The following is a 72,089-nucleotide window of genomic DNA, read 5'->3' on the forward strand; positions in this document are numbered from 1 at the left end:
TAAGTGGCAAGCTCAGCAGCAGCAACACCTCAAACTTGTACAGGACAATGATGCAGGTGATGCAGCAAAACAAAATGCAGAGATGCTAATGCAGTTAAGAATGCAAGATGCAGTTATGGTATGCAAAACTACAAGACTATGCAGCTAAGAATGCAAGATGCAGGATGAACAGATGCAAATGGCAGAAGGTTATGCAAGATGAACAGCAAGCTACACAGCTGTAACAGAAAACAGAAAAGCAAAAAAAAAAAAACAAAGCTTCAACCACACAGCAGCCAAGTCCCCGGCAGCGGCGCCAAAAACTTGGTAGGCTTTTAAAGATGTAAGAAAATAAGACAAAGGATAAGAAGGCCTACATGTTAAACTGCAAGTGCACAGTTGTCATTGTAGTGTGTATGTGCAAGAACAGGTCATCTCCACAGGGACTTGGGTGTATAGTTGAAGTTTCACTATGCTGATAATTGATGCAAAACTAAATGCAAGGTCACAAGGTTGCAGTGACAGTGAAACAGAGATGGTAAAACAACAAGGAACCAAGGCTATGAGCCAAGGGCAGGGAAGGCAGTGCACTGATTTCAGTGCACAGCAAGATGTGAAGTGCAAAAACAGTGAAGGAAATAACTGATCAGGAAGCAATGTGAGAAGTTACTAAGGCAATTGAATCCACCCTTGTGACCTAGCCAAACAATGCAATTCTAGGTTGAAATTAGGATCTTAAGCATACAAATGGAATGGAAAGAGGATTAGCTTGCTATGAGCACTAATTTCTCCCATTGCTCAATCAAAACAATGCATCCTAAGGCTCTAACCTAGCATTCCACTATCAGACAGTGCACTGAGGTTTCATCTAAACCTCAGCTGCAACAATTTAGCTCATGCTCAACATATAAACAACATTAAACATCACACAAGGTAATTCAGACAACACACACATGGTGAGTAATTACAAAAACATGATAAACATAATTAACATTTGAAATGGAAATTAACTGAATTAAGAACTATAATAGAAATTCACAGAACATGGATAATTGAGGGCACTGGCTAGTCCAGGCCTTTGAGGTGGTGCTCTGGATAATCCAGGCCTCTCCCATTACAACACCCAAAGACCCCTATTTATACAAAAATCAAAAATTAGGGTTAACACCCTTTTCCCCAAAAACAGAAATTAGGTAAAATTGATTTACCTAATTTAGATGAAATATTCACTCCAACTCGTCGACCCACTCTCCAATTTCTTCTCCTGGTTCATCTCTTGCTTCAATTTCTGCTTTAACATCACTTATATCCCCAATTTCTCACCTAGGGTTTCAGTGAGAAGAAAGATGAGAAATTGGAGAAATTAGTGGTTGATAAAGAGATAGGACGTGATGGTAATGATGAGTTTAGGTTTAGGGTTGGTTTGGTGGCGTAGGGAGTGGTGGTGGCGATGTCAGAGCAGGTGGAGAAGGTGGTGGTGGTTCTGCACAGGGTATGGAGGAGGAGATGTCGATGGAAGAAGGGGAAGGGGATGTTTGGTATGGGTATAAGTATCGGGTGCTCGGGTGTTGGGCGGTTGTAGCAAATTGGATGAACAGCGAGGATGAGCCGTGGGATGTGGAGATGATGGATCAATCTAACGGCTAAAAGTGAAGAGGCTGGCAGAGACCGTTGGATGCAGATATACAACGAAACTAACGGTGCCGGATGGAGTTAGGTGTTGTAGTGTTAAGCGGAAGTATCGAGATTTGATGCGCAGGCAAAGAAGCGACCGTAGGATCTAAATGTGATCTAATCTGAAGGCTTGGAATTTAGGCACTATGGTGTTTTGCAGGGACTTCAGATTTTGATGCACGATGAAGAAGCGACCATTGGATGATGAGATGGATCCAATCTAACGGCTGAGAATGGAGGCGGGTATGGATATAGAAAATGGGTTTGGGTAAGGGTTTTGGGACTTGGGTATGCCAAGCCCATATCTTCTTTAAGAACAATTCTTCCTTCTTGAGCCCATTCCTAGCTTTTTGGACGTGCGCTCCATTCTTTGCGGCTTCCTTGCGTAATTTCTTCCGGCTTTTCACTACTCTTCAGCTCTTTTCTGCTCCGCAAGTCATCCAGACTTTATTTATTACCTAAAAATGCAAAATTAAGTAAGAAAAATATTTATTCTTGAAAACAATGAAAATGCAGAATATGGGATAAAATGTAGAATTAATGCGCAAAAGATGAGTTAAATGCCAACAAAAAGGGATTGATATATACAATATTTGGCACTCATCACCTACCAATATCTTGGGGAAAAACACCCACCTCCAAACTGCGTGGATTAGATGTAGGCCAAAAGACCTCAGTATTCTTGATATTGAGATGAAGACCCCTACTCGGTCCTTAGGATTCAATAATACTCAAATCTCTGGCAACCTCCAACATGTCTCCGATGATAGTCCATCATCCAGGTACCAGGCATGCAAATCAAGCTTACACCGAGAAGCAATGGACTTCACAAGGAGGTGAAGTGTCAAGGAAAACAAAAGGGGACCGAGGGGATCACCTTGCACCAAGTTCTGAAGAAAAGATATATTGGTCATAGTAAAGTTTAGCAGGCCTGGTATAACAAAATTCTACCCACCGAGAAATACCTGGACAATGAAGTTGTACCTCCCGAAGAAGATGATACCTACTCACCATGTTGAAAGCATTCGAAAAATCAATAAGAAACATTGACATACTATCCGAATGACCTTTCAACTCCAGCAAACAATTGACAGCATGAAGAATACCTTCTCCCCCTACCTGAACTCCAACTCCAATTTGAAAATCTCCCAAGTAAGATTGCATGTCCTGGCCCACTGAAAAAGCATCCACCTTAGAGACCAAACGACGCCAAATAGTACCAACCACAATTGGCCGAAGACCACCACCAGGTATGGGTAAAGGTGTAAGGGGTGCACTAGCAATGAGCTCACCCAAAACCTTAGGACACCTACCTGCCAACCAAAGGTTGACAACCCCAGTAATCGAAGCTACCAAACCGTCCGCAACATTTTCATTTTCTATTCATTTTACTTAATTACTAAAATGAACTTAGGTCACTCTATTTCCACCCTAACTTGTAGCCTATCTAGTTCAATCCACCCACCTAGGCTAAAGCTAAGGAATAACAACCTAAACCACAAGGTTAACTAATCCGGGTATAACCCGACCCGAAACAATAGCTAAAAATACAGGATATTACATTCTACCACCATTAAAAGAAATTTCGTCCCGAAATTAACAACATACGTATAATGTGAAATTCCAAAAAAAAAAAAAAACAATTTAATCTTGCACACAATTCATAATCGCAATTACAACTAATACAATAATGCAAGCAATACACCAATCAAGTCAAACAATTATGATTAGTATCACATCAACATATCCAATAATTTATTTTACGGTCCCATTCAAGATCTAAAGCCTAGATCTCTGATACCAACTTATAACATCCCGAGTTCCGAACCAGGGTCAAAATCATATGGAGATTCGAACTCGAAGCGTTAAGGGTCGGAAAGAGGAAAAATACATATATTGATTCTATCTAATTTACTTTTATACCAAACATAATTGAAACTTTTATACATAAAATGTAGCATATCAAAAATACATTTAGCATCATTCAAAATATATTTTCAACTAAACATTTTTTTGTTAAAATCAATTTAAACTTCAAACAATACAAGAAACAATGTAATCATCATTAAGCTACTCATTTCTAGCTTCCACTTCCAACTTCCATAAATCTTCAAGGAATGTCAATTGGGGTGAGATGAAAACTCAATAGAATGCATTCCCCTTCTCAAAATATATCAAAACATGTCAACCAATCACAGAGAATATGTACAAAAGAGCATATGATGCAACTTCAAGGATTTAATTATATATATATATATGTTCATCAACTAAACTCACAATCTACCGGATCCTCTTAAATGCACGAGTATCCTCGGTTCGTGCCCCGCCTATCCGTGTATCCTCGGCGCGGAACCGCCAATCTCACTTGCACGAGTATCCTTGGGTCGTGCCCCATCTATCCGTGTATCCTCGGTACGGGCACCGCCATTCAAACACGTATATCAATTCATTTATAAATTCACACTACCGTTGCACGAGTATCCTTGGGTCGTTCCCCACCTATCCGTATATCCTCGGTACGGTCACCGCCATTCAAACACGCATATCCATTCATTTATAAATTCATACTACCGTTACATGCGTATCATTGGGTCGTGCTCCACCTATCCGTATATCTTCGGTATGGGCACCGCCATTCAAACACGCATATTATACATCATACATTGTTATATTCCAAACCACTTCATCAAATAGTGATAAGTTCACAACCCAACTAACGATGAAATTCTTTCAACCATTTAAGCAAACACACTAACTGCAGAATTTTACATTATAGGTTTCTTAATTATAAGTTTGTCCGATCTACCTAAACAATTTAGTGAACATTCCCGACACCATAATGTATAACATATCAAAATTTCACATGAAAGTAACGGTTCAATCAAAAGATATTGATTTTACAAACACATTACAAAATCTAGGCAGATAACATCATTTAACCAAATATTCACCATAAGTTCATATTAGTCTCAAATTAAGCAAACCCTAATCATAATGAAGGATAATACATTTATCTACTACTTTTTTTAAGACCTCAAATCATTTTAACATTATTATAACTTCCTAAGAACATCAAAACCACAGCAAAACGAAATTGTCCAGAATTTCAGAAATCACAATCCAAATTACAAGGAACATTCAACGGTTAATTTGCATAGGAAAATTCTCAAATTTTAACAAGATATACCTAATCATGTTATTAATCAATAAGAGATTCCTGATCATCAATAAGAGATAGTTATTTATTCAATTAAATTTCAGAAACCTAACAATACAAAGGCATACGAAATAAACACCAAAGATAAACATCAAAAGAGAAAGGGTTTCACATTCTACCTCAATTCCATTGATTCTCCAGTGATTTTCCACGGTCTCTCTCTCTAAAATAAACCCTAGCTTTATCTCATTCTTCTCCCTAGCTTTTAGTTTTTTCCTCTCTAAAATTTCTTTCCTAAACTTTTAGTTATAAAACCTTAATAATACTAATGTAATCATAACTAATATTTATTATTTTCTTTATTTCTTTTAATTGTCTTTTCATTTTCTATTCATTTTACTTAATTACTAAAATGAATTTAGGCCACTATATTTCCACCCTTACTTGTAGTCTATCTAGTTCAACCACCTAGCATAAGGCTAAGGAATAACAACCTAAGCCACAAGGTTAACTAATCCGGGTATAACCCGACCCGAAACAGTAACTAAAAATACAGGGTATTACACCAAGTATTTGGAAAAATGCACATCTCGGGGCTATGGGTTTGAGGCTTTGGATTTTACTACTCTTGGTGAGTTTGGGGTTGAAACGACAGGCTTTATTAAACGTTTGCACAATTTTATGGCTAGCCATGATGCTAATATTCGTGTAGGAGATTTCCTTTTTCAATAGGTTAGGTGTGGTGGTGCAGAAAGGGGTTGGAGTCCAACTTGTTGCTAGGCTCCCGACAAGTTTCTTTCCAAATGAAAATCCCTTTGAGTAGTGTAAAAATTTTTAAATTAAAAAAAAAAAGAAAAGAAAAAAAGAAAAGAGGAATGTGAAGATCTTCAATTTTCCGGTAAAGTAGGAACTTGCGATATGGTGGTATTGGTTCATTTGGAAAGAATTGTGTACCAAATTTGGTATGTACGCACGCATGGTGCATGCCACGGCTCCGCCAACACCTCTACTTAAACACAAAATGGTGATTGCATAACCTCCATGCATTTCATTCTTTAGGAGGAGCAAACTATTTTCAGCTCAAATTTTTGTAATTTTTGGATTTCATTTCAGTAGTTTGATAGTATTATTAAAAAAAAAAAAATAAATAAAAACTATGCTGCAATACCTTCTCCCCCTACCTGAACTCCAACTCCAATTTGAAAATCTCCCAAGTAAGATTGCATGTCCTTGCCTACTGAAAAAGCAGCCATCTTAGAGACCAAACGACGCCAAATAGTACCAACCACAATTGGCCGAAGACCACCACCAGGTATGGGTAAAGGTGTAAGGGGTGCACTAGCAATGAGCTCACCCAAAACCTTAGGACACCTACCTGCCAACCAAAGGTTGACAACCCCAGTAGTCGAAGCTACCAAACCGTCCGCAACATTTTCTTTTTCTATTAATTTTACTTAATTACTAAAATGAATTTAGGTCACTCTATTTCCACCCTAACTTGTAGCCTATCTAGTTCAATCCACCCACCTAGGCTAAGGCTAAGGAATAACAACCTAAGCCACAAGGTTAACTAATCCGGGTATAATCCGACCCGAAACAATCGCTAAAAATACAGGGTATTACATTCTACCACCATTAAAATAAATTTCGTCCCGAAATTAAGAACATACGTATAATCTGAAATTCCAAAAAAAATAAAATACAATTTAATCTTGCACAAAATTCATAATCGCAATTACAACTAATACAATGACGCAAGCAATACACCAATCAAGTCAAACAAGCATGATTAGTATCACATCAACATATCCATTAATTTATTTTACGGTCCCATTCAAGATCTAAAGCCTAGAGCTCTGATACCAACTTATAACACCCCGAGTTCCGGACCAGGGTCAAACTCATATGGAGATCCGAACTCGAAGCGTTAAGGGTCGGAAAGAGGAAAAATACATATATTGATTCTATCTAATTTACTTTTCTACCAAACATAATTGAAACTTTTATACATAAACTGAAGCATATCAAAAATACATTTAGCATCATTCAAAATATATTTTCAACTAAACATTTTTTTGTTAAAATCAATTTAAACTTCAAAAAATACAAGAAAACGATGTAATCATCATTAAGCTACTCATTTCTAGCTTCCAGTTCCAACTTCCATAAATCTTCAAGGAATTTCAATTGGGGTGAGATGGCAGCTCAATAGAATGCATTCCCTTTATCAAAATATATCAAAACATGTCAACCAATCAAAGAGAATGTGTACAAAAGAGCATATGATGCAACTTCAAGGATTTAATTATATATATATGTTCATCAACTAAACTCACAATCTACCGGATCCTCTTAAATGCACGAGTATCCTCGGTTCGTGCCCCGCCTATCCGTGTATCCTCGGCGCGGAACCGCCAATCTCACTTGCACGAGTATCCTTGGGTCGTGCCCCACCTATCCATGTATCCTCGGTACGGGCACCTCCATTCAAACACGTATATCAATTCATTTATAAATTCACACTACTGTTGCACGAGTATCCTTGGGTCGTTCCCCACCTATCCGTATATCCTCGGTACGGGCACCGCCATTCAAACACGCATATCCATTCATTTATAAATTCATACTACCGTTGCATGCGTATCATTGGGTCGTGCCCCACCTATCCGTATATCCTCGGTATGGGCACCGCCATTCAAACACGCATATTATACATCATACATTTTTATATTCCAAACCCCTTCATCAAATAGTGATAAGTTCACAACCCAACTAACGATGAAATTCTTTCAACCATTTAAGCAAACACACTAACTGCAGAATCTTACATTATAGGTTTCTTAATTATAAGTTTGTCCGATCTACCTAAAACATTTAGTGAACATTCATGACACCATAATGTATAACATATCATAATTTCACATTAAAGTAACGGCTCAATCAAAAGATATTGATTTTACAAACACATTACAAAATCTAGGCAGATAACATCATTTTACCAAATATTCACCATAAATTCATATTAGTCTCAAATTAAGCAAACCCAAATCATAATGAAGGATAATACATTTATCTACAACTTTTTTTAAGACCTCAAATCATTTGAACATTATTATAACTGCCTAAGAACATCAAAACCACAGCAAAACGAAACTGTCCAGAATTTCAGAAATCACAATCCAAATTACAAGGAACATTCAACGGTGAATTTGAATAGGAAAATTCTCAAATTTTAACAAGATATACCTAATCATGTTATTAATCAATAAGAGATGCCTGATCATCAATAAGAGATAGTTATTTATTCAACTAAATTTTAGAAACCTAACAATACAAAGGCATACGAAATAAACACCAAAGATAAACATCAAAAGAGAAAGGGTTTCACATTCTACCTCAATTCCATTGATTCTCCAGTGATTTTCCACGGTCTCTCTCTCTAAAATAAACCCTAGCTTTATCTCATTCTTCTCCCTAGCTTTTAGTTTTCTCCTCTCTAAAATTTCTTTCCTAAACTTTTAGTTATAAAACCTTAATAATACTAATGTAATCATAACTAATATTTATTATTTTCTTTATTTCTTTTAATTGGCTTTTCATTTTCCATTCATTTTAGTTAATTACTAAAATGAATTTAGGCCACTCTATTTCCACCCTAACTTGTAGCCTATCTAGTTCAATCCACCCACCTAGACTAAGGCTAAGGAATAACAATCTAAGCCACAAGGTTAACTAATCCGGGTATAACCCGACCCGAAGCAGTAGCTAGAAATACAGGGTATTACACCAAGTATTTGGAAAAATGCACATCTTGGGGCTATGGGTTTGAGGCTTTGGATTTTACTACTCTTGGTGAGCTTGGGGTTGAAACGACAGGCTTTATTAAACGTTTGCGCAATTTTATAGATAGCCATGATGCTAATATATTCTTGTAGGAGATTTCCTTTTTCCATAGGTTAGGTGTGGTGGTGCAGAAAGGGGTTGGAGTCCAACTTGTTGCTAGGCTCCCGACAAGTTTCTTTCCAAATGAAAATCCCTTTGAGTAGTGTAAAAATTTTTAAATTAAAAAAAAAAGAAAAGAAAAAAAGAAAAGAGGAATGTGAAGATCTTCAATTTTCCGGTAAAGTAGGAACTTGCGATATGGTGGTATTGGTGCATTTGGAAAGAATTGTGTACCAAATTTGGTATGTACGCACGCATGGTGCATGCCACGGCTCCGCCAACACCTCTACTTAAACACAAAATGGTGATTGCATAACCTCCATGCATTTCACTCTTTAGGAGGAGGAAACTAGTTTCAGCTCAAATTTTTGTAATTTTTGGATTTCATTTCAGTAGTTTGATAGTATTATTAAAAAAAAAAACTATGCTGCAATCACAATAACAAGTAAAGAAAGGGGTTTAATTCTTGAGTTGTTTGGAATTTCAAACACTTGATTCTCAATTATTGCCTTACAAGGGAATATGATGGAACTTGATTCCTTGATGGCGATGAAATTTAATTTAATGGGTTGAGATTCAATTGTTGGTTTTTAATTATTAAGGTCTTATTTTTAAGAGAAACTTCTAAAGAAACTATCCATATCATCGTCATTTTCTCCATTAATTGAATTCAACACTTCACATTTGTGTGTCATGGGAAGCACATGGTTAATTGAAAGTGAGTTTTGTTTACCTATGATATATTGAGTTTATAATACTCTAAAAGGTTCTATTTAAATTAGTGTGGGTTATATTTAATAAATACATATGTGATGTTTTTTTTCGAAATAAATGTGAAAGTGTAATTCTTCTATGGTGGTTATATATATAAAGAAATAACTTATAGATGTTTTGCTGGATTTATAAAATATACACACATTGATCTCCCGCCAATATAACTGGTCATATGTCTGCATTTCTCCACATTATCGAACTTACTATAATGTTTCAAAATATCTTATTAGTAAAATATCTCTACAACGGAGCAGTTGGCATCCTAGCAACAAGCTGGGCACCAACACCTTTCTTAATAACCAAACTTAGTCTATGAAATAAGAAACTGCCATGGCTATTACATGCAATAAGTAAACATGTGTTAAATATAAAAAAAAATTATGTATCAGTAAGTAATTTCTAATTAATATCAATAAACAAAAAAACTTCTATAAAATTTATATAGAATTAGAAAAACTTCTCTTTTTAGAGGAAATTTTAAAGAGTGCCCGAAGAATTAAAAATTTATGACCCGCAACACCAAAAATTCATCAGGAAGAACTAACAAATCCTTTAATAAAGTTATAAGTTAAAATTAACAAATCTGCTATAGTTCATGATGTACTGAACCTCTAGAAAAATACTCAAATTCAATGGAAAATATGATAATGTCGAACATTGAGCAGCGAGAATTAAAAAGTGAAAGTAAAAACTTACTCTTCATGTTTTTCTTTCAATCAACCTACTTATTATCTACCTCATCATTCACACCAAATGAGCTCAATAAAGACTAATATACGTATAAAAATTTTGTATCATTATTAGTAAACTATTAAATAGGTGAAGTAACTTGTTTGAAGTAATCTTTACACGGTTTGTACTTTAATTTCAAATTGCAAAATCTCTTACTTGTCGAAAGTATAATTTTGTGTTTTCATTACTGTCAACATCAAATACATGTTTCATTAGTAAGAACGGAAAATCAACCAGTAGTATATAATCAAACAATAACGCGAGACTCCATTTCATACAACGCTTACTCAAAAATGCGTTATTGAACAAGATGAATCTTCATCTCGAATTTGTGACACACACGTAATACAAGTAATACATCTTGTTGCAAAATTCATCAATTGGAATCGTGTGTCCTTGCGATGCGCTATTTGCACCATGGTGCATCAACTCGAAATTGTGATGCACAATTTATAAAAGTGATGCATAAACTTGGTATCATGATGCTAAACTTGTTACTTGATTTGAGGTGCAATATTTATATATGTTACTTACCTAAGAAGCATCAATGATACAATATAATTATGCTTGTCCTTTATCAAGAGATGCAACCTTTTTTTTATGTTTCTTACTGAAGGTAGAAGCAATGATGTTGGATTTGCCAATAGTTTCACTCAAAAAGAACTGGGTGGTGGCGGGTATCATTCTTCTCCCAAATATTTCATGTAGAAATGCCAGTAACATTATATAGGAAGGGAGAGTGTTGGCTAAAGATGCATCAAAGAGGATATGCATCATTGACAATATAAATCTTACTTCCAGAAGCGTGTATTATGCAAATGAATCATAGTTCTATGTTTCTGACCATAGGATGTATTATGATACAAAACCCATCAACATGCTTGTACCCTTCTTAGAGATGCAACATTGATTTATGTTACTTAAGCCCAAGAAAGCATCATGGTGCTAAATCATCATTAACCTTGTCACTTAAAAGAGGCGCGATATTATTCGTTGCTGATAACCCGAGGATGCATTATTATTATTATAAATCTCACTCGCTGATGCATTGTGGTTCTAAGGCATCGATATGGTATGCCTTGGAAAGGACGTGAAACGGTACATAGCAGAATCTCCCAAATTTCTATATGTAGAAATGTCAACAAGATACATATATAGCGTGGAGGTGAATGAATTAGGTCAAGAAGCATAATCCTTCCTATGTTGCATGCCTAAGAATGCATATGATGTGAAACATGTTGCTCTATCGGTTATTGAGAATGCATCATGTGATGCATTTCAATGGAAGAGATGTTGCAACAATTTGCATGTATTGAACATGAGAATGCCTACTTGCATACTAAGTGGCATCAGTTGTGCAAAATTTTGTGAATCAGTTGCGAAAGTCCCTTGGCATGTAAGAAGTAGGGGTTGCTTGTCCCTTGGCCTTGTGACATGAGTTAATAATTGTTTATAATACGTATTTTTACATATGTATCCTCTTGAAAATAATTTTACTTGAAATCATTTTCGCATGCCATATCATATGTTTCGCATGTGAGGCAAGAGATGATTGTTTTTGCTTTTTGTTTCACAATCTTAGAAACCTCTTAAGATCATCATACTTTTTGTTTTTGTTTTCTAGGATTTATTTTAATGATTCTAGACTAACCCGAATTTTAAACGAAATTTCTCCTGTAAAATAGATCATGTGGTGGTCATTCAGTGACTCTAGCATTGGATCGGAAAAGTATAGGGTGAGCCCAACATTTATGTCTTCCGGCGTGAATTTCGAGATTTTCCAGAAGTACACCTAAAACTATCGGATTTATTTATAATTGTTAGAGTTTTTGGTATAATGCCTTACCCTCTTTTGAGAGATAATGGCCATATATATTATTATGATTTTTGGTCAATTAAGGAGAATATCCTGTGACCGTAAATAAGGTAGAGTATCTTCTATTACACCCCCTTAGTCTGAGCGGGAGAGGAACAAACGCTAAGACTAGAACGAAAATTAATAAACAATTTTCTTGGAAGACCCTTGGTGAAGATGTCAGCATATTAATGTTCGGAAGGAATGTGCAAGACACGAATATCACCAATACGAACCCGTTCACGAACAAAATGAATGTCAATCTCCACATGTTTTGTGCGTTGATGTTGGACCGGATCACCAGACATGTAGACAGCACTCACATTGTCACAATACACCAGAGTGGCCCGTTGTAATGGCATATGTAACTCAATAAGTAAATTCCGTAGCCAGGTCGTTTCAGCCACATCATTAGCGACACCCCTGTATTCTGCTTCAGCGCTGGAGCGAGACACCGTTGCTTGACGTTTGGAAGACCAAGAGACAAGATTGTCTCCAAGAAAAATGCAGTAACCAGATGTTGATCGGCGTGAGTCAGGACAACCCCCCCAATCAGCATCAGAATAGGCGGTGAGGCCAGAGATATTCGAAACCGAGAGAGACAAACCATGATCAATAGTACCCTGAAGGTATCGAATAATACGCTTAATGGATTGCATGTGTGGCTCCCGAGGGTCATGCATAAATAAACATACCTGCTGAACCGCATAAGATATATCCGGTCGAGTGAAAGTGAGGTATTGTAACGCTCCGGCCAGACTACGGTATAAAGTAGGATCCGAAAGTGCTGGTCCAGAAGTAGCACTGATCTTAGAGTGCGTGTCGACCGGAGTTGCTACTGGTTTTCAGTTCGTCATGGATGCACGAGCAATGATGTCCTTTGTGTAGAGTGACTGAGATAAAAACAACCCTGAGGAAGAACGAGAAGCAGTAATACCCAAAAAATGATGTAACGGGCCAAGATCAGTCATAGAAAATTCCAGTTTCATCAGGTCGATAAAACGGGCTAGGAGATCATCAGTAGAGGCAGTGAGTATGATATCATCAACATATAGTAATAAGTACGCAGTTTCCCGGCCGGACCGGTAAATAAAGAGAGATGGATCACAAATACTACCCCGATAACCACAACCTGTGATGAAAGTCGCAAACCTATGGAACCACGCCCGAGGCGCCTGTTTGAGACCATAAAGAGAACGGCGAAGACGAAAAACATAATCAGGTCGAGCAGGGTCAAAAAATCCCGGAGGTTGATGCATATAAACTGTCTCAGACAAGTCCCCATGTAGGAAAGCATTCTTTACGTCCAATTGGTGAATCGGCCAAGATCTTGATGTGGCAATGCTGAGAACGGTACGAATGGTGGCAGTCTTAACAACCGTACTGAAATTCTCAAAAAAATCAACCCCAACCTGTTGAGATTTACTATTGGCAACAAGACGGGCTTTGTATCGTTGCAATGTACCATCTGCATTAAACTTGTGACGAAATAACCACATGGAACGAATAACATGAGATCCAATAGGGCGTGGTACTAGGTCCCAAGTGTTAGTTTTTAACATAGCAATAAACTCATCTAGCATGGCCTTGGTCCAGTTGGGATCCCTAAGAGCATAAAGGTGAGATTTTAGCAGATTGGAGATATGTTGTTGTGTCTAAACATTGAGATTCAATCGGTGAATGAGACGGAAGATTCCACGAGAGGCACGAGTAACAGGGCGAGAGGAGTTGGCTGAAGTGCCAGGCTGAGCGGAATATGGAGGCGTGACCGCCTGGATAGTGCAGTCAGGCGCTGAAGTGTTGTTGTCAGGCGTTGTTGCAGGTGCTGAAGTGTTGCTGTCAGGAGCTGTGGGAGCTGACTGCTGCTGTGGGGGAATGTGGAGGTGAGGTGCTGTAGTGGAACGACGATGAGGAGGTGTGTATGGCTGTATTGCAGGAGACGATGTATGTGTAGTGGCGGAAGATGGTGGAGCAACGTCTGGGCGCTGGTGTGTAGTGCAAGAAGGAACTGACGTAGCGGCGGAAGGTGGCTGGACAGGAGGATGAGGAGATGTTGGGTAACGGAAACGAATGGGAAGGAGAGTGTAAGATGGTGTAGAGGGAGAGTCTTGACAGTTCAATGGATTAGAGACATTGTTCTTGAATGGAAACACGTTTTCATCAAACGTCACATGACGAGACAAGATGATTTTGTTAGTGGCTAAGTCGAGACATCGATAGCCACGGTGATGAGTTGGAAAACCAAGAAAAACACACTTAGTGGAACGAGGAGAAAGCATATGAGTAGTGGTAGCAGAAAGATTGGGATAGCAAAGGCAACCAAAAGTACGAATATGAGAGTACGTTGGTTGACGTTGATAGAGAATGGACACCGGAGAAGAGAAATTTAGGATTTTAGAAGGAAGAATGTTGTGGAGGTAGACGTCCATGTGTAGGGAGTCGGCCCAATATTTGGGAGGGACAAATGCATGAGACATAAGCGTGCGAATGATGTCATTGACACGACGAATCATTCGCTCAGCTTTGCCGTTTTGAGAGGAGGTATGAGGGCATGAGAAACGGAAAACTAACCCATGTTTGTGAGCAAAATCATGAAACGATGAGTTGTCGAATTCGCGACCCATGTCACACTGAAAATATTTGATTTCACGTTCAAACTGAGTTTTAACGAAGGAACGAAATTCCAAGAACTTGGTATAAACTTGGGATTTTAATTTGAGAGGAAAGATCCATATATAATTTGTGAAGTCATCCAACAATATAAGATAGTAATTAAAACCAGTCTCAACATGTAATGGTGAGGTCCATAAGTCGCTATGAATGATATCAAAAGGAGCAAAAGTAACAGAATTTGATTCAAAAAATGGCAGACGAACATGTTTACTAACTTGACAAGAATGACAAAGTTTGGTAGACTGATTTTTATTACATTGAATTGAAGAGTTTGCACGTAAATTATCTAAGATAGCTTTCCCTGGGTGGCCAAGATGGTTGTGCCAAATGTCATGAGAGAACACGGCAAGAGATATAGGATGAGACAGAGACGATGTTGAAGGTGATACGACAGAGGCAGTAATAGGATAAAGCTCCCCGGAACTGTTACATCGAAGGAGAATCTTCCTCGAATTCAAATCCTTCACAGAAAAACCAGACGGATCAAATTCAACAGACACATGATTATCAGTGGTGAATTTACGAACAGAAACCAAGTTTTTGATTATGTCGGGAGCAACAAGAGTATCTTTGAGCTTTAGGGTGCGGGACGGAATATCTATGAACTTGGTACCAGAGGAAGTGACTGGAATACTGTGACCATTGCCAACTAAGATGGAATGAATATTACTAGTATTAAAAACAGTATTCAAAGTACCTGAATCCGCAGTGAGATGCGATGTAGCACCGGTATCCATATAGAAAGCGTCGTCAGGTGAGTATAAACTCATGGAGTTGTACGCTTCGGCAATGTCACTGGGTTGAAGATATTCCGTGGATGGAGTTATGTATGCCTGTGCACGTCCAACGCCATAGGTTCGACCGCGTGACTGACCAGTACGGCCACGGCCTTGGAAGGAACCGCGGATGGAAGGTGGCTGCCAATGTGTTGCCGGAGGTGCTGTAGGCTAAGGACAAGGTGGAACTTCCCATTGTGGTGGACAGTGGATGTTGTACGTAGGATGAGGTGCACCGTAGAGCTGGTAGGGGGGCGGAGGTGTTGGCAGCAGGGGCGGTTAGGTGGCTGGAGCAGATGAGCGATGGCCACCACGTCTGGCATGACCACCACGCTGTGAGCGCTGGTTGTTGCGGTCTGTGGGTGGATCTGCAGCGGCAAGAGCAGTAGGTGCAGACTGAGATTGCTGTTGGGAGCGTTGAATCTATTCGGTACGCAGCTGGGATCGAGCGGCATCAAACGTCGGCATTGATTGTTGGATAAAAGAGGCTACCGTGTTCTATTCCTCCGGAAGGCCGTTGACAAGTTGAATCACAAGGCGTTTATCATCCATGGGAAAGTCAAGATCAAGTAATCGATCGGACAGGGATTTGAGCTTATCGCAATAATCATCAATACTAGTGCAATCAATAAACTTAAGATTGACAAACTTACGTTCAAGAGTCGCAGCGCGGTTACCTTTGTTGTCTTGAAAGAGTTTCTTAAGATGATTCCAAAGCTCTTTAGCAGTTTTGCCAGATTTTAGGACGGTGAGCATTAAATCCTTGGCCATGGTGGAGAACATCCACTGACGACAGAGAGCGTCGAGTTGGAGCACGGTGTCGGCGTCAACATCTGCGGGGGGTTTGTCTTCATTGATGAGAAAAAGAAGGCGATGAGCCTGAAGATGGAGTTCAAACAGAAAAACCCAAGATGAGTATTCATCCTGTTTGATGTCTAGGATAATAGGGATTAGGGTTTTGATGTTGTTGATAGCAAACGCCGGATGGACTGTCTTTTTTATCTCCTGCCATTGTTGATTTTGGTGAAGAAGGTGAAGAAGAAGAAGAGAATCGGCTATTAGGTCGATACCATGTTAGAGTTTTTGGTATAATGCCTTACCCTCTTTTGAGAGATAATGGCCATATATATTATTATGATTTTTGGTCAATTAAGAAGAATATCCTGTGACCGTAAATAAGGTAGAGTATCTTCTATTAATAATAAAGTAGTGGATAACTCTTGGAAGGATGGCGCAACATTTTTACAACGGTCGGAAGTTGTGGTGTTGCTATTTCTTGTGGTGGTGGTGCTCGGTGCTGATGCCGAAGCTTGGCATTAACAAAAATGTCTTACCCAAAAAAAACATGCTGTAAATATAATCTTCGGTATGAACGTAAAATAAAGTTATAAACCATCCGCAATGTTTCCAAAATATAGTATGTGTGCTATAATTTGTCTCACAATGGTCCTTGCTAAAGCTAAATTATAGCATATATGTTATAGTTAAATGCGAAATATGGCATTCTCAGATTGCAACTGTCAAATTTAGCAACATGATAAAGACGAGTTGTGAGAACTATCCTAACTTGAGGCTAGGTTTGAGAACTGGCTTAATGAAGATGCTAGGTCTGGGAACTGGCCCAGTATTAGAGAGTTAGTGTCACTACAAGAAGGTTTTGAGAACTAACCTAGCCTCATACTCATTCTCAACACGGTCCATGAAGAAAAAAAAGAAAATTGCCCACTATGAGCAGTGACTTAGCATATCGAAATCCAAAGTTTAATTTAGCTTTTAGTTTATCTTTTACCATACACCCGTTGTTGATGGTCTAAGCTCATGTTGTTTCCGAGATGAGCATTCCAAGGAAATGAGAAAAACTATTAGCTCAGTTGGAACATATTCTAAGAGATAACCGAAATTTAGAAGCATTAATCTAAGCAAATAACAAGATAAAGAAAGAAAAGAAAGAAAGACAGAAAGAAACCATTCCTGATCCATTACATCTAGAGAGGTAATATAGAAAGAAATACATCCCCAGCAGGAAAAAGAGGGAAATAAGATTAAGCAGAGAAAGTTATTTAGCAAAAGAAATGAGAAGTAGAAGAGATAAGAACTCCCTCCTTCCATCCCCTACAACATACTACCAATCATCTCTGATATATTCACCTCAGTTGTAATGCCAATCCCTTTTCTGTCGTGATCCTAATCATGTCACCACCAAGTTGTCCCGCAAAAAAAAAACTACTCCAGTAACAAAAAAGAGAGTTCAAGAGAGGAAAGATAGGAGGATAATGTTGTTTACTGTACAAAAAAAAAAAACTGATTGTATCTACTTTCTGAACTCCTTTGTGTGGTCTCATGCATAAGGGCCGGCTGTGAACCAAGATTTTTCATCTAGAAACTGATCAACTGCGTCATTAAATTATTGGTCCAAGTTAGTATTCCCTCGTGTACTATATATGTAATGGCATTACAGTAGTAATGAAAAAAAAAAAGAAAAAAAAAAGGGGAATTGATCAGTTGCAGATTGTCAGCCTTCAGCACCACCTCTGTCTCATCAGAGCTGCAAGTCATGAGAAGAACAAATTACTAAACTGGCTGAAAAATTCAAATACGTACAAAACCAAGAAAGGAAAACATTCTTATTTTACAAATATATTATTGCGAGTGGTAAGGTGAGAACCAGATGGAACTCAAAATCCAAGAAAATTCTAGACTATTCATCAAAACTTGCTTTGAAAATTGAAGATCAATTGGATAAAAAATTAGATTGCATGTTCCTCATAATTGGGAGAGAAATTTTGTCACAATATCAACTAGCCGTTTTAGTGAATGTATAAAATATACACACACTGATCTCCCGCCAATACAATTAGTCATATGTCCGCATTTCTCCTCATTATCGAACTTACTATAGTGTTTCAAGATATCTTTATTACCATCATGTTTCAATATATGCATTTATAGTAACTGGAGAATGAAAAAAAAAATTATATCCTAAAAACACAATATAAGCATGTGGATTAAATATAACTGTTTTTATCTATCAGTAAGTCATTTTTAATCGATATCAATAAAAGACCCTTTTAGAAAATTTATATAAAATTAGAAAAACTTCTCTTTTGGAAGAAATTTTAAAGGAGTACCTGAAGAATTAGAAACTTATGACCCACGACACCAAAAATTCAACATGAAGAAATAACAAATCCTTAATAAAGTTATAAGTTGACAAATCTGCATTAGTTCATAATATATAGAACCTCTAGAAAAAGAGAAAAATACTCAAATTCAATGGAAAATATGATAATGTCGAACATTGGGAAGTGAGAATTAAAAAGTGAAAGTAAAAACTTACTCTTCGTATCTTTGTTCCAGTCAACCAACTATTACTTCTCTACCTCATCGTTCACACTAAATAAGTTCAACAAAGACTAATATACATATTAAATTTTGTATCATTATTAGCAAACTATTAAATAAGTGAAAAAACTTGTTAAGTAATCCTTATAGGGTTTGTACTTCAATTCAAATTGCAAAATCTCTTACTTGTCGAAAGTATAATTTTATGTTTTTCTTTCTGTCAACATCAAATACATGTTTCAGTAGCAAGAACGACAAATTAATTATTAGTATATAATCAACTAATAGCAACAAGAGACTCCGTTTCGTTTGACGCTTACTCAAAAATGTGTCATTGAACAAGATGAAGCTTCATCCTGAGTTTGCGATATATACTTAATACAAGTGATGTATCTTGTTGTGAAATTCACCAATTGGAATGGTGCGTCCTTGCGATGCGCCATTTGCACCGTGGTGCATCGACTCGAAATTGTGATGCATAGTATGTAAAAGGGATGCATAAACTTGGTATCATGATGCTAAGCTTGTTCCTTGCTTGGACGTGCAATATTTTTCTATGTTGCTTACCTAAGGAAGCATCAATGATACAATATCATTATGCTTGTCCTTTATCAACGGATGCAACCTTTTTTTTTCTCTCACCGAAGGAAGAAACAATGATGTTGGGTTTTCCAAAAGGTTCACTCAAAAAGAACTGGGTGGTGGAGGGTTTTTCCTTTTATGCTTGTCCTGAATATTTCTTTTGTCTTTTAGTTTGTCTGTCCTTTTGACGTTTTTTAGTTCCCTTCGTATGTCACATAATTGACATCCAAGAAAAACAAATACAAATACCTGAATACCAGCTGGGTACATAGCAAAACTTGTTCTGGAAGAGAAATGGGTGTGCATCATGTTCAGGGAAAAAGTCATTTATCTGCCAACAAGACTATGCAATAGATGTATCTAAGTGTATTGGTTCTCTCGATTGCAGCCTTGGAACTCAGCTGGCTTTTTCAGGCACATACAAAAACAATGAGGTTCACATTTAAGACAATTTGAGACTCTAAACAGGACTAAAATAATGCAAGATACTTCTTTTTTTTAATGTCCTAGACATCCAAACTCCTTAAATTTGAATCGATTTCAGTAATTACAGAGTTTAAACCCCTACCTACCTCAGCAGTGAGAGGGAACATGCCAACCACCGAACCACTTAACGCAAGATACTTCAAAACATTCATAACTTGTCCCAATCATTCATTCTATTAAAATCCGCAAATCTATCCACTCGGTTTATCCGTCCACCCACGAATATTATACCCGCCAGGAAATGGATTGGATAAAGGTACATTTTTAGGCCCATTCCGCCCGACCCCGGAGCTTCCCCACTAACCTCAGAAATCAATCTCCATATCAGAAATCGAGAGAAAACCCTAAGAAATTGAGAGAGAAGAGAAATGGTGAAGGAAGTAGCAGAGAGTTGTGTAGAGAGTGTAATGATGGAGATGGTATCTGCTTAATCGAATCGTTTCTACGCTAACAAACCTGAACTCGCTGCTCGGAGAATCGAAGCTATTGGTTATCAAGTTGGTCACCAGCTCTCCGAAAGGTTCTTCTTCTTCTTATTCCCCTTTTCTAATCTCATCATCATTTCACACAATTTCATGAGATCTGATCTCAATTTGATTCAATTTTAGGTATACAATGGAGAGACCTAGATTCAGTGATCATTTAGAAGCAATCAAGTTTATATGTAAGGATTTCTGGTCTGAGCTTTTCAAGAAACAGATTGACAATTTGAAGACCAATCATAGAGTATGTATGATTAATTGCCTTAAATTACTGCTGCTACTGCTGAATCTACAACTACTGCAATGTTATTGATGATGTGCTTCTTTTTGTGTAGGGGACTTTTGTTTTGCAAGATAATAGGTTTAGGTGGCTTACGCGGATGTCGATTGATCCGGTGCCTGTTATTGTTACGGATTCTTCATCTCAAGATCCTTCTGCAGTTACAACTGAGAATAAAGCAGAACAAGCTACGAGCATGCATCTGTACTTTCCTTGTGGGATTATAAGGGGAGCTCTATCAAATTTGGGAATTCCTTGTGCAGTTTCGGCTGATATGTCTAATCTTCCAGCATGTGAGTTGATCAATTCCTAGTCGATTCGGTATTGTTTTGTTCCACATTACAGTTTTATAATGCGCCAACATTTAAATAGCCAATGTGGGTACTTTAGGAGAATACATTTAGGATGTTCTAGGAACAACAATCAAATTGCTTATCCTTGTTAAGATCGTGATGGTATTGGTCGCTTGTTAGATGCGTAGTTTACATGGCCTGCAATTGAAACTATCAACTTGGTTCCTTCTTACTACTTAGTTAGATGAGTTGATGTGTAAGATTGTCTAACTTAATTCTTGGCTAGAAGCCCAAGACCTCGAATGATCTTTTTGATTGAATTTTGCATTTTTTGAAACAAGGCTGCAGTTCGCAAGACAATGATGCATGTCTCACATTCCCTTGTTTATGAAACTCACATGCACCTTATTAGTTGATAAATGGAGACCTAATAGATAGATTAACTTGAACCTTATTAGTATTCTTAATTTGTATTCTGTCCAGATTAAGGGGGCATCAGGGTGGGATCTTTTATAATCCTATAACGTGCAATCACATTAATGAGTAATGTGGGTAGCTTAAGAGGATACACTGAGGATATAATAGGACCAACAATCCCATCGCTTTTGAGTTAATCGTTTCCTAGTCGAGCGTTATTGTTTTGTTCCAGATAAAGGGGAATCAGGATGTTGAGCTTTTATAACCTTATAATGCGCAAATGTAGAATGTGGTTTTTTTAGGGGTACATTTGGGATACAAAAGGATCCTGTCGGTGGTCACCTATTAGATATGTCTTGTATATGACTTGCGCTAAAATCATCTGTTTAGTTCTTTCTCCCAATCTAGCGATCTGTAATCTAAAATAACTTTTTTTTTCTTTTAATTTCTTTTGCAGGTTCATTTGTAATCCGTATAAAGGTGTAGCGAATAATTCTTGTAAAACCATATAAGAAATAATTAGATGCAAGTCTCATGTGTGCTGCTTGTGCCTTGAAGTGGCATTTGCTGCTTAAAAGGTCTTCTTGGAGTGGTGTTATCTTTATTTATTTTATTCCTATATGCCAATAGGTGGCTTATTTGTATATGATTTGTTGGGCGATATAAGTGGTTACAGTTTTTTCCACCCTAGTTTAACATCACGGACTAAACTTAAATTTGGTCGTTTTTTTTGGTCTTTGATCTATGGTTTTGATCGCACCATTGCAGTTGCTCTAAGCGATTAGGTTCAACTTATCTTTTTCTTATTTTCCCAATCAGTTTAGTTCGCCTGGGGGCTGAAATGGTTAAGTCAATGGACCTTTTGCTCCTTTGTTATTTCAATTTGTACAGTCAATGGACTATCCTAAGCTACTTGTAGTCCCCAAAAGACAAATTCTACACATTGAAATAGACAATGAGTAATTGAAGTCTATAATATAAGGGAAAAATAAGGTTTAGTCCAAAAATCAATCCAAAAGTATGGTTTATTCCAGTCCGAGTCAACTAGGTACAAATTAGTCCAAAATATTGGAAAGTACACTAATAACCCTTATTATTTACAGTTTAGTCCAAATATTTACAACTTAGTCCACGGTGACTCATGATGATGTCAACAATTTTAAATAATATATAAATTATTAAAAAATAATTTATCTTTCGAACCACTCGTCCAAAATTCATAAATTTTATATATTCGGAAAGCTCTTTCCAAGATCTACAAAAAGAGTACCCATATGTCTATATAATTTTCGTTTTTAAAAAATGTTAATTTATAATAGTGTGTACAACTGTGTTTTCACTGCCTATATTCTCACTGCCTATGTTAAGCAACTACTATGCATGACCTCTAATAACAATTAACCAAGATTCAATAAGACATCGATATATATGTTCTGGGGAATAAGATGTGATTGGTAGCCATCTGCAGTAATTATCATCCGTACGTCCTCCGTCGCGAGTTGTTTATTAAAATTCAATTTCTTCAGAGCTGTAGGAAGTGGATCGTTGAAAACACTGTAGATTTTATCACCACCTGGGCGTCTGCAACCAAATACGAATATTAACACAAAAGAGTATGCACCACTTTGTACATATAACAAAAAACCAGATAATAAAGGAAAACTGCAGTCACATACATGTCGTCAAGATGTTCTTTGTGAATTCCATCGAAAAGAAACATATACAAAACAAGATTCAGGTTATGTCATCCTGTAAGTCACCCCCGTTGTATATTTTGAAACGTAAGTCAGGTCAAGGGCTTCATAACATGTTGCTTCAATTTCAGAAATAGGGAACATGTTATGAAAATATACAATGAAGCAACATGTTATGAAGCCCTTGACCTGAACGAAACCTCACAATCCCATTCATTGTTCTTGTCATTTAAACCGAATACAAGCTTAAAAGGACAATTATTCTTCCTCGTATGAGTCTTGTATACCCTATTAGTCTTCTTTGGATATACATAATCCTTTCTCTTGTGGATATTCTTCTCCTTCTATTTCCCACTTCTCTCGCAAACCATCTCAAAACGTCTTTTTGAACCTTGGGTATTCCTCACCAACACACACATATTCTTAAGAGCAGTCTCTTTAGCCCAAGCAATTGCTTCCTTTGGATATTTTATTCCCTACATAAGGACAACAATGGAAGATTATAAGGTTCATTTCAAGCAATCCATTGGTAATACTCAAGATACTAAGTGAAAAGAAATCTTTGGTAACATACCGAAAGCATTTCATAGTATTCCGACGTATCCCGACCGAGCGGTTTTAAATTTGTTGGATCAATATATGTCACAACCTAAGGATTGAAAGAAAAGAAAATACATTAGTTCCAAAAAAGAAAAATTTAATACTATACCGATATGCAGTTCCGGCATGCTCGATCACAGTCCCGGCATAGTCGAACTGCACCGAAACTGAAGACCAATTTTGAGACGCTTCCGGCATTCTCAATATATTTGAAAGCAACGCCAGAAATACTGGTTCCGGCGCGCTCGTAATCTAAGTGACCATGCCGGTAGAAGGTTCCAGCGTGGCACATACTTAATATACCATGCCGGTATTTAGCTTTGGAAAACACTCCTTCCTGTATGTTTTTTTTGTAGGTACCGGCATGGTAACGTTAAAATTGAACAGCGCCGGTAGAAGTTCCGGCATTCCCCTTATCTATGGTCCCACGCCGGTACACAGTTCCGGCGTGGTAGTTAATTAATTTTAGCTTCGGAAGACACTATTTCCTGTATGTTTTTCATGCAGTACCGGCATGGTAACCTTATAATTCAACCATGACGGTAGGATATTCCGTAGAATATTCTGTGGTAGGTAAAAAGTAATTTTTGTACCGGCATAGTAATTTGGTTGCGTGCTATGCCGGTTTTAGTTTGAAAATGGGAGATATCAAGGTTCCGCCATGGTCGTAGTATGAATATTATGCCGGTATTTGTGGTTCCGGCATGATATTCAACTTTGACCATGCCGGTACCGAGATTTTACAGCAACAGCAATGGTGGATTCAAAGAAAAAAATCAATTTTTCAACCTATTAGCAGCTTTGCCCAAGTATTGGAAGTGCTTATATGTTGAGCTAGTTTACTCTCTTGGGTTGGTTCTCCACGAAACACTTCATGCTCATAAAATTCATGTTCCAAAGGTGTTGGTTCCACAAAAACTTGCAATTGTGAGTTGTTGTCATTGGATGAAGATTCAAGATTCTTTCGCCTATTAAATTGTGCAGTGTGCGATGAAAATTCATATTCTTTCGCCTCAGTAAATTCTGAGTCTCTTTAGCAGCCAATGAAATTATCTCTCAAAATCACTATTAAATTCTCAAAATATCTTCTAAGGTCTCATATTTTTTTTGGCATTACCAAAAAAATGTCAAATTCACTATTAATTTTTACCATTCGTTTATCAAGCACCTCCTACATAATACTTGTTTCGAAAGAGAGAAATCGAAAACTATCGATCACGATTAATTTTGAAGTACAACAAAATTTTGTAGTTTTAAGTCACCCGATATCATTTAAATTTTAGTATCGAGCAAAAAAAAATAAAAAATGATCCATTTAATTTTACTCATTTGGGCTTTTGTGGTAAATAATGAGGCACGAATTAGATATTGGCCCACAAAGCCTCAAGTTCATATAACATTGAACAGCTATCCATGTAAGAACCACCGCCATTTTCAGATGTTTCCCTCTCCAAGTAACAATTATTCTAGAAACACTGACTGAACCATCCCGAGGGAGATTAGGGACTTTCTTTATTTTTTTTCTTTTTTTGGTGAGTTCATCGTTGTCGAACCAAAAGAAGTAATTTATGCTAAAATTAAAAAAAAAAAAAATGGATGCCGAGGACTGGTTCACGTTGGCTATCCCAAAAGTTTAGTGGAAATGCTTGTGATGTCTACGATCATCCAATCCGAAACACCTCAAAAAGGGAATACAAGCAACAAAACTGCACCTTCCAATACCTCTGCACAAAGATGAAGCTAGAGAACATCGACAGCAACAACTAGAGGAAGTCGATAAGGAGCCATCATCGCTGTTACGGCTATTACATCCATGTCTTTTCTTCTGCTGATCACCACGCTTCAGCATTCTCAGCTGAGATGTCGCATTACTAGTAGTAGTAAACACAAAATCAACTCGTACAATTGCAAAATACCTTTGCTTTTCTTGGCTGCTAAACACTTAAGGGCCTTGATTAAATTTTGATACAACCAAAGAATATCCCCTCTGGAGAACCTAGGTGGAGATGGCCAGATAGAGATAAAACTGTTGTTTTCAGAGTCAGCTCGAAAAATTGAAGAAGAGGAGAGACAACAAGAAACCTTTTTAGTTTCATGTATCAAAAGATATATGCTGTGGAGATTCTAGTGTCATGGTGGGGGAGAGTAGGAAAGAGTCGTATAGACGTCTACGACTAAAACTCTGTCAACCATATTTTAGGGCCATGGCCCATTCCGAGTCACAAGATAGTTTTGGGCCATGAGCCCGTAAAAGTCACGTAACAACTTCTGAAGTAGTGGTAGATTTTGGATCACCTGATAAATTTCTGATTATGATTATAAATTTTGGACGTTTATAGTTACAGTATAGATTTCAAGTGAAAACAAATGCAAATGTTGGTCATCTTGACAAATCTTTAAGTTATCGTATAAAATTTGGACCAGGTGGCAAATTTTAGGTTAGAGCCTTAGAGGCCAAATTTTGGGACTCGCAGAATTTGTATGTTTCCAAGAAGATCTTTATCCTACAATGTATTTTTTGATCAATAAAAAGGTTGATGTCGATAAATTTCGAACTCAAATCGGTGGTATCATCATCTGGTAATTTCTAGTCTATAATGCAATTTTTGGACTATAATGAGGCAACTTTTAAGGCACAAGAGCAATTTTGGGTCTCTAAGTAACCGTTAAGCCCGAGGTAAATATCCCGTGACGATGCTTAAAATTTTGGATTGTAATGTAACACACATGTAATAAAGCTCGTTAACTACATTCTGAAATCTTCAGAAGTTAATGCGACGGATACTTTCGTATCTCTGCATGCATTAATTACAAACAAGATATTATAATAAATAGTATGATATCTTACGCATTTAAAACAAAACCGATAAGCTTAAAAACAGATAGTCTGAAAATATTTGTATGAACAATCTGCTTAAGACTACCAGTGAAATCCGACCCCAAAATCCAAGGAAGATGCCTAATTTGACTACTCAGCTGGTTGTGTCTCTAAGCTTATGCTTGTTTCTTCTGAGTTTTTCCTACTCTGCCGAGGCAACTACAAGACAAATTACTGGTTAGTATATACATATATATACACTTTCAATTGAAATCTTAAATGTAATCTTATTTGATTTTATAACGATCAACTACCTAATGGATGCATGCATGATGGTTGTATTGTTACCTAAATGATGCAGGGACAAGAACAAATGATATCCAATGTGATCGCATTGGAGAACCATGTAAAAACGATCGTAGTTGCAGTACTAAATGCACACTAGTAGGTTATACTGGAGGCATTTGTGTGCGTCATCATGATGAGAAGATTGATGTTAACAGATACAAAGTTGTAAATCTATATGGTTGTTGTTGTACAAATCCCTCGAGTTGATGGGTCTCTAGTCTTGTCTTCACGATGTCCCAAATAATACTAAGAAGAAGAAAATGGTAATAAATGACCAATTCTTCTTTTGATGGATTTATTGACCAATTTTCCCGACAATTTTTTTTCATTTTGGAAATGCAATTTACGATTTTCACTTATGTTCTCATCTTTGCGAAATTTTCCTAGTGATGCATGCTTTTATTGTTTTTTAAGCACGTATGATAACGATGATGACGATGGAGTTTCCATAACGTCTCTGACTAAAACTTTGTTAATGTCTCCGACTAAAACTATGTTAACCATAACTTAGGGGCATGTGACATTCTGAAGTACGAGATAGTTTTGATCCATGTACCCATTAAGGTGATGGTCGTGCTATATTTTGGGTCACCGGATAATATTTCTTTTGTTATGGTCACGGATTTTGATATGGAACACACATCTATGTTATGAGATAGAATTTTTGAGTCATATCGGCATACCTTAAATCTCCATGTATAATTAAAATTTATCGATGATGATTTTTATCTACAGTGCAACTTTTGGTCTATAGCTAGGCAACTAAGGGGAATTTTGAGTCACTAAGTAATCCAAAATCCAATCCAAAGATGTAGTTTGGGTACTGATAGTTCAAAAGAATTGTACTAGTTCAAAGGGTTAAATTTTAGCTTTTGAAAACAAACCAGTAGCTAAAGGATTCCAACGAAAACTCTTTCTGCATGAACCTCCTCTGCTTAGATTGTCTCTTTAGGAGCTGATCTTAGCAGATCAACTGCCACCCAATCCTCCTTACCTTATTTCACTAGCCTGATACTTTTAATTCTAGTTTACTACCCGATTAGGTCTTTAGTTTGTTGTTTGCTTTTGTGTTTTTTCTTGAGTTTCTTCTCTAGATCTGTGGGTACTCAAGCAAGGTATGGTTTGTGATCTATCTATGAGAAGAAATCAGATCATATCTACACTTTTAATCCTGATTTTTGAACATCTTGAAGAAAAATCATCATCTCTTCCAATCCTAAGCAGATCAGGGATTTTCTCTTGTTTTGATGATGATTTGGTCTTAGTTTCTACTGTATTAGGTTTATTTCATTTTCAAGTCCCAGGGTATTTGACGGATTTAGTTTTACTTACCTATAATGATGTATTTTCAGCCGGCAGTTCTTGTTTATCTTTCAACAACAGGTTCTCAAAATTCTCCAGTAGCAACAATGGGTTCTAAGACACCAGCAACAACACTAAAGACACATAAGACACCAACAACTAATAGTTACAGACTGATTCTGATGAAGCTCCTGATCGATTCAGACCGAGTTCGCTTTTCGATGACCGATTCAGGTTATCAATATTACTGTTACTGTTACTTCGAAAAAACCTTTGACAAATGGATGGATTTTTGGATCCTTTTATACCTGTGTCATATGTTTTACCATGTTTTTAGAAAAAACCTTGAAGAATGGTTGGATCTTTGGATCCTAACAACCCTACTGACGGTAGTTTTGTTATTTGATTTGGATGAGTTACTTTTAATCCAAATCAATCCATTTAAACTTGTTCTGCTACTTGGAAAATAATTTGGAATTATTAGGGAACTGCTTCGGAACACATCCTGCAATTGGGTTGTTAAGTGGTTTTCTTGTGATTGTGTGTGTTGTCTGTTTGAAATAGTTGTAATTGTTGAAAATCTCCTGGTCAGTCCAGTAACCGATCCCGATTCGAAATCGGTGTTTTATTATCAATATATTGAGGCTCGTCTCTTTTACGAAAAAAAGAAGAAGAAGAAGAAAGAATTGTACTATTTTGGATACAATTAAGAGAGTAGTGGGATTAGCACTGAATTGGAGTTTGATAGTGTTGTGGGTTCATGTAATGGTTTAATTTGTCTTTTTTGATCATGGTTCGTTTATTATTTGTAACCCCATTACTATAGACTACACTCAGGGGCGAAGCTACAGCCAGACTTCTCCTTGTTGAAGCCACCCCCAAGGCCCAAAAAATGCATTTCACTACCTAAGTCTTCTGGCCCAGATTTAATATGTTGTTTTTAAGCTTAAGCCAGGGTCAAGGTGAGCATGGACCGGATTTTATCTCATCTGCATCCAATCCAATTCATTACAGATTTCAAATTTGGCATTCTCATCCAATCCAACATTCAACGGATTTGCATCCAATGGATGCACAGATGAACAGATAATAGAATTGATTTGTTTTAGTTAAAATTTATAATGAAAAAATAAAGCTAACATAGATGACTTCTTATAGAACCTACACATTCAATATATGTATCTATATAAATGTGTCATGGACAACACTCCAAACAAACACGTTAAGAATTCCTAAACTATCTATATATTTTCTAAAAGGGTTTTGTTATCTTGTGCGTCCATGCACAAGATAACACCCAATTATTGCATCGGGAAAGTGCAAAACCAATTAAAAATAAGAGAGATAGTGTTTTCTTGCATTGGAAATGTAAATTAACATAGATTTATTAAACATGCATTTATTAGGAGAGAAGTTTTACAATCTTCAATGCAAGAAAACACTATCTCTTTTATTTTTTTAGTTAGTTTTGCACTTTCCCAATGCAATGATTGGGGGTTATCCTGTGCATGGATGCACAAGATAGTAAAAACCTTTCTAATAACTATATAAATGCCCTTAATCTAACGGATATGGATGCCCAACGGATTTTCGAGGTTGCATCCGGGCCCGATCTGTAATCCGTTGGATTTCAAAAATCCCATCCACATCCAACCCATTAGTGAACATGCCAGGCATCCATCCGCAAAAATACAGTTGGTTCCGGTTAAATCCGCGGATTATGAACCAGATGCTCACCCCTAGCCATGGCTGTAAAGCTTTTCAAGCCAGGGGCATTTGATATTTCTAGTTCCGCCACTGACTACGCCGTACTTCCGGAGTCGAAAAACTGTAATATGTGTTATGGTTTTGGTTACTTTGTTTGAATTAATGAGTATAAAATTGTCAGAATATATGATTCTGCAGAAGTAGAGTTTAACACTCTTGGCAGTGGCACTGGCTGGAGAAATGTTGCAAAACTCAACTCTAAATTTTGTCCACTTTCTGGCAGATTTGGTGTCCTTGTAAACGGAGCTCTTCATTGGATGCCCGCGAGAAGCGAATGATTCAATTTGGATGCTGAAAAGTTTTGATAAACAAGTTACTCGATTCACCACTCGCTCACATGAAAACTCTAGTTTCATTGAAAGCTATAAGAGAAGAAAATACAAAAAAAATGGAGTCAAGTTTGGAAACAAAATCAAATGGTTAGCGGACAAACAACAATTGGAAGAAAGAAATCCACAAGCATGTAGATACAATGGTTTTCATTATGTGACTGGTTAGTAATGGCAGGGCTCCTCCTCTTTGAATCCTACTTAATTTATAATTTGGTAGTATGTTACAGTTGTTTTTCGTTCTTACATTATCTATCATATCTTTATATGCGCGGTAATAATCGATGAACATTTGAGACGGTCTTAGAAAAGGAAAAATTTGAGAATATTCTTATAAATTGGGGGATACTCATGATTATATGAGACTGAATTTTGGCTAAGGGGATATTTCTAATTTGTTATTCCCCAATTTATGCCTTCTAAACTGAAAACATAAAAAAGAAAAAAACCAGAAACTGCAAAACGATAAGCACATTTTCAATCAATTTTCTAATGATTAATTTCATGTGGACAAAAAACGCAATCACGTTTTAATTCATTATTGAATATTAAATCAGTATGAACTTTTGTTTATAATTTAAGGTCAAAGAAAAGAAGACTTGATAATCCTTTTTAGAAGATGAAAAGGAATTGCGAGGGAATTCGTATCGACTGGAAGTCATGCAGAACTAGCAAAACAATCCCATTCGGATGAAAAAAAAGAAGAAGTTGAAGAACCACCTAATTTAGAAGATCGACTTCATAGTGCCCTAGCTTTTACTTTAGGGAAATTATGAATCGTCCATTTACATATTGTTGATTGAGCATTCCCTCCCTCCCTCTCTATTGATAACATTGATTCTCCTCCTCCTTCTCCCCATGATGACGACGATAATGATGTTAACCCTAACGATGGTTTTTCTGTTATGCAAGACATTGTCGTTGTTGCTGCCGCGGATAGCGATGGTGACGGAACGGATTATGATGATTTCTTCGTCCAAGCTATATCTAGGTACTGTTTCCACACATGAATGCAATACCGAATGTGTTACTCGGTATTGTTTTGTACATGAAACCAATACCAACTGTGTTAGTCGATACTGCCCGGTAAAACTTCCCGATTGTTAATACACCAGGGGGATATTTCGGATAAGGGGTTCTTACATTATTTCAGAATGTTTTTTTTTTAAAGTATCCCCCAATTTGTGAGAGTATCCCTCAATTGTTCATTCTTCTTAAAATGAACACGATTAGAAGGAAAAAAACAAAATTTAAAAGAATTTGTACCAAATACTTGGGCCATAAGCCCATTAAAAAGAATTTGTACCAAATTAAGTTTAGGGACCATGGTTTTTTTGGGGGACCATGGTCTTATTAGGCCAATCTCCATATACTTATAAGGGGTGTCCTAAAGTTAGGTAAATACACATTTACCCTTTACTTTAATTTAAATTAAAACTAACCTAATAACTATATAAATCTAACCATATACATCTAATCTAAATGAATCTATTAACCAAAATCAAAATCAAAAACAAAAATTGGAGGGGAATCGAATTTTTTTAGTTTTGAAAAAAAAAATTCTCTTCTTCCTTGACGTTCCTCGTTCGATTGAAAAACCCATCAATCGTTTTTAATTCGTTTTTTGATAGGGTAAATTGAGTAGAAATCATCAAATGATTAGGTAAATTGAGTAGAAATCATCAAAATAGGGTTTAGATGGAAGTTACAGTGGCATGTTCAGTTAGGAATAATTTAAAAAAAAAACTAGTTTTGTAACCGAACATATGGAAACCAAGAACACGAAGAACACTTCGGTTATCACGAATTTATTTTTTCGTAACCGAACTCCGAGATCGGTTGGTTCGCAAAAAATAGTTTTAACCGAACTCCTCATTGAAAACCAATATATTGTGTTCGGTTGGTTCGCAAAAAATAGCTTTAACCGAACTCCTCATTTAAATCCAATATACGGTTGATTCGCAAAAAATTCTAAAACTAGTTAGTAACCGAACTCTACCCAAAAAAAATAAAAAAAATAATGTAACCGAACAGTGTTATTTTTCCCACTATGTTGAGTTATGATTTAACCGAACTTTGCCTACTCTGTTCGGTTTGTTCGCAAAAAATCTTGACAAACCGAACTCTTCATTAATTGCATACATGTGGAGTTCGGTTAGATATGTTGTTGGGTTAAAGTTTGCGAACCAACCGAACATTACTCTGTAAATCCTATAAATAAAGTTCGGTAACATGTCTGTTTACCAAACGACTAACACCTCCATTAAAGAGCGAGTTCGGTAACCTGTGTATTTGGAAGAAGTAACCGAACTACACTTTCAGATGTGTTCGGTAACCTGTTCTTCACATAAGGTAACCGAACAAGCCCAAATCTACTCTAAAACTTTACAGTTTTTTGAAAATTTGGAGCAATTCAACCAACATTATCTAAGTTTGAAGCATACCTGGGTATCCAAATACCCTTCCTCTGGTTGTGGTTGGTAAAATCCATCGTTTTTCATGTTTTACTTCTTCATCTTCTCTAACTTTACTCTCTCAATAATTCTACTTCTTTTAAAAAAAAACATATTTGATTTTTAATATCACTAATTATCTTTAACTTAATCATCTCACTAACCATTACACTAACTATTATTAACACTAACTAATCATCACCCAAAATTAATCAGGAGGGTAATTTAGGTATTAACATAAATATCCAGATAAGGGGTGACCCAGATTTACTTTTAATGTCTTTACCCAAAATAAAATCATGGTCTCCCCAAAAAAATCATGGTCCCCAAAAAATGATTCTTAAAAGAAAATTTCGAGATAGTTTTTGGGCCATGAGACCATTAAAGTCACGTAATCGACTCGTGGTAGATTTTAAGTGAAAACGAAGATTTCGTATTATGATTGATTACAGATTTTGGATCACATGACAAAATCGTGATTATGATAAAATTTTGGACGTTTATAGTTTATAGTATTTATAGTTCTCTGGTGAAAAAAAAATGTAAAATTTTGACAAATTTTAAATTATCATATATAAATTTAGATTAGGTGGTAAATTTTTGGCTAGAGGAGAAATTTTGGGACTCCACATAATTTAAAAGTATCAAGGAAGATTTTTAGTCTACAATGCAACTTTTAGACTATGGTGAGGTGCAGGTGTCACTGTAGTACAGTGGTAAAATTACTGTGTAATGATACCAGTGACCTGATTCGAAACTCGCCATCACCAAATTCTTTATCTATTAAAAAACAATAGACCATGCCGAGGCAACTTTGGAGGCACAAGAGTAATTTTGGGTCACTGGTAGCCTTAAGAAATATTGTGTAACAATGCTTAATAGTCACACGCATAATTAATTAAAGCTTGCTAATTAATAGCCCGTAGATTATGAAAGTCTCCAGAAGTTAATGCGACGCATGTATTTATATCTCTGCATTACAAATAAGATACTGTGATAAATATGATATCTTATATGTCCAATTATAAATATTTGGATGAACAAACTAATTTAGACTACCAGTGAAATCCGACCCCAAAATCTCAATATAAAATGTCTACTCAGCTTGTTGTGGCTCTAAGCTTATGTTTACTTCTTCTGAGTTTTTCCTACTCTGTCGAGGCAACTGCAAGATCAATTGTTGGTTAGTATATTATACTTTCATTTTAAATCTTATATGTAACTAATCTTATTTAAGTTCATATCGATCACTTAATTAATGGATGCACGATGTTTGTACACATGATGCAGAAGCAACAGCCAATAATTTCGAATGTAAACCCATCAGAAAACCATGCAAAGGAGATCGTGATTGTGATTATGAATGCTCAAATATAGGTTATGATATGAGAGGAAGATGTGTGCATCATCGGGAGGAGAAGATTGATGTTAAACGATACAAAGTTATAAATTTATCCGGTTGTTGTTGTGAAGTTTAGGGACATTCTCTAAGTTTATGTGTCTTTCGCATTAATTTCCCAAATAAACAATAATAATAATAATAATAATAATAATAATAATAATAGAGAGTTTGAGCACAGATTGTTGCTCGACTCCCATCCATTCATGTGCAAAATGCTATTTGATTTTAATATTGTTTTTTTATTAATAATTATAATTATCATTAATGTTTTTTTTAATGTTTTAAATAAAAAGTAGAAGAATAAATTTAAAATGAAAATGAATGATGGTTTTTTTTTTTGCCTTTTTTTTTGTTTTTGATTTGATGTATTTATGGACCACTTTTCCCTGCTTTCTTTTCTTTCGTTCTGGAAATGAAAATTTATTATTCAGTTCCGTTTTCATCCTTGAGAATTTTGCCTAGCTATGCAGATTAAAAAATTTCTTTATTTTTTAAAGCAAGTACGTCAATAATATAGTAGAAATGATCATTTAGTCATCTTTTTGTTCTGCTTTGGGCTCTCTAGTCCTTCACTTTTTAAGCTTAGTATTAGAAGGTTTAAATATACCAAATCTAGAGCGAGTGTCCTTTTCCAAAATAATTCAGTCCAAAATAATACTTTTAAATGATAATAATACACATCAATTAGGAGTGTTATAATTACTTCGCATCAGTTTTTATTTCTTCATCTTCGAGTTGGAAAAGCTCTCCAGCCGTTGTTGAAACGGTGTTATTTGTTTCATCTCGTTTCATTTTCCTTTTCTATCTATTTTGTTTATTTCATAAAGACATTTTATGATTTTCATATCTTAGATATTTGATTTAAGCTTAGTTTTGTCAATTTAGGGATTGTGTAGTAAATTTTGGTATCAATTCGAGATCAATGGTTTTGGGGATTGTATAGTAGATTTTGGTATCAATTCGAGATTAATGATTCTTTTTATTTTAAATATTTAAGGTCGACTGATTCACTCCTATCCCTCGTCACTATAAAAATTGATTTTATTTTAGATATAGGTCAAATTTTATTTTATTTTATTAAAGAGAGAAAAAAATGTACAGTCTAGGAACATTCAACACATCTTCTAACTCTGTATAATATTTTCGCAATAAAACAGAATTTGATTTACAGAATAACCTCTAAAAATTCCTTATCGTGAAACCACAAAAGAATTGTTTGCTTAGGGTTTCAAGATTTAAGGATGCGAGAGTTGCGAAGTGGTGTTCGAAGAAGTCGTTCCGCAGCGGCAACAGTAGGAGAACAAGTTGGAAATCGGATTTAATGAAATTAAATCTACCATGTAGGAAAAACAATTCAGAGTTGTTTCCTTTAGTTCCCTCCACAATCATTCCTATCAAATTGAAAACTCTCAGAAACTAAAACAGAGATACTGAAATGAAATAGGGCGTTGTGTTATTCGTCACTTTGATCGGAAGATTCCTTCAAACCTTTTTTTACATCTTGTACATTGATTTTATGTGGGGTTTGAACGGTATTGATGAATCTATTAATATGATAGAACTTTGTTGGTATTATACAATTTCTGGTTTGTTACTTTGATTTCAACTCTGAGTTTGTTTCAAATTATTTCTTCAATATGTGGGAATTTCCTGTTTAAAAGATGCACGTTAGATGGTCGATAAAATGCTACAACAGAAGGTTTTTGTTTATTCGACCATTTGATTCCCACGATATTAGGGATTTAAAAGGATGCTTATGGAGATTAGGTTTTGATGTAAATTTCTGATTGTTGGAATGCTTTGTATGATATTAACTGATGCTACAATCAGTTGATATCAAATCAACAGCAGGCAGCACCTGTGGTTGATTTTGCGATTGTTTCTGTTTCTGCTATGTACTTAATGGATTATTGTGATCTTTCTTAGCTATCTTACGATGAAGTTAGGCAACTGATGTGCTTCCAACATTTTATAAGGTTCTTCTATTTGCTCATTGTTCAGTTTTACAAAAAAATATAGCAAAACCTTTTATTCCATCAAGCCCAAAGGGAATCCTTACAACTTGCATCATAATTCTACAGTCCACTTAGCTAGGGGAATAACCCAGTTCTTGTTGCTCCGTCGGCCGTGGCAACGGTCATCTAGTTAATTTCAAGTTCAAACTTGACATTTAATTTTGAATTAGTCTGAAGTTCTGCTATTTTTTCAGAATGAGGGAATGGGAAAACTGGAACATCTGGATATCCTATTAAACATCATTGTTAGATTGCCTGTAAAGTCAGTCTTGCGGTTCAGATGTGTTTCGAAAGCCCAGTGCCAGTTGTTGAAAGACCTTCTGTTTATCAGAAAGCACCTAAATCATGCAATTGAAACGAATAAGTTCAGTGTAATGATACTTTCTTATACATCACAATATTGTTCTGATAATCATACAGATACCTACACTGTAGCTTATGATCCATTACTGTCTACATTGAGTAACCACCCTGTCCATATAAATTCTCCTTTGAGATATGAAGTTTCAGGAATAGCTTTTTGAGGAACCTGTCATGGAGTGATTTGTGGAACCCTTGTTTGTGGTGAGAATTATGTTTTCCTTTGGAATCCAGCAACTACGGAGTTCAAGGAAATGCCAACTGTACCAATTGAGCTAGCTATTGATTATCTTTGCTGTAAATATGCATTTGGTTATGATAACGAGGTTGATGATTTTAAGGTTGTAAGTTTTTCTCGGTGCTCTTGGGAGACTTGGGAAGTTCGGGTATATACCCTTAAATCTAATTCATGGAGAAGGGTTGAGAATATATCTTATGAGCTTTGTGCAGAAGATCTCGTTATGACAAGTAAGTGTTAATGGAGCTCCACATTGGTTAGCATCAACTGGCTCTGAGGGACAAGAAGTCATAGCCTCTTTTTGTTTCAAGGATGACAGATTCAAGGAGATGCCCCTACCCAACTTTTCTGATGAGTATGTTGAAACACGGTTGTGCTCATTGGGAGGGTCCCTCTGCTTACTTGGTTCTATTGGCAGGCACACTGATATATGGGAGATGAAGAAGTATGGAGTGGCTGAATCTTGGGCTAAACTTTTCACCTTGCCGTACACTTCAGAGTTGGTTCCGCTTCAGTTTGTCAACAATGGTGAGGTTTTATTAGGATATGACACTGATGATAGTTATTGTCTGGATTTGTTTGGCTTAAAGCTGGGAACATCCGCAAATCTCAAAGCTTATGCTAAGCAGGATTCATTCAATGCCACTAGCTTTGTCTATGTGGAAAACCTTGTAGCGCTTAATTCGGGTACTTATGTTGGGCAAGTAGATGAAGGCTCGGGAAATGACAATGAATCAGAAGACGTAGACTCAGCAAATGATACTGGAACGAAAAGGGAAAGACCACAAAAATGGGGTGAGTATTTATTGCTGTTATGCTTGGTTTGAAACGTCACATGGTATCTCATATATTTGTCATGTGCATTTCTGTATGCAATTTTTATAACTGTGTATATTATTGCTGTTTTGCCTACTTTTATTTTTACCACTACCACTTTTAGGAATAAACTTCTTACATAACCGATTTTTAAAGTATGCTTACGAGTTACGACTTAGTGATATGACGTTATTTCCAACCTTTTATACCTTCCAAACGATATGCAACTTAGTGAATGACATTATTCATGCCATTCAGACAATACTCGATATGTTCTTTCAAAAATGTACTACAGCTGTTTTGCTTAGTTTTTAAAACTTTTGATGCTCCAATATACATAAAAAGAGAGAGAGTGTAGATTTTTAGGAACAAACTTGTTACTTGACCAATTTTAAACTAGGTTTTACAAGTGGTGGATATAAAATAAAATATCACCTGGTTGTATTTCAGGCACCAAAATGGGCAAAGCTGAACTATGTAATACAGCATGTAAGCCTAATAATGTATTTAAATGTTGTTTTTCTTCTTCACTTGTCAATGGCCGATAAGGACGATATGTTTGATTTGCACGGTTTGCCCACATCTAAAATCGCTGGAATTGCCACGGTACACCAAACTGTATCGCAACCATTTCCTGTCGAGTGTCGACCACTTCATATTAGGCCATGGAAACCTCCCATAGTTTTAAAGCAGGTTTTACAACTTAATTGCTAATGTTTCAATGTGCAAGTTTTTTTTGCTTTATTCATCCCATTGATAGCAAACATGTTCTTTCCTTTTTCTTTTTCTTCTGAAATTAGCAGGTTCAGGCTTGGAATAATTTGATTCTGTTTTGATATTTTAAGAAGTAGGGTGTCATACCAGTGATTCAGTCTGGCCAGTTATCAGTTTACTGAACCTAATAGCGTGTATATATATTCAATCCTTACATGCAGTCCATGCAGCTAGCACAAGAACAGTAGATCTGGACAGCACTAATTCAGGTGCTCATGTCTCCAAAGATGATAATGACTTGGTAGAAGAAGAGGGGAAAGAGGATGAGATGGCAGAAGGATTTCCTGCAAGTCCCAAATCAGTTAATGAAGCTAGGGAAACAAATCCTGAAAAGAGTCGCGACAGATATAATGATTATGTGGAAGAATATATGGATCTTAAAAGAAGAAAACTAGATTTGGAAACAAGAAAACTGGATATGAAACATATGAATATGGACACATCGAAGATGAATGCTTTACAGTTGAAGTGGTGCAAATGGGTGCTGAAGAGATTGCTCAAAAGCGCGGGTTCTGACATGAGCATTTGGTGGTGTGAATTGATGACAAGATGGAGACCCCAATCCATTTCTTACAAGGCTGTTTTTGTGCTATTTTCTCAGTCTGGTGAATTTCTCAGTATCTACTGATTAAATCCCAACGTCTTCAATTGTGGTTTTTTCTGCAAGTCATGGCCAGATTCAATTTGAAACTTGTTGTCAGGACAAGGATTAAGAATCCATGGATCGGAGTTTCATGAATGAATGAATCAATCAGCAATACTGTCAATACTCAGCATTATCAGAATTTGTTTTCAACATTAAAAATTACTTGATCTCTTGTATTTTCTTAAATTATGATCGGTTCTGGACACCCCATTAGCAGCCATGTTTGTTTGGGTCCTTAAAAACAGATATTGGCCCATGAGGCGCAAGTGGCACCAAGGGCAGGTTCATATATCACAGAACCGTTATCCTTGTAACCACACTCAGTGCAAGACACCACCACCACCACCATCTTCCCAAATGGCGGCTCTGTTAGAACCACCGCCATTTTCAAATCTTCATCTCTCCTCTTCTTCTTCTTCTTCGATATCTTTTCATACCCAAAAACCTAATTTTCTTAGACTTCAGAACAACCAGTCAAAATCCATTTTACTTTATCTATATTCTCCACCTCTTCCTCTTCTTAAACCCTTGTATTGTTCCGCTTCTTCTTCTGGAGCAATAGATCCCCCACAACCTAAACCTCCACCAATTGAAAATATCCCTAATCCCAGTCCCAGTGGAGGAGAAAGAAGAGACTCCATTTCCTGCTCATCTTCTGGTTCTACTAATGAGAGCCGTAAAAAAGATCGACGAAAGACTGTGAAACTTGCTTGGGAAAAATTGGTTCGATGGTCTCGTTCTTGGAGAAACAAAAACAAGACTGATGTTCTTCAACGCACCAAAAAGGTTCAATCTTTTTTCACTCTTTCTCAGTCAATTTGATTGTTTAATTTCAAAATTGGATCAATTTAATGTCCCCAGTTGGAATTGTTACTGTGAAAAATGGAGATTATTGCATTTATAGGAGAAAAATGGAATTTTTCTGTTAATGAATGAAGGGAATTTTGGTTTAATGTGCAATTAGGTTGTGGTTCTTGGAGGTGGGTCTTTTGGTACAGCAATGGCTGCTCATGTTGCAAACAATAAAGCTGAAATGGAGGTTACTATGCTTTTACGAGACCCTGTCGTTTGCTTGTCGATTAATGAGAGTCACTATAACTGGTAATTGTCTGTGTGCTCCACTTAAAAACATAGTTTTAGTTTTGAATGATAACCTTATGAAATGAGATTCGGAGTTTTAATGAAAGATGTCATTGTCTTGTTCTTGTCACAGCAAGTATTTTCCTGAACATAAGTTACCGGATAACGTCATTGCAACAACCGATGCAAAGACTGCGTTAGATGGTGCTGATTTTTGCTTACATGCTGTTCCTGTGCAGGTCTGTTAATCCCTCTATTCATGGGTTTCCTCTATGTTAATCCGCGGGTGTTGTTGTTTTGATAGTTATGGTTTTGCTAGCATAATCTTAATCCAGTTTTTCTTGATGCAGTTCAGTTCATCTTTTCTTGAGGATATATCGGAGCATGTTAACTCGAGCCTACCAATCATATCCCTCAGCAAGGGTTTAGAGTTGAATACTCTGAGGATGATGTCTCAGATTATTCCTCAAGCATTGGGGAACCCTCGCCAACCGTTTGTTGCATTATCAGGGCCGTCTTTTGCATTAGAGCTGATGAAGAAATTGCCAACAGGTTGTCGAAAACTCTCCACCACATTTAAGTACTGTATGTGCACATTGATGTTGTGAGTGGATAGGAATAAGTATTCATATATCTTTTTACTTATTTTTCTTCTTTAGCAATGGTGGTGGCATCAAAAGACCGGAAACTGGCAAGTTCCGTTCAGCAACTTCTATCTTCTCAGCATCTGAGGATCAGCACATCAAGGTAGAAAGCTCCTTGTCTATACCTGATACTTGCTATACGGATAGCAAATCTGATTCGTAGACCTGTTATATTTCAGTGATGTTACAGGAGTGGAAATTGCAGGTGCACTAAAGAATGTTCTTGCAATAGCAGCTGGAATCGTAGACGGGATGGATCTTGGAAACAATTCTATGGCAGCTCTTGTAGCACAAGGTTGTTCGGAGATACGTTGGTTAGCAACAAAGGTATTCCATTTTTGTTTTCCAAGAATTTCTGTCTGACAAGCCCTTTTGCTTATGGAAGCAGCAAGGAAATCTCTCTATTGAATACTCATTGACCTAAATCTTGTCATGTGTATAAGATATATAAATTTGTCTAAACTTGCTTTCGGTTCTGTGGATTTCAAGATGGGAGGAAAGGCAGCAACAATCACCGGATTATCTGGAAGCGGGGACATTATGCTTACATGTTTCGTTAACCTTTCGAGAAACAGAACACTAGGAGTACGTCTTGGAAGGGGAGAGACTCTTGATGATATATTGAGTTCCATGAATCAGGTATGTACGAAGCTGGGTACTTTTCTTCTTAGTATCTAACACTTCGATGATGAAATGTGATTGTTTACTTAATCAGATTGACTTGGTTTTAGGTAGCTGAAGGCGTATCAACAGCTGGTGCTGTGATTGCATTGGCTCAGAAATATAATGTAAAGATGCCAGTTTTGACAGCAGTTGCTCGCATAATTGACAATGAACTAACCCCTCAAAAAGCCGTTCTCGAGTTGATGGGTCTCCCTCAGGTTAGTACACTCATTTTCATCTGGTTTATAATACTTCGTTTACTTGTATGTATGACCTGGAGATTCTACTCTCACGCACACACCAATCAGGCCCTCCCCCCCCTCCCCTCCTTAAAGCAAGCCAAGCCGTGCTTGAGGCCACAAATTTTGGGGGGCCACATTTTTTGTTTTTTAGTATTGGTACCGTATAAGATTTTGCATCCCTTGAAAGACTAGACAGTTGTGGAAGTAAGTTATTAAGGGGAAAAGCAAAGTGAAAAGGAAAGAGGAAGCCGGTTATAGGGTTCATAAAGTTACTAAGTAGGTTGCATTACGTGTTTTTTTTTGTATTGGGAAGTTTAGGGCTTTCATAACTACACAATATTCTTGCAACTTGCAAGATTATATTGAACTTTGGTTAAAACCGGAGAACATTAGACCGTTGTGAGAAATTTTTGTATAATCTCAATACTTAGTTTTGGTTGTGGCCTTTAGGTAATTGTGTGTGTTTTCATTTTAGCTATCTTAAAATATTCGTAAACTTGTATTTGGACTTTGTATGCAACCTCACAAAGGTTGAGTAGTATACGCACAGAGAAAAGAAACGAAAAAGATGCGAAATGGAATTTGATTTTTGTACTGACAGCCCATTTCATGACTGATCATTTAGCATCAGCGAGAATGCCTTGTCATTTATTTCCATTACTCATATGTCAACAGTCCACTTATGCATTGTGCAAATCTTTAAACATTTAGCTCTATTCAAATTGATCGTTGTACTATTGTATACTTGTACTTTCTTGATTTTCTTTTGGTCCTTAATCTTTGGATAACAAGTTAAGGGCTTAAAGAAGGTTTTTCTAGTTAACAATGTTAATGCAATTTTTGTTATAGTGAGTTCCTTTTCACTAACAAGGGGCCACCAAAAGAAAGTTTGCATTAGGCCACACAAAATGCAGGACCGGCCCTGACACCAATCATCCAAGATCCGTCCACATTAACTTCATTGTTGTTTAAAATGCAGGTTGAAGAAGTTTGAAACTACCTACAAAGAGAGATTATTTTTGAATGTGATAAATAAACACTGTGAAGACTAGGCCATTTTTTATCTTCAATTGCTATAATTGTGACCTGTACAAAGCTACCAACACATGAGAAGTACGAAGCTATTGAAGACTGCTGTGTTTAATCTACTTGTGCCTGGAGAACCTCCAGTGTGAGACAGAGTAGGGCCGAATTACACGCTACCCCATTTTCCAGACTCCAGAGGTATCAGATGGTATAGATACAATTGAAAGAAGTAGTAACTGATTTTATTGTTTCTTCTGTTCTGCCATTATGAATGTTCTTCTTCGCTATTAACAAGGCAGCCGAGTCCTGTTGTACTGGAGTTCATATTTTCATTTGTCTTTCCATATGGTCCTTTCTCCAAAAAATGCAACATTATATTTCATCCTGAATATGCTTGTACAAGCAAAGTTTAACTAGCAATATTTCATTGTAGTCTCAGTTAAACATAAAAAAAAAATACCACTTTCAGGTCTTTATTCTGTTTCTTGGATTTTCCCCCTGGTCAGTAGTTCCTCTCGTTCACCTTTTCACAAAAAGAGAAACAAAGGAAGGAAGATCAGGTCTAAGTTTATACTCCAAAAAATCCAGACAGCTTAGTGGATGAAATTTAGAGAACCAAAATGAAAGTTGTAACACTAATTTCATGGTCTTGCGATTCTTTTCAGCAAATATTTCGGGCCTTTCCAAATAATTGATGAGTATATCGTTCAATGGGATAATGTTTTTAGGATACAATGAAGCCTAACAACGTTGTTGTATAACCAGGTTGTGAACAGATGCAAGTGCAATTAACCAAAAAATAAAGGGTTATTTAGTTTTTGGTACTTGTATTTTGTCCAAAGTTGTGTTTGGTCTAACTTTTGTCCAACTTGGTACTTGGAAATGACGTTGACCATGGTTGATCTTGAGTTATTGTTAATAATCATTAATAAAATATAATAAAATAAAATAAAATCTAATAACTAAATAAATTTACTATAGTACCCTTCCTTTTACTATGTTTCCACTCTCAAACATTTCCATTTGTTCACCTTCACCCGAAAAATCATATAGCCACCCCACCAACATTACAATGAACAACTGCCATTAATAATGAGAAGGAGATAAACCAGTAGTGGGAGAAGGTTAAAAACGAAAATCAAAAATAAATGTTCAGATTTTTTCAATCAATAAAAAGTTGTTGATGATTCGGATAAAAAAGTTGTTGAGTAAAGATTTGGTGACATTCTATAGCTTTTTGTTAATTTGATCTGTAATTTGTTTATGGAGATGGATCTCACTTTATTGATTTGTGGGGTTGCAGTGATAGATGTTAGTGGTGCTGGCTGTGATAGATTTTATCTACATTTCTGAAGCTCTTGTCCTTCTTAATTATACTTTCTCAAACCCTGCAACTTGAAATTCCAAAAGAAATCAACAATTTCAAACACATGCAAACAAAAATTCCATAAAATCCATTGTTCATCCATTAATGCAAACGGCAACAGCAGCAGATCAATCTATTATCAATTTCGATCTATTCCTTCAAATTCATAACAATTTCGATTCATACAGACCCATTAATCCATCCAGTAATCACCAATTTCAACAGCAGCAGATCATCGATCTATTTTAATCTTCCTGATTTAGACTTTCAATTGATTTTAAGTTTGATGTGTTCATGAATAGGGTTGCAGAGCTGGTTTAGATTGAATTTGTGATTCATATCTTCAACTGATTTTGGGTTTTATGTTTGTTGTGTTCATCAATGGGGTTGCACTTTTGCAGAGTGGTGTGAAGGCAGAAGAGGTCAAGTGGATCTTAAATCATGACCGTAATTTTAATGGGATTACTTCATAGTCGTTAGATGCTAAGCCCAGATTAGGGATATATCTGTAAACTCTTATAATTTATTTTACAAAATTAATTAAAATCTAGTCAATAACAGTCAACGCAGGTCAACGTCATTTCCAAGTACCAAGTACTAAGTTGGACAAAAATTAGACCAAACACTAACATTGGACAAAATATAAATACCAAAAACCAATTAACCCAAAAATAAATGAGATGCGAGCAACATATACATATGTATCAAAGTAATCAATTCCATGTTTTTGTTTATAATTAACCTTGGATACTAATATGAATTTGAACTTATTAATGGAGCCATCAATATTCAACTTTCTCTAGAATACCCATTTGCATCAAAAAGGCTAATGCCTAGAGGTAAATCATAAAATACCCAAGTACCGTTAGATAAAATTGAATTCTTTTCATCACTGATAGAGTATTTCCAGAATTTCGCATTTCTAGAACTCATAGCCTCATCATAAATTTTAGAATCATCATCAACATGCATAACATACTTAATTAGTAATATTAAGAATTTCATTCTTACTGCCTTCTACAAGATATTTTATAAAATTTGGATCATAGTTTTCGTATATTCTTGCCCTCTTACTCATTCTAGATTCGATATGTTCAATAGGTACTGATTATATTCTCTATCTTGAGTAGGAGAAAAATGCCCCCAAACATTTATGCATATATCTAACAATCCGGCTTGGGATATTTGGGTAAGTGTTACTAATATATTTACAAAAGAAACAAAAAGATTACGCACAAGCAGATGAATGTAGTCAAGCTATTGAGGCGGGCTATATTTCTCATTTTCTTTTTGATAGCACGACCAACATACTTCTTAGACTTCCAGTAAACTGTATTATTCATCTGTGAAAAACTAAATTCATACTTTTTATACTACCTTTGTTTCTGTAAAAGAAATACTTGTTAGAGCATTGTTCGGTTGAACCCACCAAGCGTTGGTATGTCAAGTTTGGTTGTCATATTTTAGTGAATCAAAACTCATGTTTAGAGTCGCTTGATTATGTACTAGAGTCAACTTCGTATAGGTTAGCTTGAAAGTATTAGGATATGAGACATTACAAGTATTGCGAAGTCTTGAAGATGTGAAGAAACAAGGATCTACAACGACAACAATCATCCTTCCACTTGAGGTTAGTGATATTTGACTTGAACTGTATCATTCCCTAACGTATCTTTCAAGTCGTGCATGTTGAAAACATAACTGCGAAGCATATGTGAACTCTAGATAGACATAGTATTAAGGAATACAATACGAGGTTTATTGCTTAACCATTAAACTTTGTAGATAAGACATCCCCATAATCATTTGAATGCTATTGTGATTATGTATGAGTATGAGGTGAGGATTTCATCCTAGGGAACAATGTTTACATGAGTTCTAAGGAAGTAAGTTCATAAACTTATTTGTGGACCGAAAAAGTAAATTGCCAGGTGTTATTGGTTTTGTTATTCATTGCATATCTTATGAACAACCAATATGTGTGATAGAGTATAACCGCTCACAACTTGTTGTGTTCTTGGTAGAACTATTCACAAAGGCCTGACTTATGTATTGGTATAACTTTTATTAGTAAAACCGATCTTAAGAAATGACCTGTGGTATGATCGGGTTTGTATGTCTGACAACTTTTGGGAGAGGTGAACCGATCCTAGTAAGGGGTGCAGTACATCAAGGGGAATCGATCCTTGTATGGGGTGCATCAAGGTTTATACCAGAAAGGGGAACCGATCCTATGGACATGTGCAACACATATAAGTTAGATACCATATATATGTGGGGAACCGATCCTAGTACCTAGTCAACCGAATTTTTGGAAATCTAGTGTGAGTATGCAAAGTACTCACATGGAGGTAGAACCGAAACTTGTTTTGGTAGAACCGTAAATCCATGATTGTGAGTGAATGTTGGTTTGATCAATCACATAGTTCTTGAAAGTCAGATGAACCAATTCTAAACTTGTTTGGAAGTGTGGCAAATCGGTTTCAAGGTTGTAAGTGTGAAAGAGAACTTATAAAATTAAGATGTCGACAAACTTTGAACACGTGCTGTGAATGTTTATTTCTGTAATTGTTCAATAATATTCCTTAACGGCTAAGGGAAGAGAATCCCAGGATCGAAACATAAGTAAGTTAAAAATCTTTTAATTAAGGTTATTAATTTCATTTTGTAGGGAAATTACAAAATTAGTAATGTGCATTTACTAATTAGATTTTCCGAGAGATTTCGATCATTATTTTGGGACAGAGCATTTCCAGGAATTATGGAAACCGAATTTGTGCTTTAATGAATATCTTGAGAATATTTTCGGTTTTGGAAATTCCTTGGTGTCCAAACTTCCTTGTCTATAAATACATTAAGTTTTCCTTTCTGGCAAACTAATCATTCGTAACAACAGATTTACTCTTTTGTTGTTTTTACTGGTGTAGCCGCCTATTCGGAGAGGAGAGTAACCTAATTAGGCGAAATCTCTTATGGCCGCTCAGTTTAAAGTCTTCTTTGGGATTGAGAAGCTCTAGCGCGACCCGTTGGTGGGAAACTAGATAATTGCGGGTTATCTTTTGTTTTCGATTGATTTGATTGACTAACGGTGGTTGAAATATGATTGCACCTAGTTTCTTTTATTCCTGAGAATCTTCTCTTCTGATATAAGATTCACTCAAAATAGTTCAGAGTTTCGATAGGGATATTTAGACTGTTGTTAGTTCTAAAGACGATCTTGTGATAATCCATTGTTAAAAGACTCCGTTCTGTGCGTGATTGATCACAAGAGATTCAAGTGATTGTGTGCAGGTGTTTATTGAAGATTTAATAAGATTTGAAGACAAAGAAGATATTGAAGATCTGAATTGGGTTTTGTAATCTTTGGTATGCACAATACTTGTTTCGGTAAAAGAGATTCCAATTAATAATAGGTTTATCCTTGTGGTAGATTGGATTGATTAATTGAGTATATCGGCATCATCACAGTTCTTCGGATTAAAGGTGTTGTTGGCTTAATCTTAATCGATTACCTTTGGGTGATTGAACATAAGATAGATTTAAGGACCTGATGAAGGATTTTATGTTGAGATAAACGGTAGAGCCTTTTTCCGACTCATATCACTTGGTTGAATAGAGTTGATACCAAACAGATTTGTTGTTCCTTTAGAGTGCGTTTGGCACTAGTAGAATTGAGGGTGGAGTGGAGTTGGAGGAGGTAGTTGGAAGGGGTAGTTTATTTTAAGAGTATTTGGAATAGTTTTATAAGGGCGGATTTCAATTTCAGAACTTTTTTTTCCTTCATTCAATGGAAATAAAGTCTCCACCATACCACATGTTAATTTCAACTCCGCCCATATTTTCCACCCATATATTAAAAAAATCTTCCTTTCTTTTCTCTTTTCTTTCCATTTTCCTCTCACCTTCTTTGATAGCTCCACCATAGAAACAAGCTCGACCATGGAAACAAAACACCAGAGCTTAATTTGAAAACCAAAAATGGATTTGTTAAGAATTAAAACTGCAGAGAAGATTAATATGTAAGAGATGGTTGTGCTTGTGATTCAGATTTGTTGATTGATGATGGTCGACTGAGATCTGAAATTAGGGTTTGAAATTGTTGTTGTTGTGAGAATTTTGGAGAAGGATTAAGTGAAGAAACTCAGGTTGTTACTGCTGTTACAAAGATGGGTTTGTTAAAAATTAAAATTGCAGAGAAGATTAGGTTTGTTGATGAATGATGGTTGATTGAAATCTGCAGTTAGGGTTTGAAATTGTTGCTGCTGTGGGAATTTCAGAGAAGGATTAAATTAAGAAATTAAATCTTTATTGTTGTTACAAAGATGGGTTTGTTAAAAATTAAAATTGCAGAGAAGATCAATAAGGAAGAGATGTTTGTGCTGGTGATTTAGGTTCAGAAGGAGAAACTAGGTTTCTAGATGCCAAACACCAAAAGTTGAACTGGAGGTAGTTGGAACTACCTGGAAATCAAATTCTAGGTACTTTGAACTACCCACGGAATTGAATTTCAGTGGTGCCAAACACACCCTTACTGTTTGGAATACGAAACAAAGAAATTGTTCCAAGTACGTGACTTATTTATAAGTTGGAGGCATGGGAATACAGAAGGAACTAGGTGAACTATACGGTTAGTTACTTGGTCTCAACTATACGAAGTTAGTGTAATTTTGTGTAGCGGCTTAATCCTGAGAATATTCAATTCTGGACTAGGTCCCGGGGTTTTTCTGCATTTGCAATTTCCTCGTTAACAAAATCTTGCTGTGTCATTTACTTTTATATTCCGCATTATAATTTTTTTATTATAATTAAAGTAAATTACACAAACGTTAATTCCTATTTACTTGATAAGCAATCCTATTGTTTTTGGTTAAGTCCGAACCTTTGTATCAAGTAAACATACTTCGTTGTTGCATTGCCCCAATCTCGTATCCATAGAGGATCACACGAAGTGTGAACCGATTAGTTGTATTGTATCGACTCAGTCCATAGACAATCACTTTCGGAGAAACGAATTATTGGTAGGAAAAGTTTTAGCTTGAGGTATATTTGGGTACCCTCGCCTTTTCAACACTATCACTTTTTAGGTTAAATGAAAAAGTGATAGAATCTCTTTTGTAAAACGGATGAAGTATGACTTAACCACGAATTTGTACTTTATTCATACACATTTAAACCAAGGACAAGCTATTCCAACCATTGCAACCTCTTATCAGATTGGTTGATAATAACAATAATTTTTTTTTTTGGATGATAATATTGGAATTTCAGCTTCATAATCATCATTCTATTATACTTAAACATGATCATATAAACCCTTATGATGAAAACATTCTTAATCCTAGTATTAGCATGCTCAACAAGCTACAAATCACCTTATGAAGATCTCTTAGCACATACTAAACATGAATGGATCACCATGATAGTTCTGACTTGGCTATAACATACATATGGCTGTATTAATAATAACAATCAATACATGGTTGTTTCTGAATTGATCGACATTAGTTTGGACAGCTGACGACTAATAAGCACGAAAGTGCTACAGTTTATACTCATATTTATATTAGTTAGGACTCGATATTTTGACTAATGACTCCATTTTAATGCTTTTGCTGGAAATATAACCGAATTCGATCGTTGAAGATTATGCGGCTAAAATGGGAGTTAATTGATAAAAATGACAATTTGAGGCTGGCCTGGTATTCTTTATATATCAGCAGCGCTCGTATTACTCACGGCACCAAAAGGATGTCCACCGGAAGTTAACAAGTGAATGGGACGTGGAGGCTTAAGACAACAACTATGGCCAGAGATATCAAATCAGTGAAGCAGAGAAACGTTCTCTTTGTTCACACGTGAAAGTCACACAGGAGTTAACGATGTAATGGACTCTACGTGTCCATTGTGCGCCCACCACAACCCATTTTCTTATCAGAGCAGCAATTTGTTTTCTGAACAAACCGAAAGTCTCTTCTCTTATTTAGCTGCTAGTCTCTTCTTCAATTTTATTCCACTGAATCATGGGCAAGATCGGGACTCGCATCACCGGAAACATTAGTTCGATTGAAACTCCTCAACTGAGAAGCAGCAGCAACGATGGTATTTAGGGGGTGTTCTTGGCATGGACTTATTTCTGGTTCGTTTGTGAAGTTCTTAATTGGGAAGTGATGCAGTAAAGAAGAAGATCAACCATAAATGAATGGAAAGAACTGTTGAATGAGATTAAGGTCCTGCAGCAATGGAGCGAAATGGGAGCTGTGCTCAGAGAATACAAGGTGAATCTGGTGCTGGTTTGTTGTTCGAAAGAGATTAAGGTCCTGTTATAGCATTTAATTGTTACTGGTGGTGGAACAAGAAACTAGTGATGACCATGGAAGAAGATGAGCATGTTGGCTGGCGTGGTCATGTTCTAGTGCAGGCACAAAGGGAGGGTTGGATTTCGCAAAGTTCAGACTCTGAGATATGCATGGTTGGTTCGAATCGTGAACTCTTGGCCGTGTTTGAGCATTAATCGGCTGGAAACTAAGAAGCAAGACTTGAAATGTGATGTTTGATCGAATGGAGGATGGGTACTGTGCATGAGAGACGAAGTGATGCTGCGGGTTTTGGCCTGAGATGATTTGGATTGTGAATCAGCAAGATGGGTTTATATCAATGAATTCAAATGGGTTTTGGTGATGGATGCTCGCATCAACTGGTGGCGGTGGTAACTTGGTCTTCTCAATGGTGGAGGCTCGAGTGGTCACGAGAAGAACGGGAGATGAAGCAGCTTCAGTTCAGAATATAGGCTAAATTTTATTCACCTGAAACATTGGTTGCAGGCAGTGGTGTTTGTGGATAGTGATGTCCGAGTCATGTTAGCAACAGATGGGGTTTTGGCTGCTGCCATTAATGGTGATGAAGCTCGGGCATGAACGGAGATTGTTGGATATCAAAGTTAGCTGTGGTGTTTGTGGCCGAGATTCGAGAAGATGCTGTATCGGCACAGGAAGTGGTGTTGTAGATGGTTACAATTAGTGGAGGGTGATGTCCCAACGGTTGGATTCTGGAAAGGGCTAGAAGAATAGAAACTGCCGCTGTGGTTGAGTGTGAGAAGAGTAATGGACTGGGCCTTTGTAGTCTACTAGGGCGTAATGGATCCGTTGGCAGCACCTATATATGAGACGAACAGAAACAGAAGGGGAGAGGCCGTTCTGGGAGATAAAGAAACAAGGGAGGCCGGACTGGGATTCTTGGGAGGCGGCTGTGGCTGCGTTTTCTTTGCTGTGAGAGCCGCGGACAGAGACGAGGAGAGGAATAGGGTTTGCAGTATATTTTTCTAGTTCCATTTTGATTTGAGGAATCAATTTCTCTTGAATATGTTCATGGCTTTTAAGAAAGCCATGTCTTGCTAGACTCTTTGTAATTAGGGTTTTATGGTTGAAACTACATGGGTATTAGGCCATTTTTGATTGAATTGAATTATGAAGCAATAGACCAATATGATTTGAACTGATTAATTTTTGATTATTGTTTATCGACTAATTGAAGTATGAGTTGTTGGGTTACCGGTTTTATTAACCTTTGTGCGTAATTGGATAGTTTTACAAATAGTTTTGGTCTCGATATTGATAGTCCATGCTTGCGTTGAATCCTTTGATGGGTTATACTTAGAAGAGCCAGATACAATTTGTGAATCAATATGTTAGTTTCGTATGATTTTCTCGCTAATACAATTTGATAGTGTATGCTTGGGTTTAATCTTTTGATGTGCTATGCTTTTGGTATACTAGTGACATTTGCGATACTATCCTTATAATAGGTGATGTCAATAGAACGAAAGATAAACACATATTCATAATTATGTTTCATTTCAGTAATTAAACAGAAATAGTAGTGGATATCATGAAACCCTGGTTACCGACTTTTCCTTTGGATTCATTTTATTAGTTTACTTAATGTTGTTATTTCATTTCAATTCTAAAAATCCAAAAATATTCTTTATGTTCCTTATTAGATATATTGATTATCAGTATTTCCACCGCTCCCTGTGGGTTCGACCCGTACTTGCCTCTGTCTAATAGTTAGACACCGTGCGATTGCGGTTATCACATATAAGGGTTCTCCCAGAATCCTATCAACGACATGATACAAACACCATAAAAGTTCAGTAGAAGGAAATAAAACGTTGGAATTAGAATAAGTCAATGACTTAGCTTCTACTTTTCTATTTCCTCTTACTCAATCAATGGTTAATCAGAAATTCTGGTTATATATGAAAGATGCTAAAAGATGGCTTAGTTATTCCTTAAGAAGTTTTGTATCACCCAACCTGTCCATCATTAATTGGATGACACCTCACTAGGTGAGTCATGCTTAGTCAACATGACACCTCAGCGAACGTTAAAGCTAATATAATTACTATATTTAACTCTAATTAATTCTTAATCTGGTATATACTTAATCCAGGTTAGATAAGAACTAAAAACAGATTATCTTAACCTAAGCTTGATTTGTTGTTAAACCAATATAAAATATAACATCTCCTACTTTGGTTAGCAAAAAATTCTTTACTGAAAACAACAAGCTGAAGTTAAAATAATGTTAGCGTTCGATTATACATACCTACACACCATTTATAATATGCATACACCATTTCTGTAGTCAGAAAACTAGACGTACAACAATCTTAAGTGTAACTTTATTCTTTCATCTGATCTTTGCAACAAAGATCCTTACACTTCTGATATTGAGGATTCTAAATGATCTTTGAAGAGAGTGATTGTCTTAATTAAAAGACTTCTTTATAATCATAACGACATCATTGTAACTCATTCTTGAGATTTGTCATCATCTGAAAAGAGATTTACCAATGAGACCTTTGATATTCTCAACTGAGATTGTATCTTGTTCGAGAGATTTCTTTAGGTCTTATTAAATGACTTCTTTTACGTCGAAATAGTTATTTTACATTTTCATTAAGATATTTCTTTACAACCTTAACTAACATTTTCTCCAATGTCTCAATTAAGAGACTATACAAAAAACATAATTTCTTTATGATCTCAAAAAGATCTACACCAATATCTCGATTAAGAGACTACGACAAACATAAATTATGTTTGACCTCAATAGATCTACTTATATATCAATTACTAATCTACAATGAACTCTTTATGATTTCACTTTAGATCTGCTAATGTATCACTTAATAGACTACAATGATATGCTTATGATCTCAACTGAGATCTGCTAACATCTCACTTAAGAGACTATAGTGAAATTCCTTATGATCTCAACTCAGATCTGCTAATGTATCATTAAGAGACTACAACAAAGCTCAAATTACTTATGAGATATGGATCCGAAGAGACTTTCTTTACTCTATATGAGCCGTCATTGCAGAGGATTTCTGTGCTCAGTATGAGCTATGTCGACTTCTTGTACTCAACATGATCTATGTAGACTTTTTGTACTCAATACGAGACTTCTTTACAATCTCCGAAAAGAATTTATGTGCTTAACATGAGATGTCTCGGAAGTACTTTCTATTGTCATTATGACATACATCTTCGAAGAGACTTTTCTGATCTCATTATGAGCTATTTCTCCGAAGATAATTTTCTGTATTGTTCTCAATAAAATAAGAAGAATAAAGTTAAAATGATAATAAACAAAATTACCATCTCCCATTGTTCAGTGGAATTCTGCCGCTATCTATACTTCTTTATTCTATGTTCAGATAGTATAAATTGCTTACAACAACAACAACTATCTCCGTTTATATGATATCAACTATTATGTTAAAGTAGCAATCACTTATTCATGCATATAGCATAACCCCTGTTACATATTTTGGCGTATAAAAGTATACAAATTAAACTTTAGAACATATTCAATACCATCACAAGTCACCTTTGGGTAAACCCATGATACAAAAAACTCAAATTACTAAGTAAAAACTTTTACATATAGCAAAACAATGTATGTAATATGATTTATTTCGGATATCATTACTGGTAGGCTTTGAAAGGGGACAGAAAATAAGAGCAAGAGGAAGCCTACATGTTATAACCGCAAGTGCACGGTGTCGGTTGTAGCTTGTGCAAATACGGGTCGAATCCACAGGGACTAGGGTGTGTAAGTTGAAGTTTCCTAAACTAGTTAATCTAAATGCAATGAGTGACAATGACACAATGAAGCAAAGAGAGCAAAACATGGCCTACACAAGGTGAGTTAAAGGTGACAGTGGCATATACAATGGTATTTACAGGGCAGTGATAGTTGCAAAATAAACAAAACAGATGCAAACCAAGGCTACAAACCAAGGCTGCAAAATAAACAAAACAGATGCAAAGCAATATGGCAAAACAGTTAAGAACCAAGGCTGTAAGCCAAGGGCAGGGAGGAGTTTGTGCACTGATTTCAATGCACAACAGCTACAATTTACAAGAAAAACTGAACAAGATGGCTAAGAAATTTAACTGAGCAGGGAATCAAAACAGGCTTGAAATTATAAGTGACTGTAAAAAGATTTGTGGCTAAGCCAAGGCTTAGAATCCACCTTGTGACCTAATCAAGCAATGCAATTCTAGGTTGAGTTGAATACCTTGAGCATATATTATAATGGGAGGAAAATCATCTTGCTCACTGATATGCCCCTAGTATTGACTGTCTTTTGACAGCACAGTCAATCACAGGCATACCAGAGCACTGATTACTTCCCATTGCTCAAGCAAAACAGGCATCAAGATAACTATCCTAGCAATACATCATTCAACAGTGCACTAGAATGAGACTATCCTAAGAACAAATCATAAGAACATAACATAACATAAACATGAACAGGAGCTTGATATAAATTGTAACAATCACACACTCAAATTCAATACATGTTGGAGTTAAGAACAGCTAAAATTAACAATGCATTTGAATTGAGAATCATGGAATTGAAAAGATTGATAACCCTCAAAGCTACAGTTCATGGAAATAACAAAACCGAAAAAAAACTTAAACTATTCTATTGATGCTCTGGTTAATCCAGGCATAGCTCTACAACAACACCCACAAGTCCTATTTATACCCAATTTACATAATTAGGGTTTACAATTTTCCCCCAAATTCAAAACAGGGCAGTTAGGGTTTCTGATTTCTCACCTAATTAGATGGGACAATTGCTCCATCTCTTCGACCCACTCTTCTTCTGCTCTTCCTGCTCCTCTCCATGCCTTCCAATTACGTCTATAGACTCACCTATTTCATCAATTTCTCACATAGGGTTTCAGGGAGAGGTGAGGTGAGAAATCGATGAAATAGATGGCTAGAGAAATAGGGTGATGATGGGTTTTAGTGGTTGGAGTGGTTGTGATGTTTCGGTGGAATTTGGTGGCTGGCAGAGACGAGGGTGTGGTGGCGATAAAGTTGGTGGATCTGTTGCAGAGGGATGGGGGAGAAGATGGAGAAGAAGGTGGTCGATGGAAAATTGGGTAAGGTCTGTTTGGCTGACGGGTATAGGTGTTAGGTGCTCGGGTGTTGGGCGGTTGTAGCAAATTGGATGAACAGCGAGGATGAGCCGTGGGATGTGGAGATGATGGATCGATCTAACGACGAGATGGAAGGAAGCGAGGAGCGACCGTTGGATGCAGAAGTACAACGAAACTGACGGCTCAAGATGGAGTTAGGTGCTATAGTGTTTTTCAGGATCTTCAGATTTTGATGCACTATGATGAAGCGACCGTACGATGCTGAGATGATCCAATCCGACGGCTGAATATGAAGGAGGGTATGGATATTGGAAATGGGTTTGGGTGAGGGTTTTGGGACTTGGGTATGCCAAGCCCATATCTTATTTAAGAACAATTCTTCCTCTTCAAGCCCAGTTCTAGCCTTTTGGTCTTGCGCACAACATTCTTCGCGGCTTCCTTGTGTGATTCCTCTTGGCTTCCACCACTTTTCTGCTCTTTTTGCTCCGCTATTCATCCAAACTTTATTTATTACCTAAAAATGCAAAATTAGTTAATAAAAATATTTATTCTTGAAAACCAAGAAAATACAGAATATGGGATAAAATGTAGAATTAATGCACAAAAGATGAGTTAAATGCCAACAAAAAGATATAGAAATATGCACTTTTTAGCACTCATCAAATACCCCCAAACCTGAATTTTACTTGTCCTCAAGTAAAACAAAACTAAGGAAATCCTACCTAATAGCACTGTCGCTGGTCTCTCGAATGCATTTAGCATATGCACTAAGCCTTTTAAACCACTAAGTGTCCCTAGTGGACGAGTGAAGTCTCGTGAATGTTTGCTTAGAACGTACCTACAAAGTTCTAGGTCAAAATATAAGCTCAGATTCCATCAAATGTGACATGTGCAAGTCAGTTTAAGCTCACAGCAAAATGGAGATGTCAATCTAGTTATCTAAGGCACAATCCTAGCACTGATAACAAATAAAGACATGTGATAAGAGTGTAAAGTGTATCTACACATGTGTAAAGAAAGATCGGATGTTATGACTACTAATCACCAAGAGATAGTTTCTCAGGCTAAGAACCAAGGTCGAAATCTAGCTAGCTGTCCGGACTTTACGAAAATTGTGAATGAGTTGGAGGTATTTCACAATTACTCGCGTTGTACATCAATGGCATACACCCTCCTTGCTTATTACAATGAAACAACAAAATGACTCTTTACATGACTCTTATTTACATTGACTACTCTCTTTTATTTTTGGAACAAGAGAGGATAGAATTGATATATACTTGATTTTTTTTTTTTTTTACATTTTTTTTGATATTTTTCTGAATATATACATCTTTTTTTTTTTTTTTTTTTTTTTTTACATGCTAACACTTTTGATACATAACAAAAGAAACAAAAAATTACATGACACTTTGCAAGAGGTAGCCCTTTTTGATGCACCCAGTTAAATTCGATGGTTGTCTTTCTTAATGTAACCTCCACCTTCTATCCCAACCAACCAAAGAACAAGCTAGTCAAGTTTCGTTCAGTATTCTAAAGTGATTGGCAACTAAAACTTCCGATAGAACACCTCAAGGATGAGGCTATACATGTATTGGTAGATCGTGCGCGTGCAAGTTTCTTATCACTATGTGAATTGTGCTAGAATCAGGGTGCCTAAATATCTAGACTAAGACTCCTAATAATTACATATTTGCACAAGAGTCAACATTTCAAGGTAAATGAGCTCCATTTTTATGATTTTTAATTTTTTAATTTTTTTTTTTCAATTTTTCAATTTTTTCAAAAAGAATTCAAAAGGAAGGAGTTCTTGTTTTCAATTATGGCATATTATCGTGGTATCTACTCTATACCCCCAAACCTAAACTAAACATTGTCCTCAATGTTTCAAAATATGAACAAAATTATAATACAACATATGAAGAGGATCATGCTGAGTAGAGAAAAAGGAAAGAGAATACCCGGATGTCGGCGAAAGCAATATTAGAACTCCGTTATTCAAGGAAAAAATCCAACATATTTCAGTTAAGAGTCACATTGGATTAGCAAAATATGTACAAAAGAAACAAAAGATTTAACTAAGAAACTATCTACTAGACTCTATACAAGAAAATTTGGTTTTTAATGGGATTGGACTTTTTGGGAAAAATTTGGTTTTTAAGGGAATGAACAACATTTTGGTTTTTAGGGAAACATTTGGTTTTAAAATCGGGAGCAAGCCCACAGTTTGGGTTCAGGGGCCCAGAAGTTCTGTTTCAGTTGGGTTTTGGGCTAACAGAATAGCCAAAATTCGAGGCCCAGTTGGGCTTTGAAAACTTTTTACAAATTTTGTTTTGGGTCAAGCCCACAGTAGAAACAGGCCCAGAAGCTCAGAAACAAAATAAGCCCACAGTTCAATTCTAGTTCAATAAATGGGTTTTAAGAGTTCTGAGAAGTAGTTTACAAACCCACAATTAGTCAGCAAGTTCAGCTGGGTTAAGCCCATAATTCAAAGACACAAACTTTTTACAAGCCCAGATTTCAGCTTTTAACACATGCCCACAGATAATTGGGTTTAGGCTTACACTCTGAAGAGGGGAGCCCAGTTGGGCTCCTTAGTTGCACAGCCCAGTTGGGCTTGGTTCTCAGCAACAAGCTCAGACCAGCAACTGAACAACAGCAGAAGGAAAACAGCAGCAGCACCAGAGGCTGGCTGTAGCAATGGCCCAAGCACCAGCAGCAGCAGGAAGAAGTAGCAGCAGCAGCAGGGAGAAGAAGAAAGTAGCAGCACAGCTGCAACAACAACATCAAGAGCACCAGAGGCTCAGCACCAGCAGCAGTAAGTGGCAACAGCACCACAAGCTTGATCAGCAACACCTCATGTACCTGGTGATTCAAGGAGAAGCTCAGTTCTCAGAAGTGGGCATAATCAAGGGAAAGAAAGTATTTTGCATTATGTCAGTGCTTTGATCAACAGACAGATGATTAAACAGATGAGACTGAATTCAACACAGGATGCTATCAACAAAGGGTTATGTAAATGGATTGCAGAATACAGGGCAGGGCAAAGCTACAGTTGATGAGTAAAGCCACAGAGCAAAGCTACAGATGCAGTGATGCTTTGCAGGTATTCAGAGCAGAAACAAAGATGCAATATGCAAGATGCAAATGCAGAGATGCAGATGCAGATAATGATGCAGAAGATGATGCAAACTAAAGATGCAATATGCTAATGATGCAGATGCTTATCAGAACTACACAGCAGGTTATGCAAGAAAAGATGATGCAAGTGACAGCAAACTAAGCTACATTAAGTTACACTAAGTTGCAGCTAATCTACAGTAAGTTACACTAAGTTACACTAAAACAGCAAAACAACACAGTAAAAGGAACAACTTCACTACACAGCAGCCAAGTCCCCGGCAGCGGCGCCAAAAACTTGGTAGGCTTTGAAAGGGGACAGAAAATAAGAGCAAGAGGAAGCCTACATGTTATAACCGCAAGTGCACGGTGTCGGTTGTAGCTTGTGCAAATACGGGTCGAATCCACAGGGACTAGGGTGTGTAAGTTGAAGTTTCCTAAACTAGTTAATCTAAATGCAATGAGTGACAATGACACAATGAAGCAAAGAGAGAAAAACAGGGCCTACACAAGGTGAGTTAAAGGTGACAGTGGCATATACAATGGTATTTACAGGGCAGTGATAGTTGCAAAATAAACAAAACAGATGCAAACCAAGGCTACAAACCAAGGCTACAAACCAAGGCTGCAAAATAAACAAAACAGATGCAAAACAATATGGCAAAACAGTTAAGAACCAAGGCTGTAAGCCAAGGGCAGGGAGGAGTTTGTGCACTGATTTCAATGCACAACAGCTACAATTTGCAAGAAAAACTGAACAAGATGGCTAAGAAATTTAACTGAGCAGGGAATCAAAACAGGCTTGAAATTATAAGTGACTGTAAAAAGATTTGTGGCTAAGCCAAGGCTTAGAATCCACCTTGTGACCTAATCAAGCAATGCAATTCTAGGTTGAGTTGAAGACCTTGAGCATATATTAGAATGGGAGGAAAATCAGCTTGCTCACTGATATGCCCCTAGTATTGACTGTCTTTTGACAGCACAGTCAATCACAGGCATACCAGAGCACTGATTACTTCCCATTGCTCAAGCAAAACAGGCATCAAGATAACTATCCTAGCAATACATCATTCAACAGTGCACTAGAATGAGACTATCCTAAGAACAAATCATAAGAACATAACATAACATAAACATGAACATGAGCTTGATATAAATTGTAACAATCACACACTCAAATTCAATACATGTTGGAGTTCAGAACAGCTAAAATTAACAATGCATTTGAATTGAGAATCATGGAATTGAAATGATTGATAACCCTCAAAGCTACAGTTCATGGAAATAACAAAACTGAAAAAAAACTTAAACTATTCTACTGATGCTCTGGTTAATCCAGGCATAGCTCTACAACAACACCCACAAGTCCTATTTATACCCAATTTACATAATTAGGGTTTACAATTTTCCCCCAAATTCAAAACAGTGCAGTTAGGGTTTCTGATTTCTCACCTAATTAGATGGGACAATTGCTCCATCTCTTCGACCCACTCTTCTTATGCTCTTCCTGCTCCTCTCCATGCCTTCCAATTACGTCTATAGACTCACCTATTTCATCAATTTCTCACCTAGGGTTTCAGGGAGAGGTGAGGTGAGAAATCGATGAAATAGATGGCTAGAGAAATAGGGTGATGATGGGTTTTAGTGGTTGGAGTGGTTGTGATGTTTCGGTGGAATTTGGTGGCTGGCAGAGACGAGGGTGTGGTGGCGATGGAGTTGGTGGATCTGTTGCAGAGGGATGGGGGAGAAGATGGAGAAGAAGGTGGTCGATGGAAAATTGGGTAAGGTCTGTTTGGCTGACGGGTATAGGTGTTAGGTGCTCGGGTGTTGGGCGGTTGTAGCAAATTGGATGAACAGCGAGGATGAGCCGTGGGATGTGGAGATGATGGATCGATCTAACGACGAGATGGAAGGAAGCGAGGAGCGACCGTTGGATGCGGAAGTACAACGAAACTGACGGCTCAAGATGGAGTTAGGTACTATAGTGTTTTTCAGGATCTTCAGATTTTGATGCACTATGATGAAGCGACCGTACGATGCTGAGATGATCCAATCCGACGGCTGAATATGAAGGAGGGTATGGATATTGGAAATGGGTTTGGGTGAGGGTTTTGGGCCTTGGGTATGCCAAGCCCATATCTTCTTTAAGAACAATTCTTCCTCTTCAAGCCGAGTTCTAGCCTTTTGGTCTTGCACACAACATTCTTCGCGGCTTCCTTGTGTGATTCCTCTTGGCTTCCACCACTTTTCTGCTCTTTTTGCTCCGCTATTCATCCAAACTTTATTTATTACCTAAAAATGCAAAATTAGTTAATAAAAATATTTATTCTTGAAAACCAAGAAAATACAGAATATGGGATAAAATGTAGAATTAATGCACAAAAGATGAGTTAAATGCCAACAAAAAGATATAGAAATATGCACTTTTTAGCACTCATCAATTACTAGTATAAATTACCTTGGGGTAAGCTTAAATATCTGGAATAAATCACCATCAAACCACAACATACATGCTTATTATCAGTTTAACAATTGTACATACATACGAAACATATATATAACATGTATTCAATATGAATGATATCAGCAATGCAAGCATATGAAACTTTATATAACTATAAATCAAAACTAACAATTGTCATTGAAACTTCATGATAGAAACATTATGATTTCAGACTCGATACAACCACAACTTCACCTTTGGGTAAACTTGCGATATACCAAGTCTAAACAAAAACAAATAAACAACACTAATCAGCTTATACATAGTACTCAACGAAATCTTTAAACCTTTGACCTATCGTTTATTATGTATAAAATATCACCTTGCTCCATTACATACGTTGCAAATATGATTAACCTTTGGGTATCGTCATACAAACAACATCTGAAATGGAATTTTACATAGTCCTTTCACAACGAAATATGTAGCTTTTATTAGTTCCCGAAGTATCACTTTGGCAATACATAGAAACGATAAAAGCTACATCAAGACTACTACAATCATCAATTATTCTAATTAATTTTCTTTCATCACTCTCAAAGCACTACTTTGACAATGCTTAGTCGAGTAATGAAAATATACATATACAAATAAAATTTTCAGAAACCGAAAATTGAAGGACATAGTTGCTTTAAACCAGTATACTGTGATTTCCAAATCAACATCGTAAAGGAAACATACCTTGTATGTGACTGTAGATGAAATACCTGACATCAAAATAGAGGAAGTCACATGGAAAAAGAACCTTCAATGACCAGTATCAGATGACACACAGTGACAAGCCAAGATTGATCAATTCCCATCGCACGTAGTACAACTGAAAAATCCAATTAGTACCGTCCTTTACACTCCTGTGACTTTCCTTGCTTGATATGGAAGTACTGTACATTTGTAGTTAATGGGTAGTAATGTCTGGACAAGTATAATATAAATCCAAACATCAAGATTGATTGAACTTGCGAACTAACTAGCCATCCAATCCGTCATACAAAAACTGATCAAAACACTTAATCATAATGGTGTCTGAGAACACATCTTCAATATGATGATTAGTTCGTTGATACCATGGATCTTGAGCAGTAGGATTCTCTCCAGCAACAAGCGGTGTTCAAACCATCCTACTGATGTGCAACCTTTATTTTCCAAAATATATAACCACTCTACAAGTTGTGCATTTCTTGAAAATGACTATGTGTCACAAAGTTTCACTTCATTATTTAGTGCATTAGGATCATTCCTTACTAGTAGAAACTCTTACATGCACTCCGGTTGGTTATGTGAAGCACCGTAGAATTTGGTATGCCATCAAATGATTATCCAATGTATCGAAGATACCCCAAGAAGGAGTTTATTGGAAGATGATTTCATCCTATTTAGGCCGTAATAGTCTATTAAATTGGTCATGTGGGTCTTTAGCTACAGTACTAAAAATAAAATAACAAAAACTCTATGACATCTCCAGTTCACAACGAAAATGAAAATTCATAGCATATCCTCACTATTACATTTAAAAAAAATGTACTTTTGCGATCTATGCTTAGGTACTTAGAAATTTTCAGACACCAATAATTCATACTCGTAGCTTTCGTCTCTTAGATATTTCGGTTTCAGTTATGTCACTGCAATGCTAGTTGAAAACTAGTGATATTTCAACTTATTATGGTTATTCTTTGAAATTTACCATCATCCCAACTTATTATGGTTATTCTTGCATATTGTGCATTCAGTTATATGACCACGACGTTAGATGAAAATAAAAACTAAATTTTGTTAGTCTAATTTTAAGAATAGTTCATTTTCGGTAGTGACTTTGCTGTCGTCTCCAATACGACACATTCCGCAGGCCCTTAAACGAATCGAAGGTCATAAAGTCAACAAATGATAATATATACAATATCAAAATTCATATTACTAAGGCAATTAATCTTTTTTTTTTTTGTATTATATACTAATAATCGATTTATTGCAATTGGTTATATGACATGTATATGATGTTATTGGGAAGCAAACAAAATTATACTCTCACAAGTAAAGGAATTTATAATTTGAAATGAAAATGTAAACCCATGATAGATTACTTCCAACAATATATAATTCTTCATTGAACTTATTTAGTGTGAATTATGAGGTCGTGGGTTGACTGAAATAACCATATGAAAGGTGAGTTCCTGCTTTCACTTTTTGATTGTCATTGCTTAGTGACTTCGAGTATTTCTTTAGAGTTTTGCAGTATCATGAACAAGTGTGTATTTATTAATTTTAACCTATAATTTTATCAACGGATTTGTTAGTTCTTTAAAGTGAACTTTTGATGTTATGGGTTCACAACTTTATGCCGCTTCTTTTCTCACTGTTATTTCTTATTTTTTATTGTTTATCGACTATTTCCTAAGAAAAAAAATGTTAAATTGTACGTAGATATATTGATTATCAATCAATTTTCTTATATGTATAGATTCGTCAAACATGGAAATTAGTAAATATCTCATCAATCCATGCCAATCGTTATCTGTAAAAAACAACAAGAAAATAATATATATATATAAGGTCCGAGATACATTTGACTAAATTTTCTAGCTTATGTGAAGATTTCCTTAGAAATTCGATAACAAATACGCTTAATATAAAAGAAAATATAAAAATCATTGAGGTAGTAACGCTTATAATTTTTCAGACCCACATGCATAACTTTCTTTTTTATGTGTGTTTTCAAATTTTTGTAACATTTAATTTATCGTTTTAATATAAACTACTCCGTCCGTTTCAAAATAATAGGCAGGTTTGTGTGCACACAAACCTGCTTATTATTTTGAAACGGAGGTAGTATATTATTTAATTTATTATTTCAAATGATTTATTTTTTTATGTAAAATCAGTTCAAATGAGCTTTCTCTGTTTAACAACAATCTATTCTAAATATACCAGAAGTTGACGTTACATTATACTTTTTTTTTACTTTTTTTTAGTGTGCTAGATGAGTTACGACAACAGAGAAAAAAGGAAGAGGAGAGCAAGGCTAAGAAGGACAAAATGGGAAAGACTAATAAGTTTATACTTTTCCATTCTTGAATATCCTCGTAAGATATATTAAGACTAACATATCACCACTTCAAGCAATCAATTTAACCTATAATTACATGTTGAAATTTTGTTTAGGTTTAGAACTGAAAACTATGATGAAAATTGTTAAAAATAGGCTGTATGAAATAAAAAATGATGAAGAAACATTGAGAATTGCTGATGGATCCTCCCTTGATTATGTTAGGGTTAAATCAACCCTTTTTGTTGCATTTATTGAGTTCTGATTGGTATCCAAGCTGCTCATCAGGAGAAAAACCAATTTTGGGCCTTAGAGTCTTTAATTATATTTATGGGTGTTGGTATGAAGTTTTTAGAGGGTTCTTCACTAGAGAAACTTATAAAGACTAGAAAAAAATGTGAACAAATGTCAGTCTTGTTCACATTTTTACCGTACGATGATGGGAAGCAACTATTAAGAGATGTAACGTCTATTGCCAAAGAGGAAATCAGCGGAGAGATGTCAGTCTTGCTGGTTGATGATGATAAAGTCACAATGATCTACAAGACGCGTTTGAAACCGGTTTCGTTTTGGACATGGGAGTTATGGGGATTGTCAGCTCTCTTTTATATCTTCGTTCCCATTGTGTTGAGTGTCAGGGATTAAGTGTTCCCACTGCTCTAAATTTTTTAAGGACCACGTGCATAACTTTCTTCTATATGTCAGTATGTGTTTTTCAAATTTTTGTAACATCTAATTTATCGTTTTATTAAACAATATCATTTAATCACTTCGAATGATTCATTTTTTATATATTTCAGTTTTTATACAAACCCAAATGCGTTTGATATTTTTTTAAAACATTATCTCATTGTTTTTTTTCTTAAAAATTGCAAAATTGATTTAGTTAATATAAAACCCACATCTCCATTTATATTTCCTTTGCTATCTTTCGAAATATCTTCATAATCTGTTAAAAAGAATAGTTTTGAATATATGTATCCCCTTCCTACTAATTTCATAGACGGTTGACGGTTATCTCAGCTAAATATTTTATGGCACATTAAAGAAAGAGTTCTAAAGATATATATTCCCCTTCCGATTAACTTCCTAGAGGGTTGGTGGTCCACCTTTTCAATCGTTGATCCATTACTAGTAGGTAGTTGTTTTAACGAAAAATGGGTCATTTGTCCAAATATTTTTAAATCACGGTTTAAATGGACGGGTAAAAAATAGTTTGAGTGAAATGGTCAAAAAAAAAATAGTAAGGATGAAACTGGTTCTATCCTAGCTTAAATTTAAAAAATAACAAGGATGAAACTGGATACATCCTGTTTAAATTAAAAATAAGAAAAAATATTTCAAAATAGACACGATGAAATTGGTTACATCCTGCCTATTTTTACATTTTGACCATTTAAACAGTACCAAAATCTAACTGTCTATTTCACCCAGGCATTGTTGATTTTGGTCTTTTTAACCAATTTTGTGTTGTTTTAAACCGATTGTTTTTTTGTTAAACGAGAAACGAAATATACGATGTAATGAAATCATATTTAATTACATGTAGACGGACAAGATTCGGAAAGAACTTAAAATTAAAAAGAAAAAAAAAAAGAAAGAAAATGAGTAACAATTAAAAATTATGATGTTGTTATGGATAACTAAGAAAAAATGAGAATATAGAGGTCTTCCATGCCAACACAAAATTTTCTTCTAAGTAGCTGAATAAAGAGGTCGCTTTCTTTTTGTTAGGTTGGTATAAAAATTTGGTGCTGACGAATTTCAAACTCAGATCACTGGTATAATCCAATGACTTTACCACTATATTGTAGTAATACCAGCAGGTCTCCTCCTCTTAAATATAAAATGATTTGAATGCTTTGATTGAAGGATAAACCAAATTTATGAAATCTCCAAACAGAGAAAAAGAGAGGATGATAACGTGATGCCATTAATTAAGCTCAAACTTTCTCATTCAGGGAAATAAGGTTACCGCTCATGATATCACCGTTACTTAAATTTCCTCACATTGCTTTATGATACAATTGTTTTTCTGAAAAGATTAAGAAACTTTCTTATCAGCTATGATGTGAATCATAAGATCGGCGGTGCTCTTTTTCATAGATTCGATATTGTTATTCAAAAAGGGGTTAATGTCCAGCTTGTTGCTAGGCTTCCTACCACCGACTTGTAAAAGACCTCTTGTTTTATTTTCAATAAAAAGCCTCTCTGACCCTTTACATAAAGAAAAAAATGCGTTTTTGATAGGAGACCCCCTAAATTACTAAGTTACCCCCATTTTAAGTACTAATCTCTACTGTATCATGTAATTTCACTAAAAACGAACGGTAAAAATGTATATATTAAATAAAATAATTAAAAAAGCCACTAGAGACGTACTATTTACAGAAATATCACTGTTACAAAGAAATGATCAAAAATTTTAAAATTTTAATATCTTTCAAAATATACATAGGATTTTTATAAAGTTTATACATTTGAAAAGATTTTTGAATTATCTACGTAATGAGTACAAATAAGTATAATGAATTATTTTATTTTATGCAAATATTTTTATTGTTTTCAAATTTACTATTACTAGATGAGTCAAATTCAAGCGTGTGTGCATCGTATATGTGTTCTTACTGGTGATGATAGATGAAACAAAATTTTCATTAGAGAAAATACCTAGCTAGAAGAGAGTCAATTTGGTATATATACAATTGAAAGAAGTAGTTTTGACTTCACCATTTCTCTGATTTCGTCATTCTCCATATTCTTCTTCATTATAATAGTGCAAGGGAACCGAGTTCTATCTTCTTCTTTTTTTCTGATAAAAAGAGCTCTTCTTCGTTTCACTGATAACTCAAAGTTGAGGTTACAAGAAGTTTTAAGACATCAAGACACAAGAGTAAAAAAGTAACACCATACAAAACTAGTACAAAGCCAAATGTTCTAGTAAGAGAAGAGAAAAATTACCGGAGAAAGACTAGAAATATGTATTTAAGAACCGATTGAATCAGAGGAGAAATGGTTTTTGGATCATATGTTCACCATTTTTGATGATTTTCTTCTTCATTAAAAAGAGATACACCAAGGTAGGAGTGATTTTCTTTGAGTCTTGAATATGTCGATGAAGATTCCGGCCGCTGGAGCTCACCGCCGATGACCTTGAACGTCATGAAACCTAACCAAGAACAACTATGAAAGTTGATAGAAGATGCTATAAAACCATAGAAAGAGTCCTATCTTTTTCGTGGCTTCCTTTTCTCTGGTCATTTCCAAATAAATTCAGCATTATATCAATGTAGTACGCCTCAGCCGAGTCACCCGAGTTACTCGCGAGTAACCCGGGTATCGGTCTTTGGACGATACGATCCTCAAAAACTCGGCCGAGAAGGGTATTCTCTATATACTCGCCGAGTTAGTCGTGACTCAGACCGAGTCAGTTGGCAGACTAGGATCGAAATAGTTCCCAAACCACTATATGAAACCTTAAAAACTTAAACCAACAGTGGAGGCACAACTAATAGCCATCTCTATCAGTTTCTATTTCTTTTTGAAGTATTTCTTCACCATTTTTCATCTCATTCTTCTTCCACGTCACAAACAATTCAGCTATCTAGAAATTATATGCACAGATATGACTCACCGAGTTACTCGGTCTGGATCGGCCGGGATCGGCGAATACACGGGGATAGGTCCCCAACCGAGCCTGGGCCGATCCCCGAGTCGTACTACATTGCATTATATTTCATTTTGAACATAGTTTGTACAAGCTAAAGCTAAGTATACAATTCCGGACCGTCCGATCCGTTAACTAAATGGGTCGGGCCGGATTATTTGCCATTAAGTCCATTAACAACAGTTCCCTTCTTTATTCTGTTTCATGAATTTTCCCTCTATAGACTGCAATGACATACATTCACCTCTGGAAGATGACATGCATTTCTATGTATCATCATTGTCGTCGTCTTCAATCATCTTCTCTCGTAAATTTTCAACATCAGTAACTTCTAAGATTAAGACCCTTGTTCAGCATGGTCAATATTTTGAAGATTTACATTTGTATGTTAATAATAATAATCATGAAAAACAAACTACCGACAAGTTCACTTTCCCTTCTCTTCTCAAGGCATGTGTGTACACATATATCTCACTATGAGACACGTGTATATAAAAAGATACGTGGAAAGCATGCAGGCCAAAACATCAAAACATGATGCGCTACGAAACACCAAATAAACCCCGAGGAGTTACTTTATCGCATCCCCAAAAGAGAAGCTAGGATCAACGGTGGAGAGAAAGTTAGCTGACACGGACGTGACAGGGGAAGAAGACACTTGTCTGACACGAGCAGACCCCTCAACTACCCGCATTAAACACTCTGAGCAGTGTACGTGTTGATCAACCTGTGGAACGAGCGAGGATGCCTCTGCGGGATCAAGGGGCAAACGCAGACCTCTGCGTGATAGACGCAAGGACACAAGAAGATAAGGTTCCAACGGTCATCAGAGATGGGCCCCACATTCTAACCTTGTAAATACCCCGTCTCCACCAAAAAACAGGGAGATCGGAAAAATCAGGAAGGGAAGGAGAGAGAGAGAGAGATTGCAAGTGTAAGTTAATCATTTAGAAGAGAGAAACATGTAAATCCAAAAGTCATTCGACTATTCGTGTAACCGTGAAGAATATAGTAAAACAACAAACCCCGTGGACGTAGGCCTTAGTGCTGAACCACGTAAACCTTGGTCTTGTTTACATTTCAGCACTTTATATTTATTTAACCCCATGGATCTTTATTTATACGTTTTGCTCTTTGTTTGTACTTATATCCCGTGCGCAAATGCCTCGCATGGAGTTGTTAGATGAGGCTATGATAAACCGAAGGTTTTGAGCCAAGGAATCAACACTAGGATATCATCATCACAAATATCTTTAGATGATGATGATTGATTGTGAGCATTCGGATCCCATCGTAGTTTGCTTGTTCACAATTTGGCGCTAGAAACAGGGACTTCGTCCCGGTAAAAGATTTATCTTGTCCTGTGATTTCATTTTAAATTGGCATATGATTGCTCTGATTTATCAGCTCGGACCGTATAGATCATTTGTTAACTGTATTGTATTCAAAAACCCACCTTTTATCTTCGATAAGATTTATTGTTCTAATCCGCGGATTTACGATTTTCTTTAAGATCTCGTATGAACCCGTCTCTCTGGGGTTTTTTTTTGTAGTTTTTATGCTAAGGATCTCCTTTAATAAAACTTTAACCCGTGTATTGTAACTTGCGTGTATTAATCCTCTCCTGGAAGAATGTATTTCGCTAACTAACCCGATTCACGCGGATATTCCCGTTTTTTTTGTTTTAAATGCCTTATGCAGGAAGAACGTATTGTGAGTAAAGAAGGCGAGTTTCTGCGAGATTTCACTGTCAAGAAAAGGACACGTGATGGAAAAGACGCAGGAAGCAGGAAAATCCAAAGCTTTGTCAAAAGAAACACCCAGGACAACCCCGGTCATCACCCGAAGCAAGCAGAAAGGAGACAAAGCTAAAATGACCAGTCAAAGGCAAGATACTGCGGAAATCACTTCACCTATGAACGCTAATTCAGTTACAGCGGCGGCTCTCAGAGCAGCGGCGAAAAAGTAAGGTGCGGCTGCGGTAGTCCCGAAGGCTGCAGAGGCTAGCAATACTTGCGCCATGAATCAACTTAATCAACCAAGAGAAAGGGTGGATGAATCCAGAACATTCCAACCCGTGCACCTTCTAACTTTTGGAATGCCACCAACAAATGATCAAAATCAAAACATACCGACGGCTCTAGCACCGCAGAGGGGCACTCACCCCAATTTGGAAATGCCAGCAACCGAAGCTGAACCCATGCCACCTTTAGTGCAGACCGTGGAGGAAGGCGGCACCATGGCTGTAGTAGCACGCGCTGGGACTCCCAATCAGGGGTCCAACCAATCACATCGACTGATGGCTGAGCTTGAGGAACTGAAGAAGAGCCATCAGGTTTACGCAGATGCTGTAGCCCTGTTGGCCAGAGAAAATCAAGATTTAAAGGAGCGGATTTCTCTAAGCACGAAGACCAGCCAACAACTTGATGAAGCAAACTCCAAAGCACCAGAGCCAAACCGAGACTGTAGAGTCGTCATAGCGGCTAATGAAGACGCGACAAGGGGAAGTAGCGTATCCGACCCGGATTATGACGACGGAGAGTCAGACGGTAACGAGTAGAAGAATTTAGGGCACCACCGCGCGATGGAAGAACTACGAGATGAGATGATGGCCGAGATCAGGAAATTAAAAAATAAACAAGGAAGGGGGAGGTTAGAAGAGGTCATGAGAGAAGCTAACTCCACGCCCTTAACTCATCGCTTGGCCAATACCCCTATTCCACTGAAATGCCCTGTCTCAACGTTCGAATGCTATGATGGATCCAGTGACCCTGCTGCACATATTCGGTACTACAACCGTGTCTTAGCTAGATGGGGTCAGAACGACGCCGTACTCTGCAGATACTTCCCGTCAAGCCTGAAGGGATCGGCGTTATCATGGTTCGATAATCTGCCACCAAACTCCATCCACTCATACGACCAACTCGCAGAGAAATTCTTAAGAACGTACATGTACAACAAGACTGTAAACACAGGAATGGATAAGATCTTTTCACTAGCGATTGGCTACAAGGAAACCACGAGGGAGTACACTAACAGATGGCACAAGATCTGCCAAGCCATAGGGAGCGTGGACCCGGTGGTAAGCATCAATTGCTACAAATGGGGCTTAGACCGAATGAGTCCCCTATTTATTGAAATTCATGGGAGCGTGCCTAAGACAGAGGGAGATCTTCGAATAATTATCGAAAAGCACGCTCGACTTGAAGAAATTCAACGGGAAAACCCGAGGGCATATCCGCAGAGGTCTCACCGCACCAATTCAGCGGAACGAAGGGATGAACGAAGAGCAGGTGACCGAAAATTCGAAGATCAAGTTTACACGAAACTCAACGCTAGCTATGCTCGTATCCTACGAGAGATCAAAGGGAGGGAAAACTTGGAGTGTCCATGGTCTAAGGGAAAGCAGCCCCCGAGATCCGAGAAGTCTAAAGATTACTGTGAATATCATTGTTTCAACGGACACCAGACCGAAAAGTGCAAGAACCTTAAGATAATGATCCAAAAATTAATTGATGCGGGAGAGCTCAAACATTACATACGAAAGGATGTTACCGAGGACAGATCCAAGCGAACCAAACCCGTCCAACTTCCGGAAGGAAACCGAACAATCAACACCATCTCGTGTTCTGAAGCCACAGGACTCTCACTTACAGAGCAGATAGGAAAGAGGTTACAGAAGCAATTCGAAGACCGCTGCGAATTATATAAGGTCGATGGGATAGTGGTGGACAAACACGAAGAATGGATGGAATCTCCTATCATCTTCGATGCCGAGGATATCGAAGAAGATATGGAAGACCATAACGATCCCTTGGTCCTAACACTACCAGTAGCTGGATGTAACCTCAAAAAGATCCTCATAGACGGGGGAAGCTCCGTAAACGTCCTATTTTACGATGCATTCAAACGGATGAAGCTCCATGATGAACAGTTAATGACCTCTTATCACACCATCTACGGATTCAATGGAGCAGCCACGAAGCCCTTGGGAGACATCGTGTTGCAGGTTAACGCAGGGCCCATGAAACTGGAAAACCGATTCAGTGTGGTGGGCACCCCTTCCCCTACAACGCTATTATTGGACGAAAATGGATACATAAGCTCAAAGGAGTTGCGGCAACATACCACCAATATCTCAGATTTCCAACACCTGAGGGAGTAATGGAAATCAAGGGAGATCGGATCACTACGCGAGAGTGCCAGGCCACTCAGGATCATATCAACAACGAGCACGAAGAGCAGCGAAAAATCCGAAGAGTAAAAAATC

General features: G+C 36.7%; 1 protein-coding gene, 1 long non-coding RNA gene and 1 pseudogene across 3 annotated transcripts; all 3 read left to right on the forward strand.

The window, feature by feature from the left end:
* Window positions 1-20,267: 20,267 nt before the first annotated feature.
* On the forward strand, window positions 20,268-22,185 carry LOC113361827 (annotated as a pseudogene).
* A 4,472-nt stretch (window positions 22,186-26,657) lies between these two features.
* Window positions 26,658-27,198, forward strand: LOC113361828. Its single transcript, XR_003365351.1, has 2 exons — window positions 26,658-26,793; window positions 26,918-27,198. It is a non-coding gene; the product is annotated as an uncharacterized LOC113361828 (long non-coding RNA).
* Window positions 27,199-34,655: 7,457 nt separating this feature from the next.
* LOC113357883 (glycerol-3-phosphate dehydrogenase [NAD(+)] 2, chloroplastic-like) lies at window positions 34,656-43,137 on the forward strand. 2 transcript variants are annotated; one of them, XM_026601370.1, is made up of 11 exons: window positions 34,656-37,298; window positions 37,479-37,565; window positions 38,390-39,792; window positions 39,971-40,107; window positions 40,220-40,325; window positions 40,437-40,638; window positions 40,746-40,833; window positions 40,910-41,057; window positions 41,220-41,369; window positions 41,462-41,611; window positions 42,615-43,137. In XM_026601370.1, the coding sequence occupies exons 3-11, from the start codon at window positions 39,226-39,228 to the stop codon at window positions 42,627-42,629; spliced, it is 1,563 nt and encodes a 520-aa protein (XP_026457155.1). In that variant the 5' UTR covers window positions 34,656-37,298; window positions 37,479-37,565; window positions 38,390-39,225; the 3' UTR covers window positions 42,630-43,137. The 2 variants fall into 2 exon arrangements, with proteins under 2 accessions (XP_026457155.1, XP_026457154.1); XM_026601369.1 differs by having other exon boundaries at window positions 38,522-39,792.
* The last annotated feature ends 28,952 nt before the right edge of the window (window positions 43,138-72,089 follow it).

The sequence above is a fragment of the Papaver somniferum genome, chromosome 3, assembly GCF_003573695.1.
Source record: "Papaver somniferum cultivar HN1 chromosome 3, ASM357369v1, whole genome shotgun sequence".
Classification (NCBI taxonomy): Eukaryota; Viridiplantae; Streptophyta; class Magnoliopsida; order Ranunculales; family Papaveraceae; genus Papaver; species Papaver somniferum.

Coding starts and splice junctions, on each gene's coding strand:
- LOC113357883 (XM_026601370.1), top strand. CDS start 39,226: ATGTTTGTTTGGGTCCTTAAAAACAGATATTGGCCCATGAGGCGCAAG. Junction 40,108..40,219: donor AATGAGAGTCACTATAACTG/GTAATTGTCTGT, acceptor TTCTTGTCACAG/CAAGTATTTTCCTGAACATA. Junction 40,326..40,436: donor TACATGCTGTTCCTGTGCAG/GTCTGTTAATCC, acceptor TTCTTGATGCAG/TTCAGTTCATCTTTTCTTGA.